Source organism: Symphalangus syndactylus, chromosome 17 (genome assembly GCF_028878055.3).
Source record: "Symphalangus syndactylus isolate Jambi chromosome 17, NHGRI_mSymSyn1-v2.1_pri, whole genome shotgun sequence".
NCBI classification, from domain to species: domain Eukaryota; kingdom Metazoa; phylum Chordata; class Mammalia; order Primates; family Hylobatidae; genus Symphalangus; species Symphalangus syndactylus.
The window spans coordinates 34,863,037-34,915,276 of NC_072439.2; the positions used below are offsets into that span (position 1 = coordinate 34,863,037).

At 41.7% G+C, this 52,240-nt stretch overlaps 1 protein-coding gene and 1 pseudogene across 6 annotated transcripts; one reads left to right on the plus strand and one right to left on the minus strand.

Moving 5' to 3' along the window:
- The first annotated feature begins 4,766 nt into the window (after nucleotides 1-4,766).
- GTSF1 (gametocyte specific factor 1) lies at nucleotides 4,767-40,109 on the plus strand. 6 transcript variants are annotated; one of them, XM_055248005.2, is made up of 10 exons: nucleotides 4,834-4,883; nucleotides 10,359-10,423; nucleotides 24,554-24,598; nucleotides 30,615-30,715; nucleotides 32,484-32,610; nucleotides 33,056-33,139; nucleotides 33,609-33,672; nucleotides 35,352-35,446; nucleotides 36,382-36,418; nucleotides 39,912-40,109. In XM_055248005.2, the coding sequence occupies exons 3-9, from the start codon at nucleotides 24,583-24,585 to the stop codon at nucleotides 36,396-36,398; spliced, it is 504 nt and encodes a 167-aa protein (XP_055103980.1). In that variant the 5' UTR covers nucleotides 4,834-4,883; nucleotides 10,359-10,423; nucleotides 24,554-24,582; the 3' UTR covers nucleotides 36,399-36,418; nucleotides 39,912-40,109. The 6 variants fall into 6 exon arrangements, with proteins under 6 accessions (XP_055103983.1, XP_055103980.1, XP_055103982.1 ...); XM_055248008.1 differs by lacking the exon at nucleotides 10,359-10,423 and having other exon boundaries at nucleotides 4,767-4,883; XM_055248007.1 differs by lacking the exons at nucleotides 4,834-4,883; nucleotides 10,359-10,423 and adding an exon at nucleotides 22,162-22,270.
- On the minus strand, nucleotides 12,117-12,291 carry LOC129467174 (uncharacterized; annotated as a pseudogene).
- Nucleotides 40,110-52,240: the final 12,131 nt, after the last annotated feature.

The window sequence follows — 52,240 nt, forward strand, 5'->3', positions numbered from 1 at the left end:
GTGTACGTTGTATCTCCCCCAACTACAGCATAAGCTCCTTAATGACAGGAATTGTATCCAATACTTTTTTTTCTTTTTCTTTTTTTTTTTTTTTTTGAAACAGAGTTCCACTCTTGTTGCCCAGGCTGGAGTGCAATGGCATGATCTCTGCTCACTACAACCTCCACCTCCCGGGCTCAAGCAATTCTCCAGCCTCGGCCTCTAGAGTAGCTGCGGTTACAGGCGCCCACCACCACGCCTCGCTAATTTTTGTATTTTTAGTAGAGACGGAGTTTCACCGTGTTGGCCAGGCTGCTCTCGAACTCCTGACCTCAGGTGACTCGCCCGCCACAGCTTCCCAAAGTACTGGAATTACAGGCATGAGCCACCATGCCCGGCCTCTAATACTTTTTTATATTTCTCACAATGCTCTACTACTGTGCATAGTACTTCTACAGTACATAATATTCTCAAAGTAATTCTCAAGAAGTACATAGTAATTCTCAAAATGTGATCCAGCATCACCCGGAAACTTGTTAGAGATGCAAATTCTTAGGACCCACCCCAGACCACTGAATCCAAAATTCTGGGGTGGGTCCAGGCACTCTGTGTTTTAACAAACCCTCCAGGTGATTCCAATGCACACTCAAGTTTGAGAACCAGCGCTCTAGTACCATGGTATTTATGGATGCTTGAGAAACAGATCAATCCCTGTCCTCTGAGATTAGCATTGGTAGGTAGGCGAGTCTGTTGTGGGGCCTAGAAGTCTGTACTTATATAAGCACAGTTGTAGGAGGTTTTGGTACAAATATTCCATGCTGAAAAACACTGATCTAGAACAATACCTCTTGGACACAGTAGTCACTCAATAAATATGCTGGTTTATTTGTTGAATTATTAAGACTAAATTAGGAAATAGGCCCCATGAAGAAGAACCAAATTAATCAAGATTAAAAAGAGGAAATTAGTAATCACCCTTAAATCTTAAGAGACTTGAGTTAATTTTAGCATTAAAATATTCTTGCCATTCCAATGAGCCTTAACTCCATAACTGAAGAAAATTTTCAACTCTATTTCAACTTTCTTTCAAGACACAAAGCAAAAGATCCTAGGAAAAATTATAAATCAAAAAGAGTTCTCTTCATTTCCACCACCTTGCCAATTCCTTTTCTCGGGTTTTCAATCATTCCCATTTTCCACATCCAGAGTTCCCATTGTCCCAGTAAATTCTAGGGAGTGGGAGAAGAGAGACAAGGCTGATCAGCATTATTACTTAAGAAGCTGGGGCCAAGTGAAGTGGCTCATGCTTATAATCCCAGCACTTTGGGAGGCAAAGGTAGAAGGATTGCTTGAAGCCAGGAGTTCAAGACCAGCCTGGGCAACATTGTGAGACCTTCCCCCACCCCTCTACAGATAAAATAAAACAAATTAGCCTGGTGTGGTGGTACATGGCTGTAGTCCCAGCTCCTCAGGAGGCTGAGGTGGGAGGGTCACTTGAGCCCAGGAGTTCAACACCGCACTCCAGCCTGGTCGATAGAGCAAGACTCTGTCTCTAAATAAATAAATAAATAAATAAATAAAGGCAAGAAAGAAAAAGAAACTTGAGTACTATGTTCGCTACTTGGGCATGGGTGATGGGTTCATTAGAAGCCCAAATCTCAGCATCACACAATATACCCATGTAACAAACCTGCACGTGTATCACCTGAATAAATGTTTTTTAATTTTAAAAAGAAACTTATCCATGCTCCAAAGAGAATGTATTTTTAAAAGAAGCAGCAAGATGGCAACACTTAACGCATGAAATTTCAAATACCTCTAAGGTAGAATTTGCATTTTAGGAATATAGAATCTGCCTCCCATTCTATTTGCTAGACTGGGTCCCTAGAAAGCTATGGGCTCGAGGTAATGTGAGCTTGGTCATGAAGATTTGAATCACCTGCTGTTATCAAAGAAACCCAGGTTTTACTAAAGCAATTTGTAGGATTTCTACTGGTCTTTTACCTTTACCAAGGAGAATATGGAGCAGGCAGTAAGAGGCCAACATCCAGGAAGCTTAGCAGCAGCATAGCACCGGTCTTCGTGGGGTTAGTATAATTCTATCGGCTCTTTCTCGCTTGCATTCTTTTTTTTTTTTTTCCTTAGACAAGCTCTCGCTCTGTTGCCCAGGCTTGAGTGCAGTAGCGCTATCATGGCTCACTGCAGCCTTGACCTCCCAGGCTCAAGAGATCCTCTCACTTCAGCCTCCTGAGTAGTTGGGACTTCAGGTGCAGGCCACCACGTCTGGCTAATTTTTGTATTTTTTGTGAGCCACCTCACTTGAATTTCTTGTCTTTATCCTGAAAGTGTGGCTGAAGACTCTGCATCCCAGGCCAATCTCATTTTCTGCTCCTTAATAGATACTCCCCAACATGGTGGGGACCATCTTCTCAGCCTGCTGTGAATGTGCTATGTTCATGTCTGCCTCTCTGACTTCACTTATGCATGCTTTCCTTCTTGCTTACCCAAATCCTAGTCAGTCTTCAGGATCTAGCTCAACATTGCCAAGTCTAGGTTTTGCCAAACTCCCACAACACTTGGTCTATACTACATACTTTACATCTAAATCAGGTTCTGTCCTTAACTGCCCATTTCATATAATACTGCCCAGCCAGCTGAACCAAAAGATTGTTGAAACCTGGAAACACTTATTCCCCTGCACTTGGTATATGGGAAAAGCCTACACTTTGTTATCAGACAGAATTTGACTCAAGTGTAGTTGAGTACAGTGGGCTGAGCCTTATGATTTAGTGACCAAGAACCAGATATCTTGAGTTCACATCCTATTTATCCTGTCTGTAAAATAAAGATGATATCGATAATACTTCCTATGTCATGGAGCTACTGTGTATATTTTAAAAGTTATAGCCTAGTTACTTACTCTGTACATGTAAAGCATTTGAAGTACTATAAGCACTCAAGCTTACATGTATTACCTCGATTAATATTAATAATGCTAAACACTTACTAGCTTTGTAACTTTAGCTATCTATCACCACTGAGTTGTTTCCTAATCTATAAAACGGTGGTAATCCCTCATACAACTGTGGAACTGATGAAATAATATGGCATATGTAAATGTTCGGTTCAAGACCTGCTACATTGGATTAGGAATGTCAACAGTAAAGTTGGGACAGGGTTTTGCTTTGTCTTTTGATCTTTGAGTGTGTAGTGAGCTTGTTTTGTCACTTTCTGTGGATTCTATTTGACACTCACAAAGAAAAACTCTAGGTTTAAAAATGGAACTAGGCCGGGCACAGTGGCTCACACCTATAACCCCAGCACTTTGGGAGGCTGAGGCAGGCAGATGGCTTGAGCCCAGGAGTTCAAGACCAACCTGGGAAACATAGTGAATCTCCATCCCTACAAAAAATACATAAATTAGCCAGGCATGGTGGCACACACCTGTAGTCCCAGCTACTCGGGAGGCTGTGGCAGGAGGATTGCTTGAGCCCAGGAGGTTGAGGCTACAGTGAGCTGTGATTGCACCATTGCACTCCAGCCTGAGAGACAAAGCAAAACCCTGTCCCAAAAAAAATTTGGCTCACACCTGTAATCCCAGCACTTTGGGAGGCCGAGGTGGGTGGATTACGTGAGGTCAGGAGTTCAAGACCAGCTGGCTAACATGGAGAAACCTCATTTCTACTAAAAATACAAAAAAATAGCCAGGCATGGTGGCGCATGCCTGTAATCCCAGCTACTCAGGAGGCTGAGGCAGGAGAATCGCTTGAACTCGGGAGGCAAAGGTTGCAGTGAGCCCAGATCATGCCATTGCACCCCAGCTTGGACAACAAGAGCAAAACTCCATCTCAAAAAACAAAATTTAATGTAACTATGCCAACTGGTAGTTTTTAGACAAACTTATTGAAAAGATCATTCAGCAGTTTCTCCCATAAACTGGAGGAAACCTTCTAAAAGTACTTGATTATTCCCAAAGTACAGCCTGGTAGCCCTAGCTGCAAATTAGAATCCCCTGTAGAGCTCTTTCTTCTTTTTTTTTTTTTTTTGAGATGGAGTCTCACTCTGTCACCCAGGCTGGAGTGCAGTGTCACGATCTCGGCTCACTACAAGCTCTGCCTCCCAGGTTCACGCCATTCTCCTGCCTCAGCCTCCCCAGCAGCTGGGACTACAGGCACCCGCCACCACGCACAGCTAATTTTTTTGTATTTTTAGTAGAGATGAGGTTTCACCATGTTAGCCAGGATGGTCTTGATCTCCTGACCTCATGATCCGCCCGCCTTGGCCTCCCAAAGTGTTGGGATTACAGGCGTGAGCCACTGCGCCCAGCCTTTTTTTTTTTTTTTTTTTTTTTTTTAATAGAGACAGGGTCTTGCTCTGATGCTCAGGATGGAGTGCAATTGTGTCATGATAGCTCACTGCAGCTTTGAACTCCTGGGCTCAAGTGATCCTCCTGCCTCAGCCTCCCGTGTAGCTGGGACTACAGGCACACGCTACCACACCAAGATAATTTTTTAAATGTTTTTGTAGAGATGGGGGTCTCACTACGTTACCTAGGCTGGTCTCAAAATTCTGGCCTCAAGCAATCTGTCTACCTCGGCCTCCCAAAGTGCTAGAATTATAAGTGTGAGTCACTGTGCCAGACCTGTGGAACTCTTAAAGCCACAGTTAGCCAGAGCCCATTCTTGAAGATTCTGATCCAGTAGTTTTGGAGTGGGACCAAAGGACCTGCCACTTTAAAACTACTCAGTGATTCTCATGAACAATCAGGATTGAGAGCCATTTCTCTAAGACTTAACTATGACATCAAAAATTTCCGAACCTCTGAGAAATCATAGAACATATGGTGGGAAGAGAGGAATTGAGTAGCTTGAATGGAAAGTTGATTCACATCACCTGACTAAAAGGTACTGTGCTTTCCCTCTCCTCAAACTTCAGCTATTTGTCTTATTTTTGTCTTACCAAAGGATCATCTTCGCCCTCAAGTCACACTTGCCTTCAGATTCTTGACAGACACTGCTTCAAGAATAAGGTAGGTCTCGAGATCCTTTAGGCTAGGTTTAAGTGTCAAGGTGGCACCAAGGTTGGGAATACTTTGGCCATGTCTAACATATATCAAACGAAATGGTCTTAGCCTCCATTCAGCTATCCATAATCAGGTGAATAACCCAGCGTCACCAATTCTCACCACCTATTCTAAAGCAGTCTTCATTTATTAAGACCAGACTTATCAGTCTGGTCAAACTTCATACTTTTCTAGGCTGCTGGCCAAAGTGAGAGTTTGGGGTTGTCTAAAGACTACATTTGGGTTATTGAAGATATTTTTCCATTATCTTTAAAAATCTAAAGATAGCTGTATACAACATTGAATTATACTGCAGCCTTTATTTTCCAGAGAGCCAATTCACTTTATAATAAGGGTTCATGGCTCTAATATAATCATTAATATGCAGTGAAAGCTTTAAACAACTACCCTGGCTTGTATTCCTGAAAGGTACCTGAGTCTAAATCCCTGGATTTAGTCACCAAAATGCCCTCAGGAAAATCTGACATTTAGTAGTCTAGCTCTGTACCCTTTATCTATGCCCTAGGCATGATGCAAAGCAGAATTGAAATGGACTATTCTAAGGCACTTTTCTATCCCTACTGCTTATTCCAGTCTGCCTTGATCTTATTTTTCCCCCATCAAACTATACTGTCCATGCTTTGCAGAAATCTTGGTGTAGCTGTTGCCTGGAAACCTGAGAGTCCTTAATATGAAAGTCTGCTCGGATAGCTAAAGACAGCTAGCCATGGAAGAAAGTAGGCCTTATATTGGCAGTAAAATGCAGCAGATTTGAGATGGTATATTCTTGGATGACTTCTAGGAGTCTTCATATGTTAATACCTACAACTTTAGAAATTTGAGACTGACATTCTCAGGTAACTATAAAGTAGCCCAAGATGGGCATGTTGGCATGTACCTGTAGTCCCAGCCACTCAGGAGGCTGAGGGAGGAGGATTGCTTGAGCCCAGGAGTTTGAGGCTGTCATGTGCTATGATCACACCTGTGAATAGCCACTGCACTCCAGCCTGGGCAACATCAAGGCCCCATCTCTAAAAAATAATTATTATAATTATAAAGTAGCCTGAACTTAAGCATTGTACTGTTCGTACTTCAGATTACTTTTTATCGAAAGTGGCTATGCTGACCTACCTGACAATTAGCATCTTTCCCTGGCAAAGAGCTTAATTTAGGTAAGTTGGAGAAGGGATGGAGGGACCAATGCTGAATAGTAAAGGAACCAGCTGTCCCAGCCTTTCTTTCTCCAGCACTCAAGCTTACAGTATTAAATTTCATTGGCTTGGCGCGGTGGCTCATGCCTGTAATCCCAACACTTTGGGAGGCCAAGGCAGGCAGATCACCTGAGGTCGGGAGTTCAAGACCAGCGTGACTAGTATGGAGAAACTCTGTCTCTAATGAAAATTTAAAATTAGCCAGGCATGGCGCATGCCTGTAATCCCAGCTACTTGGGAGGCTGAGGTAGGAGAATCGCTTCAACCCGGGAGGCAGAGGTTGTGGTGAGCCGAGATCATGCCATTGCACTCCAGCCTGGCCAACAAGAGCGAAACAGTCTTAAAAAAAAAAAAAAAAAAAAAAAAATTCCTCTTACTCCAGACTATGAGTTTTCCAAGGATCTTTGCCTGTTTAATACTTTATTTGAGAGACAAGCACTCTAACTAACACAACTTATAAGACTAAAGATATATACAAATGTTAATTTTTTGCCTTCCAAAGCATGGAAGCAGTGAATTTCCCCTACTATCTAACTGGCTAGGCTATTGCTTTGGTTACTCGAAACTTTCATAGGTAAGACTTGAGATACTCCTATCTTTCATATTACTTTTGTTTTGATAATAGAAAATAAGTCTATGCCAAGACTACCTGATCTTAAATGTCAGTCTTTTTCTTTGACAACCTGTGGTTCCTGCCATTTAGTCCTCATGGAGCCAGAAGCCTTAGAAATATGTCCTTATGACCCAAACCACAGGAGGCTAGCCAGCAGATTACAGTACCACCTGTCATGCAGAAGAGTAAGTTTTCCTGATAAGAACTGTAAGCCACTAGAGGGAGAAAATAACCTCAGAAATAAAAAGTTAACGTTTAAAAAAAAAAAAAAAAAATCAGGCTGCGTGCAGTGGGTCACACCTGTAATCCTAGCACCTTGGAAGGCCGAGGTGGGAGGATTGCTTGAGGCCAGGAGTTTAAGACCAGCCTGGACAACATGGCAAGACCTCATCTCTAAAAATAAAAAATAAAAATAGGCCAGGCACTGTGTCTCACGCCTGTAATCCCAGCACTTTGGGAGGCCGAGGTGGGCGGATCACCAGGTCAGGAGATCGAGACCATCCTGGCTAACATGGTGAAACCCTGTCTCTACTAAAAAAAAAATACAAAAAATTACCCGGGCATGGTGGCGGGCGCCTGGAGTCCCAGCTACTTGGGAGGCTGAGGCAGGAGAATGGCGTGAACCCGGGAGGTGGAGCTTGCAGTGAGCCGAGATTGCGCCACTGCACTCCAGCCTGGGTGACAGAGCAAGACTCTATCTCAAATAAATAAATAAATAAAAATAAACAAGCTTCTGACCATATGTAGCACCTGGCAGTTCTTAATGTTGGAACATGGTATCTCTTCAGCATTTCCAGAAAGGGGTGGAGGATGAAATACAGGGAAAAACCTAGAACTTTTTCCTTCTAGAAAAATCCAAAGATGGTTAAAAATGATGGCTAACTGAAAAAATAATGCTAGCCATGTGGTCCCAATAAAAAGGCTCAAGGAGGCCGGGCGCGATGGCTCACGCCTGTAATCCCAGCACTTTGGGAGGCCGAGACTGGCGGATCACGAGGTCAGGAGATAGAGACCATCCTGGCTAACACGGTGAAACCCCGTCTCTACTAAAAAATACAAAAAATTAGCCGGGCGCGGTGGCTCACGCCTGTAATCCCAGCACTTTGGGAGGCCGAGACGGGCGGATCACGAGGTCAGGAGATCGAGACCATCTTGGCTAACACGGTGAAACCCCGTTTCTACTAAAAATACAAGGCCGGGCGCGGTGGCTCACGCTTGTAATCCTAGCACTTTGGGAGGCCGAGGCGGGTGGATCACAAGGTCAGGAGATCGAGACCACGGTGAAACCCCGTCTCTACTAAAAATACAAAAAAATTAGCCGGGCGTGGTGGCGGGCGCCTGTAGTCCCAGCTACTCGGAGAGGCTGAGACAGGAGAATGGCGTGAACCCGGGAGGCGGAGCTTGCAGTGAGCCGAGACTGCGCCACTGCACTCCAGCCTGGGTGACAGAGCGAGACTCCGTCTCCAAAAAAAAAAAAAAAAAAAAAATACAAAAAATTAGCCGGGCATGTTGGCGGGCGCCTGTAGTCCCAGCTACTCGGGAGGCTGAGGCAGGAGAATGGCGTGAACCCAGGAGACGGAGCTTGCAGTGAGCTGAGATCGCGCCACTGCATTCCAGCCTGGGGGACACAGCGGGACTCCGTCTCAAAAAAAAAAAAAAAAAAAAATACAAAAAATTAGCCAGGCGTGGTGGCGGGCGCCTGTAGTCCCAGCTACTTGGGAGGCTGAAGCAGGAGAATGTCCTGAACCCGGGAGGCAGAGCTTGCAGTAAGCCGAGATCGTGCCACTGCACTCCAGCCTGGGCGACAGAGCAAGACTCCGTGTCATAAAAAAAAAAAAAAAAAAAAAAGGCTCAAGGAACATGAGGCTGTGTCAACAGAACTGCTGTAGATGATGGTAAGTTTTTCATTTTGGGAGCAGATTAGTGGCATAAAATTCTATCGCTTCCTTTCCCACTCCAATATCGCATAGCTATGGAAGCCTTACAAACAAGAGGAAGAAAAAACAAAAATAAGTTCCTACTCGACTTCTATAACTTGTGGTCTGCTTTATTTCAGAGCCGTTTAATCTTCCAAAGGTTATTTCTCCAAGTTTAGGACTAAATGAAAAACTTTCTAATGCTGACAGATTCCTGACCTTGATGTCTGGAATATAGGTGAACAAAGGTGAAACAGTGAATATACTCATGAATTAAGGCCTGGACCCTAAGCCCTTCATAGTAATAAGTACTAAAGCCCTGAAGACTTAAGTCTTAATATTCTTCCCACAAAATCCTTCACAAGAACAATCAAAATAGTAAATCTAAGAATATCACCTGTCTCTAGAGAGGCAACCCAGTAAAAAGGAATCTAACTAAAATCTAAAATCATTTAGAACACTTAAAAGATTCTTCTTATCATACCAATATCTGGTCACTTTCCTATCCATAAAAAAAATTACTGGTATAAACTGAAACTTGTAATCCGAAAGGGTGGGATTTGTCTTATCTCCAGTGATCTCTTTCTCTAAGATGCAGCATGTTATAATGGAGACCTCATTAGCCTTCAGTCAGATCTAGGTTTGACTCTCTGCTCTGACCTTAACGGAAGTTACTTCCCTTTTTTTTTCCTTTTGACTTTTATTTAAGGTTCAGTGTCTAGGTTTAGGTTCACTGTACAGGTTTGTTACATGGGTGAATTTTGTGTCAGTGGTGTTTGGTGTACGAATGATCCCCTCACTCAGGAAATGAGCACAGTACCCAATAGTTTTCTAACCCTCACCTCCCTTCCAACCTACCCCCTATATTAGTTCCCAGTGTCTATTTTTCTCATCTTTGTGTCCATGTGTACTCAATGTTTAGCTCCCACTTAAACATGAGAACATGTGGTATTTGGTTTTCTGTTCCTGTGCTAATTCCCTTTGAATGATGGCCTCCAGCTGCATACATGTTGCTGCAAAGTACATAATTTCATTCTTTTTATGGCTGCATAGTAGGGAAGTTACTTCTTAAGCACATATTCTTCATCTGTACAAGGCTGCCTCACAATCACCCTCACAAGGGTGACTAATATTAAATACAGATACACGTGTGTGTTAGAGCAATGCTAGCTTCTATATATGAATTCCAAATTGTGTTAATATCATGGCTTAAAACAAGAGAAGTTTTCTTGTATAAATCCCAACACAAGTATTCAGTGGGTGGTAGTGACTTGAGGACACAGGCTCTTTCCATCTTGTGAGTGTCACCTTCCACACTTGGCTTCCAAAGCTGCCACAAAGAGAATGGAGAAGGTGCAACTGCCTTTCAACCACCTCAGCCTGGAAAAGAATACTTTCATTCATGTTCCATTGGCAAAACTAGTCATGTGAGGATAACTAAATGTAAGGGAGGTGGCAAAGCACCCACTCCTCAGCAACAACTATGGAAGGAAGACTCAAATCTCTGCTACCATCTAACCTTCTCTACAAACATATAAAAATACTAAGTACTTGTGTTACTTCTTCCTTCTTTCTAGGTGATATGCATCGTACGCCATTTTTTTCTTAAGACTTTTGCTCCAAAAATGCTGGTTTGTGAAAGGTAAGGTAAGCCATCTTTTCATTGTTGGAAGAGAGAGCAGAATACCTTTAAACCTGGATTTTTTTTTTTTTTTTTTTTTTTGAGACAGAGAGAGTGCAATGGCGTGATCTCGGCTCACTGTAACCTCCACCTCCTGGGTTCAAGCGATTCTCCTGCCTCAGCCTCCCAAGTAGCTGGGATTACAGGCACCAGCCACCACGCCCAGTTAATTTTTGTATTTTTAGTAGAGACGGGGTTTCACCATGTTGGCCAGGCTGGTCTTGAACTCCTGACCTTAGGTTATCTGCCCACCTCGGCCTCCCAAAGTGCTGGGATTACAGGCATGAGCTACTGCACCTGGCCTAAACCTGGGTTCTTAAAGTGAGACAGCCATCAGGTCCTAGGCATAGCAGATGCCTAAGCTTCGATTACGAATGTAAAAGATCTGTATTGGTGGGCCCTGAGTACTTCCATTCCTTCTCAAGGGCTCCGCTTCAGACTGTATCCCATCAAGGACTTGCATACACAACATTCTTGATTCTGTGTAAGATTTTCAAAGAATGAAAGACCAATTTCCAAAACTGTGAAGGGAAAAGAATAAGCATATTGTACATGAAGGAAGTGAGGATTGCCAACTAAACAAGCTTGAAGGGCACATCCAAGAGTTATAGGAGCCATTCATGGAGTTACCTGCCACAATCACAGGAAGATGGGAAAATGCAAAATAATTATACAAAACAGAAGTAAGCAAAAAAAAAAAAAATCAATGATTTCTACTCTGACATTTAGTAATATCAATTACATTTGATAGAGTAACTTTAATCTCCTATAATTGATTATCTAGATTAATTCTCCAGTACTGGATTCCAACTAATTTTCCTCTTATAGTCATCACCTACAGCGACTCAAGAGACCTAAGGAAAAAAAGAGGCTATGGGTGATAAACATCCTAAAAACAAGTCCTGGAGAAAAGATAAAATAATTTTTTTAAAAAAACTGATGTCATAGTTTTAACTAATATCACTAATGTATCCTAAGCCTTTAAAGATTCTTAGACAAACTTTTCTTCTTAAAAAAATTAAACCATATTTTCTATTTCAGTTTCCTATTTCACCTACAACAGAATGCAGGGAAAGTCCTGATGGCTTTAAATTAGTCTTAGGAGAAAGGGCTGTCTAGGGATCTATTTGAAATGCTACTAACTAACACACATCAAGCTTAGATCTTCCACAAAAACACTTGCAGCTGGGCATAGTGGCTCAGGCCTGTAATCCCAGCACTTTGGGAGGCTGAGGCAGGAGGACTGCTTGAGCCCAAGAGTTCAAAATCAGCCTGGGCAACAACGTGAGACCTCTGTCTCCACAAAAAAATCAAAAAATTAGCCAGACAGGGTAATAGCCAGGCCTGTGGTCCCACAAGAGGCTGAGGCAGGAGGATCGCTTGAGCCCAGGAGGTTGAGGCTGCAGTGAACTGTGTTCATGCCACTGTACTCCAGCCTAGGTGACAGAGTGAACCTCATTTCAGATAAAGACACACAAAAAAAACACTTGCCATCAAAATGACACTACCTCAGTCTTCTCTTTCCCCCCGCAAATCAGAAAAAGTGATGTAGAAGTTGTAGATTAAATAGCCAGCAGACAAAATATTTATTTTTGAGTCTGTTTTTAAACTTCAGGGAAATCTTAACTAGCATGTTTTAGGTAACAACTCTTGGTACTGTTGGCATCTTAACACGATTTTATTTATTTAAATAAAGAATATTTTTCCTGGCCAGGTGCCGTGGTTCATGCCTGTAATCCCAACACCTTGGGAGGCCAAAGTGGGAGGATCACTTGAGGGCAGGAGTTCAGATACTACACTTGATCTTAGCCAAAAGGCCGAGAAGCGATAGAGGGCAGGAGTTCAAGACCAGCCTGGCCAACATAGCAAGACTCTGTCTCTACAAAAATAAAAATAATTTAAAAATTAGCCAGGCAAGGTGGCACACACCTGTAGTCCCAGCTACTCCAGAGGCTGAGGTGGGAGAATCACTTTAGTCTAGGAGTTCAAGGCTGCAGTAACACTGTACTCCAATCTGGGCAATAGACAGAGACCCTGCCTCTAAAAAATGTTTAAAATTTTAAAAAAGTTTTAATTTCTATGACAAGCTTCATTTGATTTTTTAAATTCTTCCTTGTTTTTATATTTTCATTTGCCAACCAAAAGTCTGGAGGGCTTATTTGCCTATTTCTGTTATTAGTAGGGGAAATCTTGTCATGTGGGCTATAATGCTATTCCATAATGAGGTTCTTCATCTTTCAATTGCTTTTTCTTCAAGTCACTTACTGTATGACCGTCAGATTATTCTTCAATCAGTTCTCTACACAAAACTTTCCATGCTTAAAGGATAGCGTTTTATAGAAAGCTGAGTCTGGAACATGGCTCTAAATGTACCTTCCTAACTCTGTAACAGGCAACTTACACCCATCTTAAATATGCCTTATTCTTTGTCACTGCTCATTTTTAAATGTCACCCCATGCCCTTCAATCGTTTAAATTCCTGTTCTAGCTTTTTTTTTTTAATCCAACTCTTATTCCTCACCTCATTTAAACCTTCCCTATCTTCTTTAGTGATTTCTATCATGGCAGTTAAATATAGACAATTTTCTCCAACCTCAACCATACCACAAACCCTCACGAGGGAAGTCAGAATCATGTGTTGCTTTGTACTTGTTACATCACTAGTCTGCTGCTGTGCATCTAGTAGATATTGAAATACTTGATGCTTAAACTTAATGCTTAAAAGACCCAATTTATGAAAGGCCAAAATCTCTGAAGCCATAATTGTTTTTTTATTGGAGCTAGCTACGCCTTTTAAAATAATGATACGGTTTTTTTGCTTAGTTTAGTGATTGTTTCAGGTGTATTTGGATTTACAATTAAAGGAAGTTATAGTCAGCTGAATATTTTATGCCCTTAGGAGGCTAATCCTTACTTATTTTCTAGAATAATCTTCTTACTTTATCATTTTTTCTTTTTTTTTTTTTTTTTGAGTCAGGTCTTTACCTGTCACTTAGGCTAGAGTGCAATGGGGCAATCTCGGCTCACTTCAACCTCCACCTCCTGGGCTCAAGTAATTCCTCCACTTCAGCCTCCTGAGTAGCTGGAACTACAGGCACACCCCACCACACCCGGCTAATTTTTTGTAGAGACAGGGTGCTGGGATTACAGGCACGAGCCACTGTACCTGGCCTACTTTCATCTCCTGACTAAGGCCTTACACATATTTTCAATTTTTAAAATTATCCTTTGGTATATCGACACCACATTATAAAAACAAAAAAAAAGTTCCCTAAGAATAACGACCCAATATCATCAAATGTCTTTCTTTTTTTTTTTTTTTTTTTTTTTTGAGATGGAGTGTCACTCTGTCGCCCAGGCTGGAGTGCAATGGCACAATCTCGGCTCACTGTAACCTCCACCTCCCGGGTTGAAGCGATTCTCGTGCCTCAGCCTCCAAAGTAGCTGGGATCACAAGCACGCGTCACCACGCCTGGCTAATTTTTGTATTTTTGGTAGAGACTGGGTTTCACCATGTTAGTCAGGCAGGTCTCGAACTCCTGACCTCGTGATCTGCCCACCTCAGCCTCCCAAAGAGCTGGGATTACAGGCATGAGCCACCACACCCTGCCCATCAAATGTCTTTCTTTATCATATTTTACATATAGAGAATCTTCCCTTAAAAGGCCATACAGTCTTATTTGACGTGACCACAATGATTTTGTTTTTCCAAACGGGGATACTTTTGAGTATGAAAGGGCTCACTATCAATAATTATCCTGGCTGTAATCCCAGTACTTTGGGAGGCCAAGGAGGGTGGATCACCCGTGATCAGGAGTTCGAGACCAGCCTGGCCAACACGGCAAAACCCTGTCTCTACAAAAAATTAAGAAATTAGCCAGGTGTGGTGGCGTGTGCCTATAATCCCAGCTACTCTGGAGACTGAGGCAGGAGAACTGCTTGAACCTGGGAGGCAGAGGTTGCAGTGAGCCAAGATCACACTACTGCACTCCAGCCTGGGTGACAGAGCAAGACTCCATCTCACAAAAAATAAAAATAATGATACTGGAACAACCAGACTAATCAGGTTGGCCACCCTAGTCTTAAGAGAAAAAAACATCATTTATTAGGCAACTGTGTCATTCAAAATACGGGTGCCAGAACTACTCAAATCTTTAAGAAATTCTGAGGCCTTCGGAAGAAAGCATAATAGAAGTTAAAACATCACTTTGTGGCTTCTAACATAACATTTGGTCAAAGCTTCAAGAAAGACCAAATAAACTTATGGAAAAAAAATAAAAGCACATGCATTTTTTTTTAGTAGAGTTTAAAAGTAATTACCTCAAAGCCTTCCTAGAATTCCCAAAGCCTAAACTATTCCCCCATGTTCCCATAACAGGAGGCTCATGTCTCCAAATAACCTTTCATTCCACTTTATTATTGTTAAGCTATAGGACACTTTAAGATAGGTATGATCTTGACTATGTAGTCATCCTGTACCTACAAGCAAGATTGCTGAATGTGGAGAATCTATATTTTATCAATGAGATAAAAAAAGACTCAGTAGTCTGGGCTAAATATTTCTCTCTTTTCTGTCTTTTTTTCTTTACTTCTTGTGCAGAATACTGCAAGGTCTTGCTATGTTGTCCAGGCAGGTTTCAAACTCCTGGGCACAAGCTATCCTCCCACCTGTGCTTCCCTAAGTGTTGGAATTACAGGGGTGAGCCACTGCCACCCAACCTGGGCTAAATATTTCTATCAGAATAAATCAACCTTTCAAAAACTTTGGTAACCAGTTTCTCTTCTCTAAAAAAGTTCTATTAGCTCAGCATGGTAGCATGTACCTATGGCCCCACCTACTCAGGAGGCTGAGGAAGGAGGATCACTTGAACCCAGGAGGTCAAGGCTGCAGTGAACTTTGTTAACGCCACTGCACTCCAGCAGCCTCAAGGACAGAGCAAGACCCTGTCTCAAAATAAAATAAAATAATAAGTTCTATTAAGGTAATTTAAGGCCAGGCACGGTGGCTCATGCCCGTAATCGCAGCACTTTGGGAGGCCAAGGCATGAGTGTTCTTTGAGCCCAGGAGTTCAAGACCAGCCTAGGCAACGTGGCAAGACTCCATCTCTAACAAAAAAAATTTAAAATTAGCCAGGTATGGTGGCGAGTGCCTGTGGTCCCAGCTACTCAAGAGACTGAGGTGGGAGGATCGATGGAGCTCAGAAAGTTGAGGCTGCAGTGAGCCGAGATTGGCCACTGCTGGGCAACACAGTGTGACCCTGTCTCAAAAAAAAATGGCAATTTAAGTTATATTTCTGGAATAGTAAAGAATTTCCGGCTTTAAAGTTTATCCCCTAAAATTAGGTTTTAAGGTTTAAACCCTTACACTCATAGTATGAACTACAAGGGAAAAAATTGCTAAGGCCCATTACTCATGTCCCAGATATGCACCAAAATATGCACCAAAACATATCCCACTGGTTCCACATCTTTATCTATCCTGTGGTTGGTCCATACTTTATAGGCCTTTTTGCTCTGTCTTTCCAAGTAGCTGCAGTACAAAACAGGCTCAAAAAAACCTAATTATTTTAGTCTCTTTTTCCCCTATGCTCTTCACAAGATAGATGATGTCATATAGTTGCTGCAGCACCTGAAAAAATATACCTGTTCTCAAGTCAAATAACCAAGTATCTACTATGTTACTACTTAAGAACTGTAGTGTATTGGGGGAAATACGGAGATAGATGTTGGTGAAAAGGTACAAATATTCAGTTTAAGACGAATAAGTTCTAAAGACCTAATGTACTGCATGGTAACTATAGTTAATAATAATGTATTACATACTTGAAATTTGCTAAGGGAATAGATCTTAAGTATTCTCACCACACACACAAAAAAAGATAACTGTGTCAGATAATAGATTTGTTAATTAGTTCAATTGTGGAAATCATTACAAAAGGTATACTTGGATCAAAACACCATATTGTACACCTTAAATATATGTAATTTATTTGCCAATCACCTCAATTAAAAAAAAAAGTGTAGTGGCCATGGTCCATTATTGGGGAACAATGTTGACAACTATAGTATAGGGTAATAGTTCTCAAACTTTATTGGATATTAAAATTATTTGTAGGGCTTATTAAAACAGACTGTACGGCACCTCAGCCCCCAGAGTTTCTGATTCAGTTGGTCTGTAATGGGGCCCAAAATGTGCATTTCCTCAAATCCCAGGTGATGCCGATGCTGCTGGTCTACGCACCACACTTTAAGAGCTACTGCTGTCAGGGACAGTTTCAGTGCTGGGAGGATAGGAGGGTGGAGGAAGATTACAAGAAAATATAAGGATTTGGGGCTGGGCACAGTGGCTTCTGCCTTTAATGTCAGCACTTCGGGGGGCCAAGGCAGGGGAATGCCTTTAGCTCAAGAGTTCGGGACCAGCCTGGGCAACATGGCAAAACCCTGTGGAGACAAGAAAAAAAGAAAGGGAAAGGGAAGGGAAAGGGGAGAAAGGAAGGAAGGAAGGAAGGAAGGAAGGAAGGAAGGAAGGAAGGAAGGAAGGAAGGAAGGAGAAGGAGGGAGGGAGGGGAAAGGAAGGAAAAAGAAAAGAAAAAGAAAAGAAGGAAGGAAGGAAGGAGAGGGAGGGAGGGAGGGGAAAGGAAGGAAAAAGAAAAGAAATAGAAAGGAGGGAAGGAAGAAAGGAAGGAAAAATGTAAGGACTAATCCCAATAAAGGTTAAAAGAAGGCTTCACAGAGAAAATAAACCTTGGATTTAAACATTTTATATGCCTTAAAATAATAGATCCACAAAACAGCAGTGTTAGAATTTTAGAATTGTTCTATGGAAGACCAGTCCTTTACAGAACTTTTAGTAAGGTTTTTTTAGTATAATGCTGCCCTTCTACCATCTTTCTTTTTTTTTCAATATAATCCATAGGTTCACACCTCCTACCATCTTTTCAACAGTCTTTTAAGAAGTTACCAAAGTGATGCTTATGAACTTTGGCTTACAATTTACATCTTAGGTGCCAGCACTAGAAAGAGAGTAAGAAGATATTTGTTGCTGAGTCCTGGGGAAAGAACTATATATGTAAAGGAAAAACATAAAGAATAGATTTCTCAGGTATACTGGTAACTATTACAGGCAATGTGGATTACAGAAATATGTAACATTTACATGTTAGAACATAGAATGACTCTAGGACAAACAAAATATCACTACCAGTTTTTTTCACTCATCCTGTATTTTGCTTTAGCTTTCTAGAACCAAATGTTGGCTCTTCTTGGCAAGTCCTCATTAGCAACTCTTTTTTAAACATAAATTTATTTTCATTGGCTCTCACTACCTCTCCCTGCTACTTTTCCTGAACAATTGTAACCAACCCCATATTTTAACCCTCCCCTAAAGCAATATTTCCTAATCTATTCTCACTTACTCTCACCAAGAGGAATATCTATTATGTTACCCCATAGAGACTCTCTTCTTTTTCTTTTTTTTTTTTTTTTTTTTTTTGAGGCGGCGTCTTGCTGTGTCACCCAGGCTGGAGTGCAGTGGCGCGATCTCGGCTCACTGCAAGCTCCACCTCCCGGGTTCACGCCATTCTCCTGCCTCAGCCTCTCCAAGTAGCTGGGACTACAGGCGCCCGCCACCACGCCCAGCTAATTTTTTTTGTATTTTTAGTAGAGACGGGGTTTCACTGTGGTCTCGATCTCCTGACCTCGTGATCCGCCCGCCTCGGCCTCCCAAAGTGCTGGGATTACAAGTGTGAGCCACCGCGCCCGGCCTTTTTTTTTCTTTTTTTTTGTATTTTTAGCAGGGATGGGGTTTCACTATGTTGACCAGACTGGTCTCAAACTCCCGATCTCAGGTGATCTGCCCATCTCAGTCTCCTAAAGTGCTAGGATTACAGGTGTGAGCCACCACGCCCAGCTGAACCCTCATTTTGAAAGAATTTGCAACTGAATTTATTGAATAATTTTTCCATTTTTAATTATACACTCAACTGCCAAACAGAAATCATAATTAGTTGAGAGAAAAATTAATTAATAACTAGCTGAGAGAACCAGGACTTGATTAATAAAACCGAAGCCAGAAACAAAAAAATACATTTTGGTCTTTTGACGGGCAAAAGTTTAAGTTTTATTAGGGTTGTCTGAAAACTGAAAGTTTCTAAAGAACCTCGAGGAGTACTGGAATGCCTTCAATCCTAAAATCTGAGAAAACTATTTTCCTAACAAAGGGTTTTTTCCAATAACTAAGAATAGATCTATTTATTCATTAGTTCAGATATTTTATTTTTACTATTATTAATTCTTTCGTTTTAAATTTTTCTTCTTTGAGACAGAGTCTTACTCTGTCGCCCAGTCTGGAGTACAGTGCTGCACTCCACAATGAACTGCAAACTCAGCTCACTGCAGTCTTGACCTCCTGGGCTCAAGGAATCCTCCCACCTCAGCTTCCCGAGTAGCTGTGACTACAGGCACCCACCATCAGGCCTACCTAATTTTTGTATTTAGAGAAACAGAGTCTCATCATCTTGCCAAGGATGGTCTCAAACTACTGAGCTCAATCAATCCACCCACCTCAGCCTCCCAAAGTGCTGAGATTACAGGCATGTGCCATTGCACCCAGCCAACTATTATTAATTCTAAGAATTAGGAGGCTGGGGGTGGTGGCTCACACCTGTAATCTCAGCAACTCTGGAGGCTGAGGTGGCAGAATCACTTGAGGCCAGCAGTTCGATACCAGCCTGGACAATATAACGAGATCCCCACCCCCAATCTCTACAAAAAATGTATATATATATATATATATACATATATATACACATACACACACACACACACACACACACACAAACATTTAGAGGTAAATGCTAGTATATAAACAGATAGAACCAGCATGGATCAGATTCAGTTTAGGGTATTAATTCCCAATAGCTCCTAGAATGACCCTTGTATAAAATGCCTTGTCTCATTGTTTTCTTTTTTTTTTTTCCTTTTCAAATATGATCAACCTGGCTGGAAAACCAGTCTAAAAGAAAGCTAAGCAGGGACCTCAGACAAAGCAGAAAATTTATGGTTAGAAAGGAATGAACAAAGCACTTAAGAATAGATGTGTGGTGCATTTTTATTTCAAAATCACCATTGAAAAACAGGTTTGATTTTTGCTTGTTTGAAAGTTGGTTGGCTTGTTCACAGGTGCTAAATGAAACAGCATTATCAGTGAAGGATCCTGTCAACGCATTACTAATGAATGCACTGAAGCCTGACTTTGGATTCTGGTTTGGTACCCATTCCCCTATCCTCTCAAGCCCTTAGCTCTTTCTTCCTCAGAAATTTCAATCTGCGGGTATCTGAATAAAAAGTATTTATGGGTCACAGTAGCACTGTCAACAATTTCACCAGATTACTGCAATGTAAAGCCTGAAAAAATATTTCATTTCAAATCACACTGGCCCCACCAATATGCATTAACGATACTGTGATAAAATCAGAGGTTTAGGATTTCATGAAAATTGTTTAAAAATATTTCCTAACAATCTAAAACTGATTTGCCAAAACAACTTTTTCTAAAATGATTAGTGCTAAGCTTGCAATGAAGCTTTCCCTCTTAGTAATTATCTTTCACAAAGCACTTTAACAGTTTGCTCCTCCTTCAAATGCATCATCCAGGCCATCCGGGTGAAAGAATGGCTTTTTTAATTTCAAAACAATGCCTAGGTCAGTTGTTCTCAGCCCTGGCCACACATTAAAACCATTTGGGTAGATTTTTAAAAATAATTATGCCTGGCTCTTTCACATTAATTGGTGTGGGATGGGAAGTTGGCATGGTATGTCTTAAAAGCTCCCCTGATGATTCTAAGGTGCAGACAAGATTAAGAACCACTAGCCTACAAGAATGGCTTGAGCCTGGCTTCCATCAACACTTGGTTCTTTTTAGTGTCTTAATCTGAACTGATGGCTGTGGAGCAAACTCTCTTCTAGTAGGAAAAAAAGGTCGGGGAGGGGGTGCGGAGAGAGTAACAACAATAGATGCTCACAAATTAATCATGTAAAACGAAAACATCCCTTGCCTGGCGCAGTGGATCACACCTGTAATCTCAGCACTTTGGGAGGCCAAGGCAGGCGGATCACCTGAGGTCAGGAGTTTGAGACCAGCCTGGCCAACATGGTGAAACCCCCCGTCTCTACTTAAAAAAAAAAAAAAAAAAAAAAGCCGGGTATGGTAGTGCCTGCCTGTAGTTCCAGCTTCTCAGGAGGCTGAGGCAGGAGAATCACTTGAACCCAGGAGGCGGATGTTGCAGTGAGCCGAGATCACGCCACTGCTCTCCAGCATGGGCGACAGAGCGAGACTCCATCTCAAAAAAAAAAAGAAAAAGAAAAAGAAAATGCCCCCACTGATCCTTTTTTACTAAAGCTACATTCAGTTTTTGTCAGGATAGTCCTCTCAAGTCCTATTTGGGCTCTACACCACTGAAATGCTGTAGAAATCCCAATATTTCACCGCCCAGACTAATCTCGCAGACTGCCTCCTACACCTTGAACAGCACACAATGTTTTGTCACATCTTTTACTTCTTGGTTTTGAAAAGTATTACCACCAGATCTACTTGTAGTGTCAACATCTTCCTTTTTTTGTCTAACCTTCAAAGGCTACAAGTCCCTTTTTTCTATAATGCCTTCCCAGGTCATTTCAGGCCCCATTAATTTTCTTCCTTACAGGAATTTACAGTCTCTACCACTTTTTTTGGCATTTTCTGTACTGCTATTAAACCTTTCATCCACTTTGGGAGTCGTTTTTCTAAGCACTTTGGGGACAAGAACTGCAGCTTACACTTTTTTTCCCCAGAACAAAGCCTCACACTACGTTTGGTTTTCCCTTATCAAGTTGTAACCTTCCGGCCTTCTTGTCCTCTCCAACTCTTCATTGAGCTCTCTCCCCAACTCTAAAACTCGCTTTTATCAGACAGCAACAACCATCACCCTACCAAGCATTCTCAGATAGTTAGTGCCTTCTGAATTTTGGGATTTTACAACACATTCTAAACAAGAACAGCCAGACACAAAATTCCTGTCCTTGCTGATTGTTTTATGACTGTACTGCCTATCTCCTTTATAATTCTTCTCTTCCCTCAAAATCTAAATTACCTTCCTATCTAGACAACTTCCACAAACAAGGCTTCTTTCTGGGCAGCTCCCCACCTCTAACCAGTCCCATCAGTCCCATTTCCTCAGGTGCCCTTTTTTTTTTTCTGAGACGGAGTCTCACTCTGTCGCCCAGGCTGGAGTGCAATGGCGCAATCTCGGCTCACTGCAACCTCCGCCTCCCGGGTTCAAGCAATTCTCCTGCCTCAGCCTCCCGAGTAGCTGGGATTACAGGTGCCTGCCCCCACGCCCAGCCAATTTTTGTATTTTTAGTAGAGACGAGGTTTCACCATGTTGGCCAGGCTGGTCTTGAACTCCTGAGGTAATCCCAGGTGCCCATTTCTAAGTGCTCATCTGCCTTTTCTAAGATGGCCGCCACAAAACCCGGGGAAAGAAATGCGAGTTCCACCCTCTCAAGGCCACTGTTGTTCTGGGGGCCAGGGGAGGATGGGCCCAAAGACAGGGTGCCCAAGGAGGAGATCCTCGTGGGAAAGGGTCATCAGGGAGCTGACCCTAGGGTTTCACAGGTGAGCTCCACAGCTGAGCCACCCTGCCCTACATTCGGCCAGAGCCGAGACTGCTAGTCACAGGAAGTGCCGGCCCCTCGCCCCACCTCCCAACCTTAGGCGCCGGAAGTAGCCGTTGCTGGGGCATGCGTGGGAGGAAGGTGACTGTGAGGAAGGTGTGTGTCCACCGAGGTAAAGAAAGGCATCCCAGGGCGCCCCTAAGCAATTCCTCTTTTGCGTACCGGGATACCTTCACCTTCTAATATCCTCTTTTCGCTTTTCTGCCGGTAGCCTTCAGCCTTGTGGGCTCTCCATGCAGCTGTTATTGGCTACCAACCAGTTTCACTGCATTGCCCACTCGAGGGCCTCCTTGGCGCCTTTTCTACGTTCTTTTTAAGTTAACCACCTCCCCCACTTTCTCTTATTTAGTTTCACTGATTAAGTCTGCGGTGATTTTGCTGTTGTTTTGTTGTTGTTGTTGCTGTTTAAAGGAAAAAAATGATTCTTTTACTAAGGCCCAGAATTCTGTTAAGCGTTTAACCAATAGCCGCTGACTACATCCATCCCCTAAACTTGATTGCTTCCGCGTAGCTTGTCTATTTCACCGTGATCTAGTAGTAGCGAAAAGGTAAAGAATCCCGTTAACAGTTTGATGCAGAAGATACTTAAAATGGACACGGCCAAATGATGGTACTGTGAATTACAGTGCCCCTAGTGTACTGCAATTCGTCCTTTTGTCCGGGAAGAATAGGTTGGCTTCCTACAAGCTGCTGAATCTGGTGCTCATCACTTAAAATCAAGAAACATACTTGGTTCTTCCTTCCAAAACTCTTATTTTTAATGAAAAAGTATGAAGTAACTATGTATGAGTGAAATATGTCCAAAAAGACGGTGGGGATTTCTTGATCCAAACATAAACATGAAAAATATTTTTAAGACAAATTCACTAATGATTGTCATTAACAAATGGGCTCTGCAGCAAAAAAACTAGGGTTCTAGCTGATCACTTGTATTTCCTATCATAGGTTCCAACGCTGCTTATGTCATAGAATGGGAGGAGGGGTGGTGAGGAGTGCAGAATTGTGTGAGGGGCCAAAGGAGAGCATGCTCTAGAGACAGACAATTTTCAGAAGTTTCGTATGGGGATGGTTTTATATAAATTTAGGTTTTTCCCACAATAATAAATTTATTTTGTCTCGGTGCTCAATAGAAGAGATTTCTAATAGAAGAAGATTCCAACTATGAAACCATTTCTCTTTTAATGTTTCACATTCCTGTTACAGATTTGTTCTCTTGTGACTCTGTTATCCATAATATGGACGGTTCTTGAGTCCTAACATTCAGAGGTTTTCCCTCAGTACATAAAAGGAATGAGTATTAATTGGAGAAGCTTAAGGTATTGCCACTTTAGCACTGAAGACTGGGACGAGAGGAGGTGAAACCCCACTAGAAAAAGGGACAATGTTAGTGTGGCCCTTCCTGATCATGTTTAAGAAAAGTAATGAAAATGGTGAACTAGTGTTTCCAAGCATATTGGAAGGGTTAAGTGTATACTGTCTGTCAAAGACTTCCAGCATTTCCAGGTCCTAGAGAGGAACAAGACTGGTAACCTGCCTATCTGTATTTTTAAGAACCCGAGAGGAAAGCTTTATAATAGAACATTATTTCTGTGTTTATGTATAAGGGGTTGTTTTTTTAAAGACAGGATATCACTCCATTGTCCAGGCCAGAGTGCAATGGCACGAACCTCATAGCTCCTGGGCTCAAGTGATCTTCCTGCCTTTGCCTCCTGAGTAGCTGGGACTACGGGCACGTGCCCCCATGCCTGGCTAAGTTTGTTTTTTTGTTTGTTTGTTTGAGGGGGGCATTATTTTGTTTTTTGTAGAGATGTAGTCTTGCTTTGTTGCCAGGCTACTCTCAAACTCCTGGCTTCAAGTGATCCTCCTGCCTCAGCCTCCCAAAGTGCTAGGATTACACGTGTGAGCAACCACGCCCGGCCCTTATGCGTAAGTTTAAATGACAGTATTCTTGTGGTCTTGACTTGCCCCCTCTAATGTTAAATATTATATTAATATTTATATTATAATCACTATTGTATTAATAGTGTCAAACCCTAATAGATGCTAAGCAGTGACAGGCACTTAAGTAATAGCACTTAAGGTAGACATCTTGTCACCCAAATACAGCTTAAATTTGAACTATAGGAGTCATATTTGGTTTTTCTTAACTATTTGGTAGGCCCTAGAATTTATTCCAAGAATGTGAATTAGGCCATGATGTTAAAATGATTCCAAGAAGAATGCTTTAAAGAGAAGAAAATACTGGGGGGAGTGGGGAGAGTAAGGGTTTCTTATACTGAACTTGGGTAGTTTCAAATCCAGAAGTGACTCCACTTCTTAGGGTTGCCTTTTGGTACATTTTATTTCTGATTTCCTGAATCATACTTTTGTTTTTTCCAGCACTTGGATTCAGCTCCTTCATTTCCAACATGGAAGAAACTTACAGTATGTACTCCTTGTTGCTTTTAGAAAATAAGTTAAATCATTTACATATAGTTTTATATCCGACAAGACTTTTAGCGTGCTGGGAAAAAGTCAGACTTCTCAACTGCTGAGGAGGAAAAGTCTATATGGTATTGCCCAAATTTGAAATAAGATACTTGAAAATTAAGAAAAGAGGTATGAGAAGTCATAAAGCTTTGAAAAGGCCACAGTTAGGACACCTTTGTTAAACTATTAAATGAGTCAGGACTTCACCTTCTTGTATGTATGACACAGGGATAGTAACTTCTACTTTCTATTTTGAGGAGTAATATACTTATATAATAATGTTGATGTACATTAGTTTTTAGGATAAGAAATCTGGGAAGGATTCTTATTTCTCAGGTGATCCAGGAACCTTAGGTGGCCCAAGAAATCAAAGCAGAGCCAGCACCTAGAATCATACAAGCGTAGAACCAAAAGGGACTTGAAAAATCATTTATTACAAGAGAGACAACAGAACCTAAATTAATTAATTTGCCCAAGTTTACATAGTTAGGGACAGAGTCAGAACCAGAGTCTTCTATATTGTTTATAGCTAGTACCCTACATGACACCACAGGCTCTGATTTCTAGGCTTTGACTAAATTTGAGGAATATCTGAGTGTATGCCTGTGGATAAAACTTGTCAACAGTACCTACTTTTTCTTCCTACTTTGCTGTCTTGTTCAGAATCTCATTATAATTAAAAGTTCCAACTAAAGGATATTTCAGTCCCATTCTACCCTCTAGGAAGAGTCCAGTGGAGAGCTAGATCTCCAAAATACAGAAACTACATGGAAATAATCTTTATTAAATATCTAGAACACAGTAGTTCTCAAACTTGTTAACATGCAGCAGAATCACCTGGAAAGCTTGTTGAAACAGATTGCTGGGTCCCACCTGCAGAATTTCTGATTCAAAAGGTCTGGTATTTGAGAATTTGCATTTCTAACAAGTTACCAGGTGATGTTGATCTGAGGACCACGCTTTTGAGAAAAGGGATCCCCTGCCCCTTAATTTTTCTTAAAGTTTTTTTTTTCTTTTTTTTGAAACAGTGTCTTGCTCTGTCACCCAGGCTGGAGTGCAGTGGCGCGATCTCGGCTCATTGCAACCTCCACCTCCCGGGTTCAAGCGATTCTTCTGCCTCAGCCTCCTGAGTAGCTGGGGTTATAGGCACATGCCACCACGCCCAGCTAATTTTTGTATTTTAGTAGAGATGGGGTTTCACCATGTTGGCCAGGCTGGTCTTGAACTCCTGACCTCGTGATCTACCTGCCTTGGCGTCCCAAAGTGCTGGAATTACAGGCGTGAGCCACTGCATCCAGCCTTCTTAAAGTGTTTTTACTTAAGATGTGAAATTCCTGAGCCAGGTGCGGTGGCTCATGCATGTATTCCCAGCTACTCAGGCAGCTGAGGCAGGAGGATCACTTGAGCCTAGAAGTTAGAGATTACAGTGAGCTATGATCACACCACTGCACCCCAGGCTGGGTGACAGAGCAAGACCCTGTCTTTTTTTTGTTTTCTTTTTTTTTTTTTTTTTTTTTTTTGAGAAGGAGTCTCGCTCTGTCACCCAGGATGGAGTGCAACGGTACGATCTCAGCTCACTCCAACCTCTGCCTCCTGGGTTCAAGCGATTCTCCTGCCTCAGCTTCCCGAGTAGCTGGTACTACAGGTGCATGCCACAATGCCTGGCTAATTTTTATATTTTTAGTAGAGATGGGGTTTCGCCATGTTGGCCAGGCTGGTCTTGAACTCCTGGCCTCAAGTGATCCACCCACCTCAGCCTCTCAAAAGTGCTGGGATTACAGGCATGAGCCACTACGCCCGGCCGACCATGTCTCTTAAAAAGAAAAAAAAAAAAGGCTGGGCGCGGTGGCTCATGCCTGTAATCCCAGCACTTTGGGAGGCCAAGGCGGATCACAAGGTCAGAAGATCAAGACCATCCTGCCCAACATAGTGAAACCCCATCTCTACTAAAAATACAAAAATTAGCTGGGCCTGGCGGCACTCACCTGTAGTCCCAGCTACTCGGGAGGCTGAGGCAGGAGAATTGCTTGGACCCAGGAGGTGGAGGTTGCAGTGAACCAAGATCACGCCACTGCACTCCAGCCTGGCAACAGACCAAGACTCCGTCTCAAAAAAAGAAAAAAGAAGAATGTGAAGTCCCTGTATGGTATACATACACTTATTCTTGGAAGCGTACTACTCTCTATTAAATTAGAAAACAGCGTCTCCCCTTTCTGTCTCTTAGTTCTTTGTTACTTTCTTCAGCCACATTTTTTTTTCTTAAATATCACATGGGAGTGTGTTGGAAATGGACAATCTCAGGCCTCATCCCAGACCTACTGAATCAGAATCAGCACTTTAACACAGTCCCTAAGTGATGTAACACCTGGAGAGTAAGTTAAAGTTTGAGAAACACTGCCTTAGACTATATTTTCCCAAATTGACCTGGATTTCCAGCTTAATCTTATAGATTCCTGAACATCTCTGTCTTCTCTCTTTGGACTGTACCTCTTAGCTGATGATACTTTTGTCAGGCCTAGTTCCTTATTTCCATGAAGTTTCCTCCATTTCTCACCATGGGTTCTGGTCCCTACCCAAATCTGAGTAACAGCTGAGTCTGTGCTTTTAGAGGAAGCTTGTCAAATAGACCTACTTTGTTTTCCAAAGTAAGTTATATTCCCAGGAAGCCAGACAAAAATTTGTAGAGCAGTTTGATAGTATTTACTACAACTTTTAATGCACAGACACTTCAATGCAATACTCTTAGGTGTTTATCCAAGGGAAATACTCATACATTGGCCGGGCACGGTGGCTCATGCCTGTAATCCCACCACATTGGGTGGCCGAGGTGGGTAGATCACAGGAGGCTAGGAGTTCGAGACCAGCCTAACCAACATGGCAAAACCTTGTCTCTACTAAAAATACAAAAAATTAGACAGGTGTGCCTGTAATCCCAGCTACTTGGGGGGTGGAGGCACAAGAATCACTTGTACCCAGGAAAGCAGAGGTTGCAATGAGCCAAGATCACACCACTGCACTGTCCAGCCTGGGCAACAGAGCAAGACCCTGTCTCAAAAAAGAAAAGAAATACTCATACATGCAAAAAGAAGAAAACACCAGATTGTTAGTCACAGCATTGTATATAATAGTAAAAACTGGGCCAGGCGCGGTGGCTCACACGTGTAATCCTAGCACTTTGGGAGGCTGAGGCAGGTGGATCACCTGAGGTTGGGAGTTCGAGACCAGCCTGGCCAGTCCGTACTAAAAATACAAAAAAATTAGCCAAGCATGGTGGCGGGCACCTGTAATCCCAGCTACTTGGGAGGCTGAGGCAGGAGAATCGCTTGAACCTGGGAGGCGGAGGTTGCAGTGAGCCGAGATTGTGCCATTGCTCTCCAGCCTGAGCAACAAGAATGAAACTCCGTCTCAAAAAAAAAAAAAAAACCTGGAAACAGTCTAAATGTCCATTAATAAGAAAATCAATTAAAAATTTGATACATCCATATGCAGCAATGAAATATTTCTTATATACACTGACTTGGAAGGAACTCCAAGATACATTAAGTGAAAAGAAAAAAAAGCAAATTGCAAGATAGAAGATAAAGGAAATGGCCGAGTGTGGTGGCTCACACCTGTAATCCCAGCACTTGGGGAGGCCGAGGTGGGCGGATCACCTGAGGTCAGGAGTTCAAGACCAATCTGACCAACATGATGAAACCCCGTCTCTACTAAAAATACAAAAATTAGCTGAGCGTGGTGGCGGACACCTGTAATCCCAGCTACTCAAGAGGCTGAGGCAGGAGAGCTGCATGAACTCAGGTGGTGGAGGTTGCAGTGAGCCAAGATTGTGCCACTGCACTCCAGCCTGGGTGACAGAGTGAGACTCTTGTCTCAAAAAAAAAACAAATACAGGAAATTCTGTCACATGCTATAACATGGATAAACCTTGAGGACCTTAGGCTAAGTGAAATAGGCTAGTCACAAAAAGCAAAAGACTACGATTTCACATATATGATGTATCTAGTCAAACTCTCCAAAACAAAAAGTAGAATGGTGGTTGCCAGGAGCTGGGGGCAGTGGGGAATGGAGAGCTGATGGTTAATGGGTATAGAGTTTCAGTTGAGTAAAACAAACTTTTGGAGACTAGTTGCACAACAACGGGAATATATTAATACTTAACGCTATTGAACTGTATGCTTAAAATTCATTAGCATGGTAAATTTTATTGTGTTTTTAATCACAGTTAAAGATTTTTATCCCAGCTACTCCGGGGACTGAGGCACAAGAATCGCTCAAACCCGGGAGGCGAAGGTTGCAGTGAGCCGAGATCGCGCCAGTTCATTCCAGCCTGGGCAACAGAATAAGACTCTGTCTAAAAAAGAAAAAAAAAAAGATTTTTAAATAAAAAAAAATTTTTTAATCTAGAAAGCCAGGTTAAAGTTGACCTAAAGTGCTGGAGACCAGGAAGTAAAGCATTACAATGAGAAGCTCTCATCAACTCTGACATATGCTACTATATGGGCAGTATAATATATATGAATCGTAAGGTACCATCCAGTCTGTCAGCTGCTGACATGGCCTAACATTTGCTAGTGATGGGAATGGATTAAATGAGGGGAAACTAATAAGAATTTAATCTGTAAATTCTCCCTGGTTGTCCTGAAGCTTCAGAAATATGAAAACATTGCTGGTCAAGAAGAGCCTCGCTGGCATAATAAGCCTGCCTGTCCTTTAAGACTTTTCCTTCCTATTCATTCTGTCCTTCAAGTCACCTTTCTGGCTCATTTGCATCACGATCATGGTTGGCAATTTATTCCATGTTTACCACTCTTCCAGTGAAACTGTCTGTTTCAATTCCCCACTGGCTTCTGATTTTCATAGCAGTCTCCTGGTTTATAAGCTTCTTATCAAATGTGAATTGTTTATCTTATTTCACTTTTATCATTGCCTTCAGGGGTGGCAAGAGCAATTTATTAGGTTGCCTCTTGTCTTCATAATATACCAGAATGTGCTTAACCATTTAATTTCCCTTCCTTAACCAGGCTTGTTAAAATTTGGGGCTCAGCCTAGGCATCTTGTATAGCCTAAGGGTTGTTTTAAATAGCATTTTATAGGTTAGGGGCTTTCTTTCACACAGCAGTTCCATATGTCTGCAGTTGTCTTAACCTCAGGAGGTTCTGTTTTTGCACATTGTTCTATTTTTTTAGCTGGCTAATGTAGTAGTCATAGATTAAAGAATTCTCTATTTTGTTCTCACCTGTGTTCCAAAATATGAAAAGTAAAAACTACCTGTCTGATAACAGTATTGTTTTCATTTGAGAGGTAATTAGAGTAACCAAGATTGGGAACTACTTATAGGAGTAAGTTAAAGGAGACAGATGAAAAAGAAATCTATCCACTAATATTTTTCAAGCTTCCATAAAACATATAACTGATATAGGGCAGTGCTTACCAACTTTTTTCATGTCACAGGACACTAGTAATAGATGAAGATGCTAGTGAAGGGGATTAACTACCCCCAACTTGCCTGTGGAAATGGGGGGTAGGGGATGACTTGAACTAGCCGTGGGCCCCCAGATCAGTGTATTAGCACACTAGCTATCCATTTCAACTTGAGCATACTGGTTGGGAGGCTCTGGGTAGACTAGCTAGAGAATAGGAATAACCCTGAATTAGCACTTTTAGAAAAGGAAAAGAGGATGACATTTTATTTAACTTTTTGTTTTATAATAAGGGTAACTAGCAACGAAAACAATATGTTCAATTCAATATGAAACTAAGACTTCACCCTGAGATTTCTGGTTCTGCTGAACTTACTAAGATTCAGAAATATTTTAAATGTGTAGTCACCCTTTTTTTTAATCCAAGTTTTCTTTAGACTATATTGTTCTATTATTACAGAGGCTCTTGAAAAAATCCAGTGTGCCTGGAATGCTGTAGTTTTACAAGGGCCTGTTATCGTTTTACCTACTGAAATACTTCTCTCTTTCAGCCGACTCCCTGGACCCTGAGAAGCTATTGCAATGCCCCTATGACAAAAACCATCAAATCAGGGCTTGCAGGTTTCCTTATCATCTTATCAAGTGCAGAAAGGTAGGGTCATAATTTGCCCTTTAACACCCTCCTGAGTTCTTTTAAAAGGCCGTGTTTTATAAATATCAAATAATTGTATCATGTTTTAATTGATTGCCAGAATTGTTTTGGGAATCTACCTCTCTTAAATACCAACATTTATAGAAAGGCATTTTGTTCATTCCTTAGGATAAATTTTTTCTTGTTCTGGTTTTCTTCCCATTAACTAGTGACAAAGAACCCTTTATAAACAGCATCTCTAGAGTCTTCTCACCCTTTGTAAAACAGACTCATTTTGGCTAACAATGAGAAATCCCGCCTGTCTTGTAAATTTGGTGTGTTAATCGGCCTAACAACGATTGAGTGCTATGATTCACTTTTTCTGATGATTTTGTTTAGAAATTTTAGAGCTTGAACAGCTAGAAGTTAGCCCAAGAAAAATTATTCCTAAAAATAACTGTATCTCCAAGTTTCAACAACAGACATGTTTTAAAAAATAATAAAGATTTTCTTTCTGGTCACTCTCGTATAGACTTAGCTGATATAAACTACTTTCATGCTACCTTAATTGAGACATTTTGACAATGTTGTTAAGAATTCTGATACAGAAGCCAAAATTCTGCTAGAACTTATTCTTGGAAAACAATTGAGGTATTTAATTCAAACTGCATACAGTTCAGCTTTAACATCCTTTAAAAAGTGCTTGTAAGCCTGGAAACATCATGTATCTTTGTTATTTCTCCAGCTCCTTTTAATCTCGAGAGCAAGGATCCCTTAACATTAAACCTGGACAGTATGGATCAGCAGATACCACTACAACATTGTCCCCTCTAGGCTCTCAAACATTTCCTAAATGGAGCCAAGTGGTAAAAAAGACACTATCATAACTCCACTCTTCTAATGTTCTTGATCTTTGGCCGCAAAACCTTTGTTTTGAATGCCTGATACCACTTATGAAAATGACAGCGATGCCTGCAAGTTTCTCACGCCTATGTATTTTTCCAGCCTTCTCCCTACTTCATATTATTTTTACTTTTCCGAGTTTCATTTATGATATATCTCTTTTTTCCTAATAAATTTCTTAATTGCTGGTATATTTGCCATAGGATATAGGTGATACTAAACCCTTTGTTTTGTTTTAAAATAAGGAACTTGGTCAGCAAAGTAGACTCTCTCATTTGGATTTTTCCTTAGTGAAGTAGCTGAAATAAAGGTCAAATTGTTCAGAGATTCATTTCAGGCATCATTACTTTAAGTAAGCGTCACTGTGTTAATCTGAAAAATTATTGGTTTGCTTCTTCTGCGGCTCCCTTCCAACAGCTATTTTCCAGCACTATTGTGTTGCAATAGCAGGGACACTACTGCAATGCAGACTAAGAGTGTATTTTAGTGTTACTATTCATCCTGAATATCAGCTTTCAAAGACATTCAGAGAGCTCTCTCATTACGGGCTGTGCTGCCTGAATCATGTGACTCTGAGAAATAAACGAGGGAAAGATGTCGTTCAAATACCCAACCCTAAATTCATTGTTTAGCTAACAATATCTGTATTGTCAGTCTCTGCAGTCATAACAAAAAGATTTATGTTTTGATGATTTTGAAGTAATTGTCTATAAAAACAATAAATAATTCCCTCTTAGTTTTTTTACTAGGAGTCTACTTGTTATAGTTAAGCCAGAAGTTTACTGAGGAATTTTAGGGGAGGCATTTGTAGAATAAGGCTTAGCTACTCCCTGTTGACTTTAAGAGATCCAAAGAACTGACAGATCCCTTAATTTTGTTTCCACAGAATCATCCTGATGTTGCAAGCAAATTGGCTACTTGTCCCTTCAATGCTCGCCACCAGGTTCCTCGAGCTGAAATTAGTCATCATATCTCAAGCTGTGATGACAGAAGCTGTATTGAGCAAGATATTGGTAAGACTCACCATCTAAAATATTTCAGTACTGGAGGGTAGCTCCTTCAGATTTGTATTATGCTAGATTGTCAGCTTGATTTTTGGCTTTCAGTGTTTCAGAAGAACAATACTTTTCCACCTTTGAGATTTGTATCATGGCAGCAATAGGTTGTCAGATTGTACATGTCATACTGTTTTCTCTCCTGAACAGCCTGGTTCATTTTACTAATAATTCATCTAAAAATAAATCTTTTATTGCCGTAAATATGGTAAACATTTTTGTTTCTGCTTTTCTTTCTTCTGTCAGCAAAGAGATAAGATCCCTCTTTTAGCTTTTATACTATCCATTTTTCAGAAATAAAGACCCAACAGGCTACCCTTGCAACCTTTTAAGCTACTAGCCCCTTTGAACACAATAACTTGGCAATATCCCCCTCTTATGTCCAATCTTTATTGTCTTGCAGTCAACCAAACCAGGAGCCTTAGACAAGAGACTCTGGCTGAGAGCACTTGGCAGTGCCCTCCTTGCGATGAAGACTGGGATAAAGGTGAGCCGCCTCTACATTTTTTTCTTCACAATATCTAAATCTCAAGTCATTTGCTGAAGACAGAAGGAAGATTTTCATTTTTTATGAACATACCATGTTGTTCAGAATGCCTTATTATTTTTATTGGGCCCCAAAACGAGCACATTTGTATCGCTGTGCAGACACGTGGAACAGCCAATCCCTCTTGATTGGAAAAAGCACTTCTTTACATCTGTTTTTTTCGATAAATTGTGTTGTACCATCTGTGTTTGATTGTTACTAGGCATGTTTATTATTATTTATGTTGCTTGTGTTTATATTCTTCAATTAAATTCTCACTACCGTGTCACTTAGGCAGGATACTTGATCAATTTTTACTTGCTTCTGCAAAACTTAGGTGTATTATTTCCCATCTTATAAATTCAACCAACATGAACTGCTGGTGTCTTATCTAGTAGTACCATAAACTATGGTTTGCTTCCTTTGACAGATTTGTGGGAGCAGACCAGCACCCCATTTGTCTGGGGCACAACTCACTACTCTGACAACAACAGGTAAATGAAATAGTCTCATCCCAGCATTGCCTCCCAAAACCAGAGTGTTCTGTTACCAAGAAAAGCCACCAGAGCATGAATTGACCACTTTCTTTAATGATGTTCCTTGGTGGTAGTTTAGTGTAGATATTGTTTTAGCATTTTTTCATATTTATTCCTTGATTCATAAAGGTCATCTGCTTTGTGCCAATCATTAGGGATACAAAAATACATTATCGTTTAGCAAGGGAAACAGTGGCCCCAGATTTTCATGTGTCTTAGTTATGTTTTTTGCTAGGTTTACATTATTTTAATGCTTTGAAAAAATTCTCCCACTATACCACTTGGATCATTTTTACTTTAGGTAACTAATGTGTACGGAAAAAGTAGTCTTAAAAATTCTTTATTTGAGATTGGAAAATCCAGAGTACCTATTAGGAAAGAATATGCATCTCTTCTTCCCACTGATTTTGTATCTAATTTATTTTTTTAGAGACAGGGACTCTGTCGACCAGGCTGGAGTGTAATGGCATGATCATGGCTCACTGCAGGCTCTGCCTCCTGGGTTCAAGCGATCCCCCTGGACCTCTCAAATAGCAAGAACTACAGGGATCCACCACCACACCTAGCTAATTCTTTATTTTTAGTAGAGACAAGGTCTCAGTATGTTGCCCAGGCTGGTCTCAAACTCCTGGCCTGAAGTGATCCTCCCCCCTCTGCCTCCCAAAGTGTTGGGATTACAAGCCTGAGCCATCATGCTCAGCTAATTGAAAACTAGAAGATTTCTGGCCAGGCACAGAGTAGCTCATACCTGGAGGCCAAGGTGGGAGGATCACTGAGGCCAGGAGTTCAACATCAACATGAGCAACACAGTAAGATCCTGTCTCTAAAAAAAAATTTTTTAAAACAAAATAAGCTGGACATGGTGGTGGATGCTTAATAGTCTCAGCTACTTGGGAGGCTGAGACCAGAAGATCACTTAAGCCCAGGAGGTCGAGGCTGCAGTGAGCCATGATCATGCCACTGCACTCCAGCCTGGGTGACAGAAAGAGTCCTTGTCCAAAATAAAATAAAAATGAATGAAACTGTTTCTCATTAACACCAATACTCAAACCTTGGAAGATCAAGTTTCAAACCCAAATGAGAATATTTCTGGTTTAGGAAATGAAGGAATAAGATGCTAGACCACTTTTTTCCCCAAACAGAATGCTTATCAAATTTTTACTTTTTAACTACTGAGGTCAGTAAATAATTTTAAGTGTATACTATTTTATGTGCACTAAGATAGAAAAACTTAAAATGAATTCCATTGGCTACAACTTTTAATTTTACCTCAGTTGAAGATTTGCTGCTTTTGTTTTGGTTGCCTTAGCACTTTATTTTATCTCTTATGTTTATTGAGTGAGTTGATGAGCCTGTCATACAGCTGAACAGTAGATGGCATTGCTGTTTATCTCAATTTCTAGAAAATGAAAATGGTTAGACCCATCTTAATGCCTGTATAGAACAGGGAGCTTTCCAGAGAAGTAAGTGGTAATCATTCTAATTGCCAGAACGTTTTGATGGAAATGTGTTTACATTTCAGATGAATGTAGGTTGTTGTTTTTCCCCAAATTACAAAAAACACATTTTGATTATCTTGCGTGTGCCTGCTTGAATGATACTGATCTGTCGACGTAGCCAAATTCATCTTTTTGCAGCCCTGCAAGCAACATAGTTACGGAACATAAGAATAACCTGGCTTCAGGCATGCGAGTTCCCAAATCTCTGCCGTATGTTCTGCCGTGGAAAAACAGTAAGTGAAGTAGAGGCAAAATAGTTTTACTCTTTTCATTGTGCTAAATACAGTTGATCTTGATTATTCAGATGTGTTCAGTCTGAACACCTTGCACTTCATGACCCTTAAAGTGAGTGCCTCCTTAAATGTTATGCCCTAAGCACCTTACTCAGTTCACCCTACTGACTCTGGTTAGGAGCAAGAAATTATGAACAGGAAAGTATAAGATCACAGAAGCCAAAAGAATATTTTCAAAGTGGGGTGACCACTGACATCAAATACCACGAGAAAGTTTGGGAGCCAATATAAAGGTTGATGATTCGGGCTCGGAGGAAGTCATCCCTGATTTCTTTCAAGGCATAATATCAGTAGGGAATTGGGATCAGAAATTGGATTGTGAGGGCCTAAAAGGAAATGAGTAGAGAGAAAATGAAAGTCATAAGTCATAAGAACCAGCATAAAGAATGGTATTCAGATGTCCTCCCCAGACTTCAGAGGTCATGCTGGGTAAACAAGTACTAAATTTGTATCATATTACCATCATAATGAAATTTCCACATAGGGAACACCCAAGATACTGTCATTTTTACTTAATACAAACTTTCTTTTCTAATGTTGCCCCTAGATTCAGATTCTCTTGATTTCAGTCTGTGCTACTGTTTGAGCTAATTTTTAGGTGGCTAGAGGATTCACTTTAAAACATTTCTCCCTGGATACTTGCATTTCCCAAAAAATGAAGTCACCAAATTATATGTCAAAAGGCTTGATAGGTAAAGGTCTATTTTCTTTTCCTATGCTCTTGAATGAAATCTGATTACTAATATTAAATTCTTCTACTTTTATATTATAATTCAGTATACGCAGGAATAAGTCATTTGTATTTAGTAAGAATAGGAGATGAAGTGAATTTCAATTGACATGGTGTATTTATTTTGAAATATTTCTACTTGTAGATGGAAATGCACAGTAACTGAATACCTATCTCATCAAGTAAGTGTTTCAGTTTTATTTCACTGTCTTTTCAGATGGTAGCAAGATTTAACTGGACATAAAGCAATTTGGGTCCAGTTTTCTTTCAGATTATGATACCAAATTAAAGCTTTGTGTGTGCATGTGTTTTTTAAGTATATAGCCTCTGTTATGGCTTTACACTCTAATGAATAGGCATTTACTGGTTAAATTAGAATTCTGTTAACATGCCAAGTTGTTTTCTCTAACATTAGTACACATTGCCTTTTTTTTTTTAATCAAAGTTGCATTCTAGATCTATCATGCCTCTTTTAATGGACTGAGATTAATCAGACAGCTGTGCCTCACTGCTCTGCAATTCATTCCCTGTGCAGTACAGTTTAATACTCATCAAAAAATTCATACTCTTTTTAATGAGCACTTAAAAGTTTTGGGTTTCTGGCCAGGTGCAGTGGCTCATGCCTGTAATCTCAGCACGGGGAGACCAAGGCGGGCAGACCACTTGAGGTCAGGAGTTTGAGACCAGCCTGGCCAACATGGTGAAACCCTGTCTCTACTAAAAATACAAAAATTAGCTGGGCGTGGTGGTGCACACCTGTAATCCCAGCAACTCAGGAGGCTGAGGCAGGAGAATCGCCTGAACTGGGAGGCAGAGGTTGCAGTGAGCTGAGATCATGCCACTGCACTCCAGTCTGGGCCACAGAGTAAGATTATATCTCAAAAATAAAATAAAATAGCCAGGTGCGGTGGCTCACACTTGTAATCCCAGCACTTTGGGAGGCCGAGGCAGGCGGATCACGAGGTCAGCAGATCGAGACCACGGTGAAACCCCGTCTCTACTAAAAATACAAACAAAAATTAGCCGGGCGTGGTGGCGGGCGCCTGTAGTCCCAGCTACTCGGAGAGGCTGAGGCAGGAGAATGGCAGGAACCCGGGAGGCGGAGCTTGCAGCGAGCCGAGATGGCGCCACTGCACTCCAGCCTGGGAGACAGAGCAAGACTCCGTCTCAAAAAAAATAAATAAAAATAAAAATAAATAAAATAAAATAAAATTTAAAAAATAAAAGTTTTGGGTTTCTAAGAGTTTTACACTGTCGATCTTATCTGAGTATTTGATTTAGCAGAACCTCACAAAATCTATGTGAAGAGACCAAAATCTCTCTCACTTTTCACAGATGAAGCCTTTCCTTTAGGTTACCCTATGTGCCTGTGGCAGAGCCAAGTTTGATCCTTCAAATGTCGTCTTGGCTGAGGTTGCCCAGACACATTGTTTCTGGCAAAGGGAATGTTATAAAGGCTGAGAATGGGATTATATCCCAACTGTTTTGCAGTTAGTAGGCCCTCAGTGAATATTTATTGAATTAATGAATAATTGGCCTCTTGCATTCCAGTCTGCTCACTCTCTCTGAACAGTGAAGCAGATAAATCTGTGAGTTAGTTTCATTTTGTAGTAAAACTGATGTATCTTCTGGTAAGAAGCAGAAAAGAGATGCTAAAAGTTAACATCCCTTAGCTATAGACAATAATACTTATCAGTTGCTTCTAGGTACCAGCCATTTTTCCTAGTAGATTCTGACATCAAATTGTTAAATACATTTGAAAGCCAGAAAATGGGATTTGGTCCCAGAAGGAAAAGAGATACACCAGCACTGGGGTACATCAGGAAAGCATACATTGAGTATGGTAGTATGCACCTATCATCCCAGCTACTTGAGAGGCTGAGACAGGAGGATCACTTGAGCCCAGGAGATCAAGGATATAGTGTACCATGACTGTGCCTGTGAATAGCCACTGTACTCTAGCCTCAGCAACATAGTGAGACCTTGTGTCTTTTTTTTTTTTTTTTTTTTATTTTATTATTTTATTTTTTTATTAAACTTCAGGGTTTTAGGGTACATGTGCACAATGTGCAGGTTTGTTACATATGTATCCATGTGCCATGTTGATTTCCTGCACCCATTAACTCGTCATTTAGCATTAGGTGTATCTCCTAATGCTGTCCCTCCCCCCTCCCCCCACCCCACAACAGTCCCCGGAGCGTGATGTTCCCCTTCCTGTGTCCATGAGTTCTCATTGTTAAAGCGGGGAGGGCTGGGCACAGTGGCTCGCACCTGTAATCCCAACACTTTGGGAGACCAAGGCAGGGGGATTGCTTGAGCCCAGGAGTTTAAGACCAGCCTAGGCAACATAGTGAGACCTGTCTCTAAAAAAAGGGGTTGAAAGAGAAGCATATGTTGAACAGACCTGGATAAATGGTGAATTTTGAGTTCCTATCTGATATGCTATACAAGGTGTCTGACGATCAAACAATATGAATAGCTGTCTAGTAAAAATGGCTACTCTAAGATGAAAATCTAGGAGAAATTTCTGTGTCTATAACTTAAGACCAGACCTTTCTCTCCTTTGGGATTTAACTCTTTGTGGTTAAACTCCTTACACACTAAAAATTTATTTTTCTGTGTAACTCCTGAGGAATCAGAAAAATAATTTGGTTAGATAAGAATCCTTAAGCAGCCACAGACAGTATCCTCTTAATAAAAATGAAGTTTTTGGGTTTTTGTTTGTTTGTTTGTTTTTGTTTCTGAGATGGAGTCTGGCTCCTGTCACACAGGCTGGAGTGCAGTGGCGCAATTTCGGCTCACTGCAACCTCCACCTCCCGGGTTCAAGCGATTCTCCTTCCTCAGCCTCTCAAATAGCTGGGATTACAGGCGTGTGCCAACACGCCCAGCTAATTTTTGTATTTTTAGTAGAGATGGTGTTTCACCATGTTGGCCAGGCCAGTCTTGAACTCCTGACCTCAGGTGTTCCACCCGCCTTGGCCTCCAAATAGCTAGGATTACAGGCAGGAGCCACCGCGCCCGGCCATTAAGTATTATTTTCAATGCCTGTTGTTGCAGAATTCTCTAGTTTCTTTGAAAGGATACAAAAGAAATAAAAGATATGACTATGCCCTTAAGGAACTTAAGTGTGGGTGAAATGTTTTTGAATATACATACATGACAAGGGTTTGTTCACTTAGCATTTAATGTGTTTTATCCTATTTATGTTTTTATCAACAACTCCACTTTTTACTAGACAAGTACCTCAGAAGCAGGTAGTATCGTACCAATTCTTGTCCCCTAATGTACATTGTAAAAGCTCAAAAACTATTTTTGAACTAATGAGTAAATACAGTATGTGAGAAAAAGATCAAGATAATTGGAGTTAATCCAGAATTGTCTGAATGAATCAATTTCCTGATATTCTCCTCACTTGTAAAACTCTTGACACAGGAGTGTACATTGATTTCTGTATAGAATGTTTTTAATTCAATTAACAAGTTTCTCCGTGCTCAATGGTAGTAAAGAGTTAAAGATCAGAAGGTACTTGGTGTTTTGCCATCAACAACAGCAGATTCCTCCAGCAGAACAAGATAATTTAATTGGGTTATAGTTGTGTGGCCCATTGTCAGATGTAGTTGGTGCTTTTTTCATTGAAAAAAACTAAGAACTTTTTTTTCTCCATTTACTTGCAGACGCCAGACCCTAGAAGACTCTTGCTTCTTCCTTCTACCAGTGGGTTCTCATTTTCCTCCTAATCTAATTATAGAATGATAAACTCTTTGTGACTTTCCAAACTGACAAGCACACTTTTTTCCTCCCCCCTTGAATCCTCATTTGATGCAAGAACCCTCATACTCAGAAGCTTCCAAATAAACCTTTGATATAGATTGCTTAATAGTTTGGTCAAGTACCTGCAGCCCCAAGATCGGAGATGATGTCCAATTCCACATTAATGAACCATAATGATTTAAAGTTTTCTTAAAGGATCTAACTGAAATAGACAGGTAACTTAGGTTAGAAAAGGTAACTGTGTAGATCGTATAAATCTTTCGCCTTTTACTAGATCGTAGAAAAGGTAACTGTGTATTTGTGTTCTCTGACACACATGGACCAAATTCCTTTTAGTGTTTGTAGCAATGGACTTTTTCTGATCAGTGCATCTGTTTATCCATTCTCTAAGATATAGATAACATTTATATAGCAAAATACTCCATTCTTATTTATAGTCTTTAGGACATCTTACTGCCTGTTTCCAACCTAGGGTAGTTTTATTTATCTCTCCACATTCCAGCTAGAAATTGTGCTAGCGGTCAATCTAAGCGTGGATTATGTAGGAATTAAGATTGGAATGGAGGGGAGGAAGTTTACCTGTGGAGAAGAGATGGGCTTTCCACCTGTGTGTGAAATTTGATTAAGCGTCAGAGTTTAAATGTGTAAAGGCCCTGCTGACTGCCCTGGGATACGTGTGTAACGACTTAGATTTCTCAAACACCCGAAGCTCTGGCTATCCTAGCATCTTGTGGATCCTTATAAGAAGACTTTATAATCTCCCCAGACCAGTTTTTTGTTTGTTTGGATTATTTTCGGGTTTCGTTTTGTTTTTGTTTTTGAGATGGAGTTTCACTCTTGTTCCTAAGGCTGGAGTGCAATGGCGCGATCTTGGCCCTCTGCAACCTCTGCCTCCCAGGTTCAAGAGGTTCTCCTACCTCAGCCTCCTGAGTAGCTGAGATTACAGGCATGCGACACCACGCCCGGCTGATTTTGTATTTTTAGTAGAGGCGGGGTTTCTGCATGTTGGTCAGGCTGGTCTTGAACTCCCGAACTCAGGTGATCCTCCTACCTTGGCCTCCCAAAGTTCTGGGATTACAGGCATGAGCCACTGTGCCCGGCTTGTTTGGTTTTTATCAGGTTAGGTTTGGTTTTAAAAGTGTCTAGCTTGGTGGGGAGGCATTTGGGATCTGGTATAGATAGGGACTTGGATGAAGAATACTGACAAACATTTCCAAAAAAAATCTCTCTAGTATGGTTTGAAGATGACAGATAAAAAGGGGGAGTGGACTCCTGTGGAATACCTCCTTCCAAGAGTTTTTCACCAAACAGGATTCTCCCCCTAATGAAGCAGAGCTGTTCATTTAGCTCCAGTCTTTAAAAACAGGTTCAAAATAAGACCCAGCACAATAGTATTTCTGCTTCCAGCTATGTGATCTTAATAAGTAGGCTATTTCTCCTGGAAAAGGTAGTATATTAAGGAGGAAAAAATACACCTATATGTCCCCTAATTCCGGTCATCATTTATGTTTGTATATCAGTACCTCACAACAACTTTATTTGAAAGAAGCCATATTACAGAAAAATACAAAACACTTTTTGATTTTATTTATTTTCGTGATGACAAAACAAAACTGTCTATAGTACACTTAGAAACTAGAACTACCTAGTTTAGGAAAAACAAGTAATGTGAGTTTCATTGCAAAGAGCTACTCAAATACAAGTCAACAAAGGAATTAAACAAATTAATTTATTCATGGGGCTCAGTGTCTTATGCCTGTAATCCCAGCACTTTGGGAGGCCGAGGCGGGCGGATCACTTGAGGCCAGGAGTTTGAGACCAGCCTGGCACATAATGAAACCCGATCTCTACTAAAAATGGCAAAAAGTTAGCCAGCCATGAGGGTGCATGCCTGTGGTCCCAGCTACTTAGGAGGCTGAGGCACGAGCATCGCTTGAACCCAGGAGCTGGAGGTTGCAGTGAACCAAGATCGCATCGCTGCACTCCAGCCTGGGCAACAGAGCGAGATTCTGTCTCAAAAAAGGAGGCCGGGCGCGGTGGCTCACGCTTGTAATCCCAGCACTTTGGGAGGCCGAGGCGGGTGGATCACGAGGTCAGGAGATCGAGACCACAGTGAAACCCCGTCTCTACTAAAAATACAAAAAATTAGCCGGGTGTGGTGGCGGGCGCCTGTAGTCCCAGCTACTCGGAGAGGCTGAGGCAGGAGAATGGCGTGAACCCGGGAGGCGGAGCTTGCAGTGAGCCGAGATCGCGCCACTGCACTCCAGCCTGGGCGACAGAGCGAGACTCCGTCTCAAAAAAAAAAAAAGGAAAAAAAAAATAGTTACTTTGTGCTTCTTAAATATTTAAAGGGTCAAGGTAAGCTAACATCTATCATTCATGAAAAATATTTTGTTATTTTAGGAGGACATCTCTTTGCTCATGACTACTAGGACATAATCACAAAACATCTGACCTTTTGGAGTGTGAGTGGCACTCACTACAGGAGAATGCCTGCCTGTGTTGATTTTGTTAGCTCACAAAATAGTTCTGTTTCTTTTTTTTTTTTCTTTTTGAGAGGGAGTCTTGCTCTGTCTCCAGGCTGGAGTGTAGTGGCACGATCTCGGCTCACTGCAACCTCCAACTCCCTAGTTCAAGCGATTCTCCTGCCTCAGCCTCCCGAGTAGCTGGGACTACAGGCACATGCTACCATACTTGGCTAATTTGTGTATTTTTAGTAGAGACAGGATTTCACCATGTTGGCCAGGATGGTCTCGATCTCCCAACCTCATGATCCACCCACCTCGGCCTCCCAAAGTGCTGAGATTACAGGATTGAGCCACCGCGCCCAGCCAGTTCTGTTTCTTTAGTAAACTAATGATTAAAGCCACCAAATTGGTCACAAGCTTTTAAGGCCTAGGATTCACTAGTCTAGATTTAGTTGGCTGGAAATTTTTGGAGATTCCCAAAAACTAGTAAAAAGAAACAGTTCTTAGGCCAGACGCAGTGGCTCATACCTGTAATCCCAGCACTTTGGGAGGCCAAGGCGGGTGGATCACTTGAGGTCAGGAGTTCGAGACCAGCCTGGCCAACATGGCAAAACCCCGTCTATACTAAAACTACAAAACAATTAGCCAAGTGTGGTGGCGGGCGCCTGTAATCCCAGCTACTTGGGAGGCTGAGGAAGTAGAATCGCTTGAACCCAGGAGGCAGAGATTGCAATGAGCCTAGATCATGCCACTGCACTCCAGCCTGGGCGACAGAGTGAGACTCCCATCTAAAAAAAAAAGAAAAAAAAAAGAAATGGTTCTTGGGAGGGAAAGCTTGCTCATCTTTGGGACCTTCCTTTTCAGAGGATACCCTTCCTTTGGAATGTGAACAATGGAAGGTAAACAGTTGAATATTCTGCCTCAGTTTCAGCTAAAGTCAAGTGTTATGGTTAAAGGTTAAATGCAGAGGTATTTCAAAATCTTAGCCCAGAGAGATCTAAGCTTTGAGTCCTGCATTTTAGTCTCCTCCAGGGTTTCCACACTCTACCCAAGGAGAAGATTTGCTTTTTGGAAGATTGCCTTTCTCCATAGGGGTTCTACAAGTGCCATTGTGATTTGCAAATGCTCTCACCAGGAAAAAACAAATGTAGGTGATAAATGATCCTTAGCTCTCCTGGTAGTTGTACCTGAGCTAAACAAGGAGAGTATTTGGACTTAATTTCAAATAATGCCCTTTCGTTGGTGAGACAGAACAGTAGCTGCTTGTGTTTGTCTCTCAGACAAAATGTACAGTATATACTATACTGGCATTCTTGTATTCCTTTAGTTGTACTTTTCACAATTCATATTAAACTCCAAAATAGGCAAAAACTGAGGAGATAACATTATACTTATTTTTACCATTTTTAAAGAAGCAAGTTGTAAAAATTAAAGGAATTTATGTACTGTATTTTAAATGATTAAAACTGGACTGGCCTTAGAAAGAAGAGACATCTAAGAAAATACACATTTTCATGTGCCAGTTCAATGGTAGAATAAGGAAAAACTACCGAAATTTCATGCAAAAATACTGTAACAACTGCTTATTCTTTTGACCACTGTCTTCCTGATACTGTTAAGGTTCAGAATATATTTACATCCTACTTTACAGTGTTGGCCTCTTCAGAGATCACTGAAAACACACTAACCTGTTACCTCATACTACCCCTCAGCTGACTTTCCATTCCAGCCACACTAAGGTCTGATAAATGCAAACCTGTGTATGAACAGGGCATTTGCCTTTTACACAGCAATTCACTGCCTGATCCAACTCATTTAACTCATAAACTTGTTAACAGGTCAGACAAAAATGAAATATAGGATTGTTTGTAGCTAGGAAGAACAGCATCCTAAACAGTAACCCAAAGAACAGCTATTTGGTCAACAGATTTGCATTTGTATTTACCTTAAAGACTGATTTATATGAAACTAAAATAGTGTAAGAGACTTTGAGGAAACCTGTAGAAGACAAGTTTAGTTGTTTTATATATGTAAGGAGGAAATCAGGTTTATTGAAAACCACTGCTTATGAACCCAACCATGCCTCTTAATTTTTATTAAAATACTTGTCACTGAAATAAAGTTAAGTTTTTTCAAGTTTGTCTGTTTCAGTTCTATTGCCTCAGACCAGCATCCTGAATCCCCTTGACCCCCGTCCCTATTGTTCCACTGTCTCTGCTTTACCAATTCCCAAGTTAAGTGAAGCCCACCATGTTTTACTCTATTCCTTCTAGGTTATCAAGCATAGTTACAGAAAGTCGTATGTTTTCATTGGACAGGGTCCGGGGCTTAGATTTAGCTCCTTGTGTTGGTTTTCTCTAGAGTAGATCTTTATAGTAGAGATGCAAATTGAAAGGAATTGAAAGTCTTGTTCTTCAAATTAAAAGCTCCACTGAGATAACCTTTTGTTGAACTGCAGATTTCGACAAAGGAGTCTGTTTTAGCTTTATAAAACCCTGCAAAAATAAGCATTCACATGGTTCCCACTAGGTATGTAAATTTGATATCCACCTATTGTATCCCATATAGAGCTGAAAGGGGCTGGGCATGGTGGCTCATGCCTGTAATCCCAGCCTTTGGGAGTCTGAGGCAGGTGGATCACTTGAGGTTAGGAGTTTGAGACCAGCTTGGCCCACATGGCGAAACCCTGTCTCTACTAAAAATACAAAAATTAGCCGTGGTGGTGCACGCCTGTAATCCCAGCTACTCGGAAGGCTGAGGCAGGAGAATTGCTGAAACCCAGGAGTTGAAGATTACAGTGAGCCGAGATCGCACCACTGCACTCCAGCCTGGGTGACAGAGCCAGACTCCGTCTCAAAAAAAAAAAAAAAAAAAAAACTGAAAGGGAGCTCAGAGAGTACCTGATCCAAAGCTTCATCTTACACATGAAGAAACAGGCCCTATACAAGTGTGAAACATGACAGTTTTTTAAAAGGAAATAGAACGATAAACACAAAGTTCAATATAGTGGTAATCCCTAGGGAAGAGGCCAGGATGAGGGGACCAGGAAGAAACACAGGGTATTAGTAGTAGTCTGTTGGTAAGTTGGATGGTGAGTTTCTTGGTGTTTATTCTTCACAAGTGTGTATTAAATACTATGTAATTTTAAAACACTTAAGAATAATTGTTAAAAGAGTTGCAAAGTTCTTACTGTAGGCAAGTTACTGTTCTTAGCATTTTATGTATTTTAACTCAGGAGGGCAAAAAAAAAAAACAGGCCCTGAAAATTTGATCCATGCACAGCTTGTTAGTAGTGAGCTGTGACCGTAACCTGGGACTTCTGATTTCTAATTTACTGCTTTTGTACCATTCTTCCCTAAATATTGATTCTACACTCAACTTCTCATTCTCTCAGGCTATGAGTTTCCTCCTGAACTCATTTCCACGTCTGCCAGTTTAGACTCCATGATCCATTACTTCAGTAGCCTAAACTAGCATCCTTAACCCCCGCTATTGTTCTGCCTCTGCTTTACCAATTCCCAAGTTGAGTGAAGCCCACCATCGTTTACTCTATTCCTGCTAGGTTATCAAGCATAGTTACAGAAAATCATATAACTATGCCACCTAACTCCACTGCAGATACAGATTTCTAAACTCGGGCACTCATTCCTGTTTGACTTTCAGATTTACCTGGTGACTGTTGCAGCCCTTTTACTATTCTCAACTTCGTAGTCCCTACTTTCCATCCTCCACTATCAGCAGATGACACTGACTTTACCTCCAACTTTTTTGAATTCCTGGGCTCAAGCCGTCCTCCCAAGTAGCTAGAGCTACAGGTGTGTGCCACCATATTCAGCTACTTTTTAAAAAGAATTTTTAGAGATGTGGTCTTACTATATTGGCCAGGCTGGTCTCAAACTCCTGACCTCAAATGATTCTCAAACTCAGCCTCCCAAAGGACTGGGATTACAGGCATGAGCCACCACACCTAGTCTTGATTTCCTTGAGAAGGTACTGGTCATTGACCTTAACTTACTCTTTAACTCTTACAGCACCTCTTTTTCCTTTATCTCAGAAGTATACTTCTGGCTGGGCACAGTTGCTCACGCCTGTAATTCTAGCACTTTGGGAGGCCAAGGCAGGCGGATCACTTGAGGTCAGCAGTTCGAGACCAGCCTGGCCAACATAGTGAGACCCCCATCTCTACTAAAAATACAAAAAATTAGCCAGGCATGGTGGTGCATGCCTGTAATCCCAGCTATTTGGGAGGTTGAGGCAGGAGAATCACTTGAACCTGGGAGGCAGAGGTTGCAGCGAGCCAAGATGGCGCCACTGCACTCCAGCCTGGGCAACAGAGCAAGACTCTGTCTCAAAAAATAAAAAAATAAAAAGTATACTTCCTCTACAAGGCTAACTTTGTCTGTGTACTTTGTACTACATCACATTGTATTATCTATTGCTACATAACCAATTTCCACAAAACATAGTGTATTAAAACAATAATAAACATTACTCTCATAATGTCTGTGGATAAGGAATTTGGGAGTTACTTAGCTGAGTAATCCTGGTTTGGGGTCTTTCATGTAGATGCAGTCAAGAGTCAGCCAGGGCTGGGCACAGTGGCTCTCACGTGTAATCGCGCATCCCAGCACTTCGGGAGGCCAAAGCGGGCAGATCACTTGAGGTCAGGAGTTTGAGACTAGCCTGGCCAACATGGCGAGACCCCGTCTCTACTAAAAATACAAAAACTGGCCAGGGATAGTGGCATGCACCTGTAATCCCAGCCACTTGGGATGCTGAGGCAGAAGAATTGCCTGAACCCAGGAGGTGGAGGTTGCAGTGAGCTGAGATCGTACCACTGCACTCCAGCATGGGCGACAGAGCGAGACTGCCTAAAAAAAACAGAAAGAGTCATCAAGGGCTGCCATTTCTGAAGACTTGACTGAGGTGGGATGATTTGCTTCTTAAGTGGCTCACTTACATGCCTGGCAATTCAAGGCCTCAGTTGCTCCCCACGTGGGACTCTACAAAGCCTGCGAGTATCCTTACAACATGTCAACTGACTTCCCCCATGGTGGGCAATTTAAGAGCAAGGTGGAAGCTGTAAATTCTTTTATGACTTAACTTCAGAAGTCACACTACATCATTTCCACAAAATGCTTTTGGTTACACCGGTGAGCCCTTTTCATTGTGGGAGGGGACTTTACAGGAACATGAATACCAGGAGGCAAGAATCAATGGGGGGCTGTCTTAAAGGCAGTCTACTACACTGAGCTTCTCCTATCCTCCAATATCTTCCATAAGCCAATTCCTCTCTCCTCTATCTTTTTTTTCTTTGAGATAGGGCCACACTCTGTCACCCAGGCTGGAGTGTAGGGGTGCTATCATACTTCACTGCAACCTCAAACTCCTGGGCTCAAGCAATCTTCCCACCTTACCTTCCATGACTGGTCTTTCTTTCTTTTTTTTTGTTTTTTTGGGGGTTTTTTTTGGTAGAGATGGGATCTCATTATGTTGCCCAGGCTGGTCTCAAACTCCTGGCCTCACGTGATCCTCTCATCTCAGCCTCCCAGAGTGTTGGGATTACAGGCGTGAGCCACCATACCCAGCCCTCTTCTCTTTAAATTTACTCTTTCCTTAACTCTTTCAGCTATGAAAATGTTTATGTTAATTTTTTAAAATATATACCCTGTTCTCCATATTAATCAGGGTTTGGTTGCAGAGAACAGAATCCATTCTAGCTAGATTAAGCAGTGAAGGACTTATTACTAGGGCATTAAATGGATGGATCACAGAATTCTGGGGAAGGCTGAAGAAGCAAACTCTAGACTGGACTTCCAGAAATTATTCCTAAAGACTGCTAAGGGAGGCCAGTCGTGGTGGCTCACACCTGTAATACCAGCACTTTGGGAGACCAAGATGGGCAAATTGCTTGAGCCCAGGAGTTGGAGACCAGCCTGGGCAACATAGTGAAACACTGTCTCCACTAAAAATACAAAAATTAGCTGAGGTATGGTGGCATGCACCTGCAGTCCCAGCTACTCAAGAGGCTGAAATGGAAGGATTGCTTGAGCTCAGGAGATGGAGGTTGCAGTAAGCTGAGATCTTACTATTGCACTCCAGCCTGGGCGAGAGAGTGAGATCCTGCCTCAAAAAAGAAACTGCTGATCAGGCCAGGTGCGGTGGCTCACGCCTGTAATCCCAGCACTTTGGGAGGCCAAGGCAAGTGGATCACCTGAGGTCAGGAGTTCAAGACCAGCCTGACCAACACGGTGAAGCCCCGTCTCTACTAAAAATGCACAAAAATTATCCAGGCGTGGTGGCGGGTGCCTGTAATCCCAGCTACTCAGGAGGCTGAGACACGAGAATCGCTTGAACCCAGGAGGTGGAGGTTGCAGTGAGCTGCACTCCAGCCTGTACGACAGAGTGAAACTCCATCTCAAAAAAAAAAAAAAAAAAAAAAAAAAAAAAAAAAAGACTGCTAAAGGAGCTGCTACCGCTTCTACTACATTTAGGAAGCTTCTACTACCTTCAAGAAGCTTCTACAATAGGAAGCTGCCATTGCAGCTGCTAGTCCAAGAAGCATACCACCTCTGCCACTGTCAGCATCCCTAAATGGATGCCCTGCACCCCGTCTTAACCCCTGCTGGCCTCAGAATCTACGCCAAACACTAGTGCATCTGATTAGCAGAACTTAATTCAGAACTGATTTAAGATAGCTAGCTAGAAGAGGATGGGAAATTTAGTCTTTAGCTTTCCAGCTTCTGCACACTGGAAGAGTGTGCATTCTGACCAAATACATAAACTCCTTCACACTCCCACTGAAGCAACTACGACTTCGGTGCCAAGATTTTCGAAAGAGTTGTCTATACCTGGTCTTAAATTCCCACTTACTCCTTAATCCATTGCAATCTGGCCACCCTATTACCATCATCACCACTCAATCCCCTATTTGCAGGACCAGTGGTCCGTTTTAGTCCTGCTCCCTGAAGTGTTCAGCAGTAGCAGATTGTTGCTTGTGATGCTTGTGATAGTGGTCATATCAATGTTGTTCATGAAAGAATTAGCTGGGGCACTGGGCGCAGTGGCTCACGCCTGTAATCCCAACACTTTGGGAGGCCGAGGCAGGTGGACCACTTGAGGTCAGGAGTTCGAGACCAGCCTGACCAACATGGTGAAACCCCATCTCTACTAAAAGGTGCAAAAATTGTCTGGGCGTGGTGGCTCACACCTGTAATCCCAGCACTTTGGGAGGCCGAGACGGGTGGATCACGAGGTCAGGAGATCGAGAACATCTTGGCTAACACGGTGAAACCCCGTTTCTACTAAAAATACAAAAAATTAGCCGGGCGTGTTGGCGGGCGCCTGTAGTCCCAGCTACTCGGGAGGCTGAGGCAGGAGAATGGCGTGAACCCAGGAGGCGGAGCTTGCAGTGAGCTGAGATCGCGCCACTGCATTCCAACCTGGGGGACACAGCGAGACTCTGTCTCAAAAAAAAAAAAGCAAAAATTAGCCAGGCATGATGGTGCTCGCCTATAATCCCAGCTACTCGAGAGGCTGAGACAGGAAAATCACTTGAACCCAGGAGGCGGAAGTTGCGGTGGAGCTGAGATCATGCGACTGCATTCCAAACTGGGCGACAGAGCGAGATCAGCCTCAAAAAAAGAGAATTACTTGGAGCCATTTTCCTCAAAGGGGCCTTGGACTTGAAGGCACTTAGAGCTTCAGCTGTCACCTAGACTTGCCCTTCCTTGTACATGACTAATCCAGATTAATGACATTACTGTTCTCTCAGTCTTTTCAGAATTCCCTCACATTCAATTAGCCACCAAATCCTGGCATTTAAATACCAAAGATGACTTCCGAAGCCAACCAGTTCTTTGCATCTCCATCACCACCACTCTATTTCAGATCATCACCTTTGCTCGAAGTATTGCAGCAGCCAGTCTTTTAGCCACTAGGTTTTCCTCATTCAGTTTATCTTCCACCTGCCACAGCACAACTTTCATGATATTTAATTTGTTCTTAATTTACCCAGTAATAGTAAATAGCAGGCCGGGCATGGTGGCTCATGTTGGTAATCCCAACACTTTGAGAAGCTGAGGCAGGAGAATCACTTGAGCCCAGGAGTTCATGACCAACCTGGGCAACACAAAGAGACTTGTCTCTACTAAAAATTAAAAAAAAAATTTAGCCAAGCACAGTGTCAAGTACCTGTAGTCCCAGCTACTTGGAAGGCTGAGGCGGGAGGATGGCTTGACCCCAGGAGTTAGAAGCTACAATGAGCTATGTTCATACCATTGCACTCCAGCATGGGTAACAGAGTGAGGCTCTGGCTAAAAAAATAAACAAATAAATAAAAAAGTAATAGCAAAGGCTCATGAGCACTTTGTATGCACCAAGTACTATACAATGTACTTTATATGCATGTCACATTTAATTCCACATAATCTTAATAAAGTGAATACTGTCCCTACAAGTAAAGATACGAGTCCTTCCTTGATAAATAAGGAAGCTGAAGGTCCTCAAACTTACAAGATTTGACCAGAGTTGTTTAGTTACTATATGGGGAAACCAGAATTGGAGTCATGTCTGCTACCCCTAAAGGCAGTACTCTTAACCCCACTGTATTTTATGATTGCTACAGCCTCATCTCTCCCCATCCTATTCATAGTCTAGCCATGGTGAACTCACCATCTTTCTAATACATTGTGGACTTTAATAACCATACCTCAGCACATCTTGTTTCCTGAAATGCACTTGTTCCCTCCCTTTCCCAATGCCTTTCTGCTTAGCATATTCCTATTCCACCTTCAATTCCAACTTAAATGTTACCTCTGGAGTAATTTTTCCAAGTTCCCTGTTCTATGCTCCTACTCTTCCCCATTCATACTTTTTTTTTTTTTTTTTTTTTGAGACGGAGTCTTGCTCTGTGGCCCAGGCTGGAGTGCAGTGGCGTGATCTCGGCTCACTGCAAGCTCCACCTCCCAAGTTCACGCCATTCTTCTGCCTCAGCCTCCCAAGTAGCTGGGACTACAGGCACCTGCCACCACACCCAGCTAATTTTTTGTACTTTTAGTAGAGACGGGGTTTCACTGTGTTAGCCAGGATGGTCTCAATCTCCTGACCTCGTATCCACCCGCCTTGGCCTCCCAAAGCGCTGGGATTACAGGCATGAGCCACCACACCTGGCCCGTTCATACTTTTTTAAATAATACTTACTGAGTTGTGTTCTAATTAGCTTCGTAATGCTTGTATCTTTCAGGGTTTAGAAGGAAATAGAAACCACTCTTGATATTTTAAGCAGAAAGGGAATTTCATATAGAAAATTAGGTGCTTACAAAATCATTTGAATAGCTGAAGGAGCAGGCTATAGGTGGGGCCTCTAGGAATGACTCTCAGAACACTACTGAACTAACTCACCAAAGATGCTACAGCCTCTGATGACCACTGGAATACTAAGTTTGGGAAGATAGCACCATAGCTACAATCTAGAGATCAGGAAACTGCCACGCAGTCCAACAACATATGTAATATCAGACTTTTTATAGAGCTACTGACTAATGTAAATATCCAAGTACGTGGTCCACAGAAGAGAGAATAAAGGAAACTGGATAATTAGTACCTGGAGCATTGAGAGTTTGCTCTAGGGTGTGTTGGGGTTTTTGAATGTTTACTTTCGTAATAAGATTGAGGTGAGTCTCTTTTTTTTTTTTTTGAAGGAAATTAGTTATTTTCAAAGCTCAGAGATATATGTACCATATGCCAAACCACCCCCCACACCT

Excerpts from the sequence above, each read along its gene's own strand:
- GTSF1 (XM_055248004.1), top strand. The coding sequence starts at position 22,241 with ATGCGTGGGAGGAAGGTGACTGTGAGGAAGGTGTGTGTCCACCGAG. Across the intron at positions 24,599-30,614 it reads CAACATGGAAGAAACTTACA|CCGACTCCCTGGACCCTGAG; the intron begins GTATGTACTCCT and ends TCTCTCTTTCAG. Across the intron at positions 30,716-32,483 it reads ATCTTATCAAGTGCAGAAAG|AATCATCCTGATGTTGCAAG; the intron begins GTAGGGTCATAA and ends TTGTTTCCACAG.